This window comes from Triticum aestivum, chromosome 7D (genome assembly GCF_018294505.1).
Source record: "Triticum aestivum cultivar Chinese Spring chromosome 7D, IWGSC CS RefSeq v2.1, whole genome shotgun sequence".
Classification (NCBI taxonomy): Eukaryota; Viridiplantae; Streptophyta; class Magnoliopsida; order Poales; family Poaceae; genus Triticum; species Triticum aestivum.
This window is the reverse complement of record NC_057814.1, coordinates 293,362,727-293,434,815: the sequence shown is the minus strand read 5'-3', so window position 1 is coordinate 293,434,815 and position 72,089 is coordinate 293,362,727. Positions and strand designations below refer to the sequence as shown.

The window sequence follows — 72,089 nt, the reverse complement described above, 5'->3', positions numbered from 1 at the left end:
CATGAATAAAGCAATAGCAACATACTAAACGATCGGGTGCTAAGCTAACGGAACGGGTCAAGTCAATCACGTCATTCTCCTAATGAGGTGATCTCGTTAATCAAATGACAACTTATGTCTATGGCTAGGAAACATAACCATCTTTGATTAACGAGCTAGTCAAGTCGAGGCATACTAGTGACACTCTGTTTTTCTATGTATTCACACATGTATTATGTTTCCGGTTAATACAATTCTGGCATGAATAATAAACATTTATCATGATATAAGGAAATAAATAATAACTTTATTATTGCCTCTAGGGCATATTTCCTTCAGAGTTATTCCCAATGCGTCGGGCCCAATGACACTCTTCTGTGACAACACTGGAGCTATTGCCCTTGCCAAGGAGCCCAGGTTTCACAGGAAGACCAGGCATATCAAGCGTCGCTTCAACTCCATTCGTGAATATATTCAAGATGGAGACATAGATATTTGTAAAGTGCATACGGATTTGAATGTCGCAGATCCTTGACTAAACCTCTTCCACGAGCAAAACATGATCAACACCAGAACTCTATGGGTGTTCGATTCATCACAATGTAACTGGATTATTGACTCTAGTGCAAGTGGGAGACTGTTGGAAATATGCCCTAGAGGCAATAATAAAGTGGTTATTATTATATTTCCTTATTCATGATAATTGTCTATTGTTCATGCTATAATTGTGTTATCCGAAAATCGTAATACAAGTCTGAATACATAGACCACAACATGTCCCTAGTGAGCCTCTAGTTGACTAGCTCGTTGATCAATAGATGGTTACGGTTTCCTGACCATGGACATTGGATGTCGTTGATAATGGGATCACATCATTAGGAGAAAGATGTGATGGACAAGACCCAATCCTAAGCATAGCACAAGATCTTGTAGTTCGTCTGCTAAAGCTTTTCTAATGTCAAGTATCTTTTCCTTATACCATGAGATTGTTCAACTCCCGGATACAGTAGGAATGCTTTGGGTGTGCCAAACGTCACAACGTAACTGGGTGGCTATAAAGGTGCACTACGGGTATCTCTGAAAGTGTCTGTTAGGTTGGCACGAATCGAGACTGGGATTTGTCACTCTGTATGACGGAGAGGTATCTCTGGGCCCACTCGGTAATGCATCATCATAATGAGCTTAGAGTGACTAAGGAGTTAGTCACGGGATCATGCATTACGTAACGAGTAAAGAGACTTGCCGATAACGAGATTGAACAAGGTATTGGGATACCGACGATCGAATCTCGGGCAAGTAGCATACCAATGGACAAAGGGAATTGCATACGGGATTGATTGAATCCCCGACATCGTGGTTCATCCGATGAGATCATCGTGGAACATGTAGGAACCAATATGGGTATCCAGATCCCGCTATTGGTTATTGGCCGGAGAGGTGTCTCGGTCATGTCTACATGGTTCCCGAACCCGTAGGGTCTACACACTTAAGGTTCGGTGACGCTGGAGTTGTTATGGGAAATAGTATGTGGTTACCGAATGTTGGTCGGAGTCCCGGATGAGATCTCGGACGTCACAAGGAGTTCCGGAATGGTCCAGAGGTGAAGATTTATATATGGGAAGTCATCATACGGTCACCGGAAGTATTCGGGGGTTTGCCGATATTGTACCGGGACCACCGAAGGGGTTCCGGGGGTCCACCGGGAGGATCCACCTGCCCCGGAGGGCCCTATGGGTTGTATGTGAAAGGGAACCAGCCCCTAAGTGGGCTGGGCGCCATCCCCCCTAGGGCCCATGCGCCTAGGGTTGGGGGGAACCCTAAGGGGGGGCGCCCCCCTTGGCTTGGGGGGCAAGCCCCCTCCCCTTGGCCGCCGCCCCCCCTAGATCTCATCTAGAGGGGCCGGCCCCCTTCCCCTTCGCCCTATAAATCGAGGGGAGGAGGGAGGGTAGCAGGACCTCATCCAAGGCGCAGCCCTCCCCCTCTCCAACACCCCCTCCTCCTTCGTTGAGCTTGGCGAAGCCCTGCCGGAGAACTGCAAGCTCCACCACCACGTCATCGTGCTGCCGGAGTTCTTCCCCAACTTTTCCTTCCCCCTTGCTGGATCAAGAAGGAGGAGACGTCCCCGTGCTGCACGTGTGTTGAATGCGGAGGCGCCGTTGTTCGGCGCTTAGATCGGAATCAACCGCGATCTGAATCGCTGTGAGTACGACTCCTTCATCCGCGTTCTTGTAACGCTTCCGCATCGCGATCTTCAAGGGTATGAAGATACACTCCCCTCTCTCTCGTTGCTAGTCTCTCCATAGATTGATCTTGGTGATGCGTAGACAATTTTTAATTTCTGCAACGATCCCCAACATCCGGCTCCGACTCCGACCATCACTCCGAGAGAAGTTATCACCCCGACTCAGAATATACTCAAGATGAAGGTGTTGCTGGTCTAGCACTTGTGTCGACCAACTCCTATGACATATTTGACTCACCAAATGAAGGAATTGGAAGATGCTTCATGGCTAAAGGCCCAAAGGTGTCACACCCCGAGTATGTTGATTTCAATAGTGATGAAGATTATTTGCTAGGTGATTGTAACGCCCATGATGCGGCTATATCTCTCACGTGTCGGGGCACGACTTAGAGGCATAACCGCATTGTGGTTTTGTCGCAAGAAGGGTCATCTTCACACAATCCCATGTAATGAACAAGAAAGGGATAAAGAGGGTTGGCTTACAATTGCCACTTCACACAATACTTAAATAATTCATACATCATCCAAAATACACACATAGTCCGACTACGGACAACCAAATGAAAAAGAAGATAACCCAACTGCTAGATCCCCGATCGTCCCAACTGGGCTCCACTACTGATCGACATGAAAAGAAACATAGCAATGACCAAGGTCCTCATCGAACTCCCACTTGAGCTCGGTTGCGTCACCTGCACTGCTATCATCGGCACCTGCAACTGTTTGGAAGTATCTGTGAGTCATGAGGACTCAGCAATCTCACACCCGCGAGATCAAGACTATTTAAGCTTATGGGTAGGAAAGGGGTAATGAGGTGGAGTTGCATCAAGCACTAAGCAAATATGGTGGCTAACGTACGCAATTAAGAGCGAGAAGAGAAGCAACGCAACGGTCGAGAAGCTAGAAATGATCAAGAAGTGATCCTGAAACTACTTATGTACAACCATAACACAAACCGTGTTCACTTCCCGGACTCCGCCGAAAAGAGACCATCACGGCTACACACGCGGTTGATACATTTTAATTAAGTCAAGTGTCAAGTTCTCTACAACCGGACATTAACAAATTCCCATCTGTCACATAACCGTGGGCACGACTTTCGAAAGATTATACCCTGCAGGGGTGTCCCAACTTAGCCCATCACAAGCTCTCACGATCAACGAAGGATATTCCTTCTCTCGGGAAGACCCGATCAGACTCGGAATCCCGGTTACAAGACATTTCGACAATGGTAAAACAAGTCCAGCAAGACCACCCGAATGTGCCGACAAATCCCGATAGGAGCTGCACATATCTCGTTCTCAGGGCACACCAGATGAGCAATCCGTACAACTAAAACCAGACCTCAAGTGTCCCCGAGGTGGCGCTGCAAATGGCTCTAGTTTGGACCAACACTCAGAGGAGCACTGGCCCGGGGGGGTTAAAATAAAGATGACCCTTGAGTCTGCAGAACCCAAGGGAAAAAGGCTTAGGTGGCAAATGTTAAAACCAAGGTTGGGCCTTGCTGGAGGAGTTTTATTCAAAGCGAACTGTCAAGGGGGTCCCATAACCCCAACCGCGTAAGGAACGCAAAATCAAGGAACATAACACCGGTATGACGGAAACCAGGGCGGCAAGAGTGGAACAAAACACCAGGCATATGGCCGAGCCTTCCACCCTTTACCAAGTATATAGATGCATTAATTAAATAAGAGATATTGTGATATCCCAACATCTTCATGTTCCAACATGGAGCAATCTTCAACTTCACCTGCAACTACCAACGCTATAAGAGGGGCTGAGCAAAGCGGTAACATAGCCAAACAACAGTTTGCTAGGAAGGTGGGTTAGAGGCTTGACATGGCAATATGGGAGGCATGATGTGACAAGTGGTAGGTAGCACAACATAGCGATAGAGCGAACAACTAGCAAGCAAAGACATAAGTGATATCGAGGGTAATGGTCATCTTGCCTGCAATCCCGCAAGGAAGAAGAACGAGTCCATGAAGAAGACAAACGGACGTAGTCGACGGATCCTCACAATCGCAACGTAACCGGAACTATCAAGGAGAAGCGCAACAGGAAAGAAGCAAACATCATGGTAAACAACCATCACATAAACATGGCATGATGCACAATCAAGTATGATGCATGTCCGGTATAAAAGCATGGCAAAGTGCAACAAACAATACTACAAGTTAAGTGGAGCTCAATACGCAACAAGTTGCATATTGACGAAACACCACATTTAATTATTTAGTTCTCCCCCGTTTATGTACCCAACAATATTAAATGTTGTCAAACATGGCAAGGGGTGAAGCATAATAAAACTAGCTATCTAGGCAAGTTTAAATGAGGCCGGAAACAACAAACAACTATTCCAGAAAATCCTCATGTGCATATTTTAGAAATGGTACTGTTCTGCCCTAAACCATATTTTAGAGTAGTTAAACATTCAAAGTAATGTTGCCATGTTAAACTATGCATTTTTCCACCCCATTTACATATAAAGTTTATTTAAAATGGAGCTACGGTTAATTAGTTATGAAATAAATCATTTTAACATGTCATTTATACAAATTTATGCAAACAGCAAGTTTAAACAGTTTTAACATAGATGAAAGCAGCATATTATGAAAGTACATGAAAAACTGAGCATCTTACATATATAGTTTATTTAATTCTGATGCATGGTTTGTGAATTATTGATGCATGAACAAAGAGGGTTTTTCTGCAAAACTGGCACTCTCTGGAAATTAGCTAAATTCGCAGCAACAGAAAAAAAACATGAACGGGCCGTAACTGCTGGGCGCTGGGGCGCTCACCATGGGCCAAGCCCAGATTGATGGAGAGGCCAAGGCAGGTCGGCCTGGCGGGCGAGCGGGTGAAGAGGTCGGCTTGGGGGTCACGGTCGATGCAGCAGGACACGGTCAACGCACGCGGGCGAGCGCTCGTCCTGGACGTAGCAGAGGAAGCAGGGCGCTGGCAGCAGGGACTTGGTGACGGTGAGGCAAGCGAAGGCGACGGCAGGCGAGGTCTTGGTGACGGCGGCTGGTCATGAAGACGGACTTGGCGCGGGCGGAGGCGCGCTGGAACGAGCGAGTCCCTGCTCGACGAAGAGGAAGCAGAGGCCGGCGCGACGAGAAGCAGGGGACACAGCGGCGTCCTGGTGCGGCTGGGACTCCGGTGAAGGGCTGCACGACGGGGAGGGTCTTGGTCGTCGGTGTGGAGGCACGCCTCAACGGGGTTGCGGAAGCCGAGGCGGCTTGGCGCGGGAACTCCAGCGAGGCGGAGCTTGCTGCCAGCGAGGCATGAGGAGGGGAAGCAGAGAAGGCCGCGGGCTCCTGGAAGAAATGGTGGCGGCTTGAGGAGTTTCCCATCGCAGATCGAGGGAGTCAGGCGGCGCTCCGGTTCCTGTGGAGAAGAGGCAGGGAGATGAGACGGGAGGGAGAAGGGAAGAAGAAAGGAGAGACATGGAAGGAGAGGGCGGCCCTGCCGGTGCTCGTCTTGGCAGGTTCAGGCGGCGGACGGAGCAGCTCCGGTGGTGGCGCTCGCCGACGCGGTCGAGCGGGAGGAGGCTCTCGGGCTCGTGCGGGAGCTGGGAGGCGCTGGGGCTGCAGAGGCTCTCTGGGCATCGTATCTGAGATCCGGTGATCCAGATCGAGTGGGAAGTGGCTATGGTGGTTGGCTGGATCTGGATCCGAAGAGAGGTGGGAGGAGGCTGCGGGATCGAGGGAGGGGATCCCGAGAGGATTTGGTGGAGTGGCGGCGGGATGGGACAAGGGTCCTAATTTTTAGGGTTTGCTCAGATTTTGACTAGCTTCGTATATATAGTGATGGGAGATGAATTAGGGTAGACATGGACCCTTAGATCAAAATTGGGCGGTCGAGAAAGATAGGCTATGGGCGTCCAAACAAAGAAAACGGAGATGTTTTTGGGATGTTTCGAGATGAATCGAACCCATTGGTAACGACAGCCGGTTCGGGTCCGGGGAAGTTTCGGACACGGGCGAGGGGTCGATGCACTGTGCAAACAGGGGTTAGGCGAACGAGGTCAAGTGTGTGGTTGGACTGAGAATGGTCAAGGAAGACAAATGGTCTGACCACATGCCACGGAGACCAGGAGAAGCGACAGCTACGAACGACTATGAGTTTTATGAAAACATGCGGATGCAATGCATATGATGTCATGATGAATGCAACAAACAAAAATAAAACACACGGCGACAACAAAATAGCAGACTTCTGGAGCGTCGGTCTCGGGGCGTCACAGTGATGATGATTTACTTGTTGACAACTCTAGTGATGAAGATTATGATGAACTTGCTATTAATCATGCTAATCAAGATAAAGTGAATGACGATGATAATAAGGAGATTGAGCGTCTAACTAAAGAACTAAACACTCTCAAGTTGGCTCATTAAACTACCTTGGAAGATCATCGAGAGCTTTTAAAGACTCATGAGAAGCTACGCTTTGGAAAACTCAACCTTGAGCAAAAGCATGGGTTCTTAAAAGCAATCAATGATGATCTTCGCAAGAAAAGTTCTTCTTACATCGCCAAGCGTTTACTCTTGTCTACTTACATACCACAAGTAAAATCTAGCAACAATAGTAAGAAAGATTCTTCCTCTAGCAGTAACAATGATCATGCTAAATCCAATGTTGTTGCTTCTAGTTATTCTAGATTCCACTAATGATTCTCTTAGCCAAGTTACACTTGAGCAAGAAAATAGCTTATTGAAGGGAATTATAGAGAAATGTGTTTACAAGAGCCTTGCCAGAAGTAAGCAATTTGAGGAAATTATATGCAAGCAAGGAAGGCACCAGAAGAATCAAGGTGTTGGTTTTGAACGAAAGTTCAATGCCAATGGAGTTGAGTCGGAAGAAGATCAATACCCCAAGATGAAGTTTGTTCCTCAACAAGAGAAGTATGATCCTACTTCTTTCAAGGGAACACGAGCTCAAGATGATCTTCCACCACAAGACCACAAGCAAAAAGGCAAGGACAAGCTTCAAGAGGAGATTGATGCATTTGAAGAAGCTCCCAAGGCCTTGGTCAAGTGGGTTCCCAAGACTACATCAAGTTCTACTTCATCAAGTATGACTACAACTCCAAGGATTCCCATCAAGTTGATGTGGATCCCGGAGAAGAAGAACTAGGGAGTTCTTGAGGGTGACTCCGCCAACATACTTCACTCATATCATTTTGGCGAGAACAAGTGCAAACAACTTCCACATCTTGCACTAGTTCAAGGAGTCACAAACCCTCTTGTTGGTAAGACAAGGGACAAGGTAACCTAATGCTTTCATAGACATCATCTTGTGTGAACTTCACTCTATGTCTATGGATATCCTTATTTGTTCCTTGTGGGACTAACCCGTATAGGTACTGAAGGTGCAACTCACTCCGATGGATTGCTCCAAATGATCTACATCAACATTAAGCATCCACATCTTCAACATCTACATGAAGTCATCATCGACAAAACCCAAGGTTAGTTCATCCCTCTTAGGGGGGATATCACATCTAGGGGGAGCTTTACTCTAAGAATTGAGCTAAAGAAACTCTAATGGTGTGAACACAACAATGTTGTATGTAAAAGTGGTAACCCCACTTCCGCTTAAACGATGAGTATGGCCTATGATCAAATGTTTTCATTTGACTCCTAAGTCAACATACTCATATATAGATGACCTAGTCATCGCCAATTGCTTGATAGATGCTAGAGTGTTTGTGCATGCTTTGCCAGATATTTCATTTGCCATTTTATTGTGTGAGCATGTTGATTGCATATTTTTGTCATTCGAGGACATCCATTTGTTGCTTTGATTGTTTGGCTCTTCTTATTTTGCCAAATGGATGGACAAGAATGCCTAAGAACTTGCTCTAGCTATCTATGCTTTTCTCGTCTCAAACTCTATTCATGCTACATCACAAAGTTTGATCAAGTCATATTCGCCATAGACTTAAACTTCCAAAACCTCTCTGTGCATTTCGGTCTGACCGATTCATCCTTTTCGGTCATACCGAGTTCACTGACTTGATCTAGGTTTTCAATCTCGGTGCAACCGATTAAAACTGTTCGGTCACACTGAGTTGCAGTAACCGCTTGCGATTCTGCATCTCGGTGCCACCGAGTTGTTCCACTCGGTCACACCGACAAGGTCAGGAGATATATACCGATGGGTCAAATTTTGGAAATTTCTCCGAAACCTTTTCGCCCGCCCGTGTCCTGCTCTGCCGACTCGGGTCTCCGGATCATCTTCTTGTCGCCAGCGACCTCCCGCCGCTGGTCTCCGCCGCCGTCAACGGAAATCTTCACCACCGTTGCCGCCGTAGCGAGATCATCGCCAAGTTAGGGTATGAGTTTGATCCTTTGTGCAATCTTTACCTCCGATTCTTAGCACAAAGTCAATGCCATGATTCTTACCATGTATGGGATCATCCTATCCAGCAAAAACTTCCTTTAGATTAGTTTTGATTTAAAAAATTTAGGGTTAGGTTTCCGCCGAACTCATCTCGGACCTACCGAGTTGTGGAAATCGGTCTCACCGATTTGGCTTAGGCCATTGCACTTGTAACTTTTGGTCTGACCGAAACTTGCAAATCGGTGTGACCGAGTTCAACTCTCAGTGAAACCCTAGCAATCTTGGAGTCACCGAACTGTGTCTCGGTCTGACCAATTTCACTAGTTTAGACTCCAAAGTTGCTTCAGTGTCACCGAGTTTAACAAATCGGTAGCTCCGAAATGCTTTTTATGGACAACTAAACTAAGTTTTTGACTCAATTGTTTTGCAAAATCTCTGCACTTTGTGATGCTCATCCACTCTATCTCATCTATAACTATTCACAGGGCCAGCTTTCAGTTTGCAGTGTCAAACATGTCAGATCAAAGTGATAGCCAGAACAAGTCTGAGGAGCAGGTAAATCTGAGTGAGGGCACTAGTCCCTCTGGCAGTTATGATGAAGGCAGCAGAAGTACTCCTAGCAACCTGCCTAAGGCTGCTACTAGGCAGAGGAGAAAGAGAAATTCTGATTCAGAGGATGAAGACTATGTTGCTGCTAAGGAGGAGGTGAGCTCCAAGAAGAAGGTTGTCAAGAAGGAATTTGGCACAACTGCTTTAACAAAGCCTGGTCTAAACAAGAAGGCTCCTGCAAAGAGAGTGCCCATGTCAAAGGCCAGAGCCTCCACTCTTGAAACCTCCAAACAACTGTTGGAGAGGCTGCTGGTGAGGGAAAGAAAAAGAAGGAAAGAAAGAGAGGGAGATGGTGCAATAAAGTAGATCCCATGGAAAAATTTGGGAAGCACTCATCTAATGAGGAAGAAGAGGAAGAAGAGGATGCTGCACCAGCACCTAAAGCACAAAAGCTGATGGGGATGCCATCAAGTCTGGGGCTGCTCCTTCAAAGCCCAAGACTGCCCCCAAAGCTACTGCTCCAGCCACCAAAACTGCACCATAGAGAAGTACAAGAAATATACCAGCTGCTGAGAAGAACAAGGCCCAGTGCCTGAAATAGAAGAAGAAGACGATGAAGCCCAAGTGCTCAGAAAGTTAAAGCCAAAGATCCCTGATCATGATGACAATCATCCAGTGGCAGAAAACATGAAAATCAGAAAGGATGCAGGTCTCAGATCGTGGAGACAATCAGACCCTTATGCTGTAAGGAGAGGACTGCCGTGGACTATAGATTTCACACCAAGGAGTAGCAGGACTTCTATGAGACAATTCTTTTGGATGAGAAGCCCATAGTGTGTCACATGAAGTGGGTAGACTGGAAATACATCGACAACAATGAAGACCATTTCCCAGGAGTGCATGAAAGTTTCAGACTCAATGGAGTAGACACTTTTGTGGGTCAGAAACTGAGCAAGTGGAATGATGAGCTCATTATGCAATTCTATTCTACAACTCGTTTCTATCCAGATGGAAGGATTGTATGGATGTCTGAAGGTACAAGGTACCAATCAACAGTTGCTGAGTGGGCCAAGCTGATCAATGCCCCTGCAGAGCTTGAGGATGACATAGATGTCTATGCCAAGAGAAAGAAAGATCACAACTCAGTGGCCAACATGTACAAGGAGATACCTGGCAAGGCCTTGGAGACACACAAGCTCGGCTCTATATATTATTTGTTGTCTGGACTGGCCACTATTAACACCATCTTGAGGCACACCTTGTTGCCCAAATCAGGAGATCACAGGATGATCAGAGGCCACTCCATCAATTTGCTTCAGTTGTTTGATGTGCCCCAGAAATTCAAGGTGATGAGTTTGATTGTTGAGACAATGAAGAGGACAACTGCAAACCAGAAGAGATCATGTGGGTATGCTCCACACATCCAGATACTCATCAACTCCAAGATGGGCACAGGCACATACTTGTTGGATAAAGAACACCTCCCCTTGAGGCCTGACTTTGAGGGCAACTCAGTTGTCATGGATGCTGAAGATCCTACATCAGTAGAGGCTCAAGAGAAGAGGGAGAAAGCAAAAGCTGAGAAGGCAGCCAAGATGCCAAGTGCTGAAGAGGCTTCACAAGTTTTTCTCAAGTCAAAACAAGATCAACTTGGATATCTTATTCAAGCCACTTTGAGGACTGAGAAAGGATTGGCCACCCCGACTCAGAATCAAGAGAGTCTTGAGAGGATCATTGAAACAAAAATTTATGATCTTGACTTGAAGGTGACAGAAATGCAAACAACTGTTGAGTAGCTCCAGAAAGAAGCTGAAGAGAGGAAAGGGAAAGCTACCACTGAAGCTTTTCAGAGAGTGCCCAGGGCACAGAGATCTGCAGCAGTGCCTATGACAGACACAAGAGCTACAACTTCTGCACCTGCAGCCACAACTTCAGTTGTTCCTCCGGTTGCAACTCCACCAGCTCCAACAACCTCAACAGATGCATTCGTCCTAGGAGTCCTCTCCACGCCATCTCCCGAAGATCAAGCCTAGAGAGCCGCATAGCACTATGCATTTTCAAGCTTTTTGGTAACTTGTTGCCAAAGGGGGAGAAAGTGTATAGATCATAGGCTTCGAGAGAGAGAGATTTGCTTCTTTTTGCTACCTCTTTTGCTACTTGTTTGATACTTATTTGTTTGCTTGCCTGGATGATACTTTATGTGTGTGTGAGATACTTGTATGATCATGTGTTTGATCATATCATACTTTAATGCTTGTGCTTGGATGATGATATTATTTATCTCTCATGTATGATCATTCACTTTGCCTTGGTGATGAGTGCATATTTTCTTATTCTATCATTTTGAGCGCTCCACCAAGATGTATGTGACATGGAAGAGTAACCCATGATCCTAACCGATTGTGCATTTGCATTCAAAAGCAAATTTTAAATAATGCACAAATTTAGGGGGAGCTCTTGCTTATCACATACTTCTCAAAGCGACGATATATTTCATTCTTATTATCATTTGTCGAAGCTTTGATCTATATGTTGTCATCAATTACCAAAAAGGGGGAGATTGAAAGTGCAACTAATCCCTGGGTGCTTTTGGTAATTCTTAACAACATATAGCTCATTGAACTAATACTCTTTCAAGATGATCATTTCAGAAAGTTCAATGATTGGCATGGCATAGACTAGAGATGTGGACCCCTCAAAATGCTAAGGACACATATTGGCTCAAGCTCAAGACTCTACATTTTCATTTTAGTGATCCAAGATAACATTGAGTCCATAGGAAAAGCCAATACTATTAAAAGGGGATGAGGTGTTGCTTAATGGCTTGCTTGCTCGAAATGCTTAGTGATATGCTCCAAAAGCCCTCAACCACTTTCTCATATCCACATATGTCCCAAACCAAAAGTCAAACTCGGTCCACCGATTTGATCTAGCCGGCGCCACCGAGTTCATTAGACATAGCCATAGCCAAAAAACCTAACCAGTTCGGTCTCACCGATAGGGATCTCGGTCTCACCGAGATGGGATTGCAAACTCTCTATTTCCCTTCGTAACATTTCGGTCTAACCGAGATGAGCGGTCGGTCCCACCGAGTTCGCAATGCAAACTCTCTTTTTCCTTTTCGTAACGTTTCGGTCTCACCGAAATGAGCGATTGGTCCCACCGAGTTTGCCTGACCAACTCTCTGTTTGCCTATTACAGAAATCGGTCTCACCGAGTTCATGTGATCGGTCTCACCGAGATTACGTTATGCCCTAACCCTAATGAAATCGGTCCCACCGAGTTGACATGTCGGTCCCACCGAAAATCCTAACGTTCACATTTTGAACTAAATCGGCCGACCGAGTTTGAGTATTCGGTCCCACCGAGTTTGGTAAATTGTGTGTAACGGCTAGATTTTGTGTGGAGGCTATATATACCCCTCCACCCTTCCTCCATTCGCGGAGAGAGCTATCAGAATGTGCCTACACTTCCAGCATTCATTTTTGGAGAGAGAACCACCTACTCATGTGTTGAGACCAAGATATTCCAATCCAACCACAAGAATCTTGATCTCTAGCCTTCCTCAAGTTGCTTTCCACTCAAATCATCTTTCCACCAAATCCAAATCTGTGAGAGAGAGCTGAGTGTTGGGGAGACTATCATTTGAAGCACAAGATCAAGGAGTTCATCATCAACAACCATCTATTACCTTTTGGAGAGTGGTGTCTCCTAGATTGGTTAGGTGTCACTTGGGAGCCTCCGTCAAGATTGTGGAGTTGAACCAAGGAGTTTGTAAGGGCAAGTAGATCGCCTACTTCGTGAAGATCTACCCAAGTGAGGCAAGTCCTTCGTGGGCGATGGCCATGGTGGGATAGACAAGGTTGCCTCTTCGTGGACCCTTCGTGGGTGGAGCCCTCCGTGGACTCGCGCAGTCGTTACCCTTCGTGGGTTGAAGTCTCCATCAATGTGGATGTACGATAGCACCACCTATCGGAACCACGCCAAAAATCTCCGTGTCTACATTGCGTTTGCTCCCTCCAAACTCCTTCCCTTTACCTTCACATGCAATGATTTACATTCTGCTGCTATACTCTTAGATTTGCATGTGTAGGTTGATTGCTTGACTTGTGATAGGTTGCTAAAATCTGCCAAGACTTAAAATTGGGAAAAGGCTAGATTTTTATTTGGTCAAGTAGTCTAATCACCCCCTCTAGACATACTTTCGATCCTACGGTGACTCCGAAACGTTCAACTCGGTGACACCAATATGGAAACCTAGATCAATCTCAGTGATTTCGGTTTGACCGAGTTTGAGTGGATTGGTCCAATCGAAATGCATAAAGAAGGTTTTGGATTTCAGTCCATCTCAGATCGGTGGCTCCGAGTGCGCCTCACCTAGGGTGTCGGAAAAGGCCCCAGGATGGGATCTCACGGGGAACTGAGGCTTGCAGCGGCGAAAAAGTATTTTGGTAGACGCTTCTGTTGGTTTGGGAATATTTGGGAATTTATAGCGCAAGAATTAGGGTTGGAGGACTCCTGGGAGCCCACAAGCTAGGGAGGCGCGCCCCCCTAGGGCGCGGCCTCAGGGCTTGTGGGTCCCTCGGGACTCTTCTGGCCCCCTCTCCAAGCTCCATGGATGTCTTCTGGTCCAAGAAAAATCATCATAAAGTTTTATTCCGTTTGGACTCCGTTTGATATTCCTTTTTTGTAAAACTCAAAACAAGGAAAAAACAGGAACTGGCACTGGGCTCTAAGTTAATAAGTCAGTCCCAAAAATAATATAAAATAACATATTAATGCATATAAAACATCCAAAATAGATAATATAATAGCATGAAACAATAAAAAATTATAGATACATTGGAGACGTGTCATTTTGCCTGATTCTCCGCCATCAACGGTGACTCAAGGAGCGTGGTTAACGAGGCGACCATCTCAGAAAGGACTTGAGCCGGCGGCTTGACCGGGCCAGAAGCGTTTGGATCAGTCACCGCAATGCCGGTTCCATCCACGGTGCCTGCAGCGGTGGAGTTAAGAGCCGGAGCAGTGCCCGCCATGTAGGCGACAGTCCAACGAGGCGGCTCAGGGCCAACCGGAGCCAGTTCATCATTAGAGCAGCCCCCGAGCCACCCGTCATACAGTGGGAGGATTGACTCCGTATCTCCAACCGACGACTCGCCATCAGAGTAGACCAGGGTGTCGCCGCCCGACGCTGAGTTGTCCGCGAGATCGACCCCCTGGGTGAAGCCAACGAAGACATGGTTTCGGCCGGCTTAAGCCCTGGTGGGTTGTGTGCGCCGAGCCGGCTCGACGATGTCGGTGCATATGTCCGGCTCGGGTCCTGACTCGCCGATCTCGCCGATGAAGACGTGGATCTCATCGAAGGGGACCCGGTACCCGTACTCGATTGAGTCGGCCTCGGGGCCCCAGCCTGAGTCGTCGATGTAGAGCTTGCCGTAGCGACTTTTGGTCATGTGGCCGATCGTGTATCCCTCGATCCCCGGGAGAGCTCCCTCGAAGAACTCAACACCACCGAGCGATAACCCCACGGTGGGCGCCAACTATCGTGGTTTTGTCACGGCAGATGTCCTCGTGAAAGGACTTAGTCGTGAGGCCATCGCCGCTAAGTAGTAGCTTGAACAGGGTTGATCGGAATCGAGAGACAAGGGTTTACTCAGGTTCGGCCCCTCACGGTTGAGGTAAAAGCCTACTCCTGCTTGATTGCTATTGGTAATGATGATCTCGATTACAACTGTGCGACTTGACTAACCTAGTACTCGAGAGATTGTAACTTAGTCTTTCTGCCTCAGGGGCTCCCCTTTATACATAGGTGGAGGCCGTGGGCTTACAACAGAGTCCGGCTCATACTCCGATCCGTGCTCTAGTATGTTTCGTATGTTTTGTTTCCTAAGTAAGAAACGTCCTTTGGCGTCACGGCAAATACTGACGGCTTGCACTTCTGGGCCATGAGTCGGCCCATTTGGCGACCCACCTCCTGGGCCTTGAACTCGTGGTCATCTCAGCCCATCATCAAACCATACCTTTGCCAAGTCGCCAAAGAATGACCCAGCCCTAAACTGGCGGGTGATATCGCGGGGTTATATCCCCAACAGATGGTGTGTATCCTACGCGATCCCAGGCAGGCGACAGACTCTCTGGCAAGGTGGTCGTCGTCGTGCATTGTTGGCTTGCTCGCCTGCCTGTGCGCCTCGCGCTGGCCGTGCGAGTTGTAGCGTCGCGAAGCGAGTTGCACCATCGGCTGAGGTTGAGCTGTCTAACTAACCGGTGCTGAGGAGGAGCAGCAGCGCTAGCTTGGCTCGGCCGACCGATTTGGCTCGGTTGGACCATGTATAAGGTTTGAGTCTAAATCGCGTTGGAGCACGAGGGCGTCGTTGGCGCCTCCACAATAACATCGTCGCGAGCATCTCCGCGTCGCGAGGAAGAGGGCCGCCACTGGTCCTGGTCTTCTAGAGATGAACCGAGGCCGGCGTCGTTGTGTCGCGTGCTGGAGGACTTTCTGCGCCGCACATCGTCTCAATCAAGAAGCTTGGACATGGTCACATGGCCGAGGACCAAGCCGAGTGCGAGCATGGGCGGTTGTGTGTTGGTGGCGGGGTGGTCCATGCTGTATCTCAGGCCGAGGGGGTCTCGCCAAGCATGCGCCGGCTAATGGCCATGGCAATATATGTGTTGCCTATGAGCATCGCCGCACCATTGTTGGCTGCACGCTGGAGGGTCGACAGGCGTCGTGTCGCTGCTGGCCGGGGAGAGCCTCGCCTTGGATGATGTCGTTCTTACGGCGCGCTGCGGGTGAAGGATGGTGCCTCAGGCGCTGCCACTCTGCGAGGATGCGGGCCGAGCGGCCGCGCCATGACTGGTGAGCTGATCGTTGCCCCGTTCGTCACTAGTGCCGCCGCGTGATATGAGCGAGAGAGAAGGCTCAGGCGCGGTCCACCACACAAGGTTCGCGGGCGTAGTCGGCATGCCTCCCCACCATGTCATCCTTACAAGCGGACCCTATTTGTTAGTTAGGCTTTCAAAAAAGGGTTCAAACTAGAGTTAGTCTGATTTTTGCGGCCTACCCTAAGCTTGGTCCTGATATGCTAAAAAATTAATGAAAACCCAGCCACAAATGTGGTAATTGCATGCAATTAACTCTCATCCACAAAACAGAACAAAAAAGCGCAAAATGCACTGAGAGCATGGTTAATAATACAGGCAACTGCTGGCTATAAAATGTTGCTAGATCATCTATAGCCAATACATATAGTCACTCATACAATAAGGTTAGCTACAAGATTAGTACTTTTTCTTATCTTCTTTCTATCTCTTTCCTCACATTTATTGCATTTGCCTTGGAGCACGCATATAACTAAGCTTTTGCATGAGAGCCCACTCCTCTTATTTTTTTCATGTCTCTCTTCTTCATATAGATAAAATTATTATGTAAGCAGACTATAAACCCACTATTGTACTCGCTCTAAGATGCTGACACGGGCCAGTGTCTACACTGTACAGAACCCTAACGGATTATGCTTTCCCGTATAGACCAATCTCACCCGTAGCTCTCCGAAGGCCGCAGCCACCAGTATCCGACCCCCGCTTCCTCCGCTCGGCCGCTCGCGCCGCCGTGCACCGCCGCGTGCCAATGGAGCGCCTACACCTCGCGGTGTCCCACCGCCCGGCTCTCCCCCTCCCCACTCCTCACAACCACCTACGCCGCCGCCATCTCCAGCTGCAGCCCTCCACTAGTTCTCTCTCCCTCTGCCGCCCCATCTCCCCTCACATCTCCCTCGCCCCTCGCCGCCACCTCCATCCTCTCCTGGCCTCCGCGTCCGCCACCCAAGCTTCAAGCCCCAACACTGAGCCCGCACCGGCGCCGGCCCCCGCCGCGGCCTCGGCCGGCGCGAAGCTGCTCCCCCTCATCGCCTCCATCGCGGTCGGTCTCGCAGTGCGATTCCTGGCGCCGCGGCCCCCCGAGGTGACTCCGCAGGCGTGGCAGCTCCTCTCCATCTTTCTCTCCACCATCGCAGGGCTCGTCCTCGGCCCGCTCCCCGTCGGCGCGTGGGCATTCCTCGGCCTCACTGCTACCGTGGCCACGGGTACGCTCCCCTTCACCGCGGCGTTCGGGGCGTTCACCAACGAGGTCATCTGGCTCATCGTCATCTCCTTCTTCTTTGCACGGGGGTTCGTCAAGACCGGCCTCGGCGACCGCGTTGCCACCTACTTCGTCAAGTGGTTGGGTGGAAGCACTCTGGGCCTATCCTACGGTCTCACCATCAGTGAGGCATGCATCGCGCCGGCCATGCCCAGCACCACGGCGAGGGCTGGAGGGGTGTTCCTTCCCATTGTCAAGTCGCTGTCGCTATCGGCCGGCAGCAAGCCGAATGATCCATCAGCGAAGAAACTGGGTGCCTACCTTGTGCAGTCTCAGCTGCAGGTACACTACAATTTACTGATGCACATGCCAAAAGGCTGCGCTTTTTATTTACGAATTTAAGATATTACTGATGAATCATTGTAATCTTGGAGGTGCATTTTGCCCAGATGGTCATCAATTTTTCCCGAGATCGCTGAGTCCGTGATATGCGCTCATAGCTAGGATCATGTTCTGTTTCTCATATCCTGATAGAATACGTAATTACCATTTTATCTCTATACTACATTGCTTATGGGGGTGCTCAGAATGAGGTTTTCAATTACAGTTGCGTCACATGGGTTGTCCATATGCTGACAAGCAAGTAGGATGGATCTTAGTAATAATTATTATACTCCTAAGATTATAATTTCTTATGTGAAAATTTCTGTCTTGCTATTATTAATCAAGAGTTCTGTTTGCTTCCTCATTGCATCCAGAAGCATGCGTTCTGGATCATTCTTATACTTGAAAGCACCTTCACTCTGAAACTATTGGAAAATATGTGGCATTTGTATCACAAGATCTGGTTTGCATGGCATTTTTTAGTATGCTAGCTACCTGCGTTAAACGCCGTGTCAGGGGCAGAACTTGATACTTGTAGGCTGTACTAGTGTCGTTTGAATGGGTTAATTTACACGGTCTACAGATAGTTGTGATCATGGAGTCTATATATTTTTACTATTAATTAAGGGTTCTTCATAATTACTGGAATTTGACTCTGTTATGTGGGCTAGCTCATCAAATGATGGAGTCTTATCCCTTAGAGTCCTGGTTGATTAAGCAAGTTTGTTAGGACTTAGGAAATAGTCCAATCAGTTTAGATCGTATTAGAGTTTGAATATACGTACCGGCTTGTCGGTCAACTCTTGTCTACTGTATAAAAGGGCCGACCCTGCAAATAAAGCAAGCAAAGAAAAATAGTGTTGCTACTTTCATCTACTTTTCAATAATTAGGGTTATGTCATCAGTAGATTATTCCAGTTTGGTACCTGAGCCATCTACGATGGTGGGCAAAGAAATCGAGATCGAGGCTGTGGAGCAGATGAAGAGCATCATGAAGCAATTGGAGGTCTTCACGCGCCAACGAGCAGAGGACAAGACGCTCCTTGCCGGGCTAGTGACGGCCCTCGAGCAACGGCTGCAGCCTTGCCCGCGGCACTAGATCCCACGGCTGCAGCGGCCATCCATTACGCTACCTCCCTGTCCCAGGCCCTCCTCCCCGGCGACAATGTGCCCCTAGTGCTCCCCCTCGCCAACCCTTCTCGAGCGGGGAATCACTGATTGCCCACCCCAACCACCCCTCGCTTTCCTTCCATCAACCGGCTGCTTGCTGTCACAACACAACCCTGTGCTAAGTCCTGCTAACCACCACCAGCAACCATTCCCCTTTTACCACCTCTAGCCATCTCCTTACTCGCTAGCTGCCTCCTAACATCAATTTGGGCCACTTCGCACCCCCACCTTACAGCTCAAATCCTACCCCAAATCCCGCCCCAATTTTGTCGCCCACCTACTAACAACAGCTCTACCATCACCAGGCGCAGATCTCTGCCGCCTTGACCGCCTCCAGCCACCAACTGATTCCTTACACCAGTATGGCCGTGCCCCCTTCCACAACCCATCTATGGATCCACCCTGCCCATCACCTCCCTCGCCCCTGCCTATCCATTACCTTGGCTTAGGTTTAGGTTCCGGCATGCTCCGCTTCCACAAGCTCGACTTCCCAACATATGCTGTCTCGCTTGATCCTCTTGGTTGCCTCAATAGGTCCGAGCAGTTTTTTCATGGACAACACATGAACTAATGATGCCCAGTTCTGGTACTTACAACTCGAGCACAATTTCAACAGTTGACCATGGGAGCAGTTCAATGAGGCTTGCCACGTTCAGTTTGGGCCATCACGTCGAGCAAATCCCTTGGGTGAGTTGGCACGTTTCCATTCACTTCCTTGGTCACTGACTACACCAACAGGTTTCTAGCGCTCAAGTGCCGCAACAATGAGCCATTAACACCGTCCCAACAACAGTACCTGTACACAGTAGGCTTGCCTGATGGTCTTCGCTTTGACATCGAGCTTCAACGACCATCTGACGTCCACACCGCCATTTCCTTCACCAAGGCCTATGAGCAGTGGCATTTCCTCGCAACATCACTACACTAGCCTTCTGAGCGGCCCCTCCGACCCTCCCGCGATCAACGCAACTCCAATACCGTCACTTCCAACACCACTAGCAGCTGTTCTATCGTCGACCACTCCAGTGAACGCCGCCATGGCAAGTTTGGCGCCTCACCCCAACTGAGTTGGTAGAACCTCGTCGTTGGGCCTTTGCACAACATTGTTGACCACTCCAGTGAACGCTGCCATGGCAAGTTTGGTGCCTCACCCCAACTGACTTGGTAGCACAACGAGATTTATGTTCGGTGGTCATCATTGTGCGTGGCTCTTCTTCATCGAGGCTGATGACTACGACCAAGATAGCTCCACAACTAGTAGTACCCAAGGTTCCTTGAAGAAAGGGAGAGATGATATGTGGACCAGCCCATCAAACATGGAGTCTTGCTCTTATCCCTTAACCAGAGTCCTGATTGATTAAGCAAGTTTGTTAGAAAGAGTCCAGTTAGTTTAGAGATCGTATTAGAGTTTGAATAGATTTACCAGCTTGTTGATCAAGTCTTATGTACTATATATGTTGCTTAATGAAAAACCACATAAGGTGTTTTTTTGTCGATCAAGTCTTGTCTGCTATATATTCGATCCGAAGTTTGAATAATCTTGGTAGATATTTGTCGTTGGTCGAGTCGACGTGGCACAATGCTAGCAAGCATCGCATTCATCAACCTTAAAAACGGGCATACACATCGGTTGTGCAACCGGTCGACGTATACTGGAGAGGTGTTTTTTTTTTTGGGTTTGGCCATGCCTCCTGATCGAGTGAAGCTTAATCTCGTTGAGGGGTGGACCCCCCGAGTACCGTTACGATACCCGGCCCCGTGTTGTAGGCTGAATCCTCGACACGTGGTAAGCTTTCTTCATGATGTTTCCGTCCAAGCCTGGGCTCGGAGGGAAATTCACTTGGTCCGATTGCCTAAGCGGTCGTCTCAAAAGGAAGCCAAGGTCTTGCCTGTTGTGAGAGCTCTCTTATTCCAAATGAGAGATTTACAAATGATCCATGTGGTGCCTTTTATAGGCTCAAGGCCTCGTACAAATGACCACCACTACCCCTGGTGGGGAGGGAAAGCATGGGCAAAAGAGTCTATTGTAGAAAAAACTAAATGCCCCTACGAACATAAAGAAGAGGAAGGTTATTTCAATCTTCTTTGGTCCATGAGGGATGTGCATGAGTGGGGTTAATGGGCTTCGTACTTTAATGGGTCTCTTTATCATTAGGTTGCCATTTGACTTGGCATTTAACCTTTCTTTTTGTGTCTTTGATCTTCAATATTTCTTGGTGCTCTGGCTTATACAACATGGAGAACCAGGAACCTTCTGATTGATAGCTGATATTTTTATTTACAACAATATAAAGGGGCTCGGCCCCTCTCAACAAAGCAGAGAAGAATATTATCGTCTGGTTTTATCTACTTTTCAATAATTAGGGTCATGTCAGTAATAGATTCTTCCAGACTGCGCCAGAAAGCTGCTTTGATTTGCATTGGGCATGGTAGTTCAACATCAACTTTGGAGTATTATATTGGATATTCAGTCTAAAAGTCCATCACTAAGGGTGCAATTTTAGATATTTGATGTTTATACACAAGGTTGCGCTGTAGAGCTCATCTGAGTAGACGACACCATCAAATTAATAAACTGGCACTGGTGCTGAAAAAGTCTGCAAGTGTTTTGTATAAGCGTGTTGTTGGGTATGTGAAGCAGCACAAGGTTGTGGAGGAACAACTCCACTTTGCTGGTTGCTGCTACACAGTGTGCAACACAAGTGTTGAAGGAACTACTTCAATGTGCTGCGTAGATATCGCTCTAGAGGCCAAATAGGCCAATGTGGCAGCAGGAGTTTAGTCCAAAACTCCTTGAGCACAAGATCTACTCCAAGATCTTAGATAAGAATACCAAGTTCTATTATAGGTAGTGGGGGTACATAGCCTTGTCACAAGTTAAGAGATGAGGACCTCTATTTATAGGACTTTGGGAAGTCTTCACATCCCAAATTCTACTTATAGCTAGAACATTCTAGACAACATCACTTAAGATACAATGTTCCATTTATACCTAGAAGACTCTAGAAAACAGTAGCTAGGTTAAGAAAAGAAAAGAAAATACTGGAGGGGACAGATGTGCGTGGAAGCTAGCTATCCATTTGCCAGAATCATGAGTTGGTTGCGAGATCTTATGAGTTTCAGCTCTAGCCTACCCCAACTTGTTTGGGACTAAAGGCTTTGTTGTTGTTGTTGTGAAGTTTGTCTTCTTTTATTTTCCTCTATTGTTCCTCATCATTCTCCCCTGGTTGTTTGTGAGCGCTTCTTCTGGGTGGTAGAGAGTCAAGTCCGCAACATTGTATGCCCATCTCGCCTGGAAGATCAATCACATAAGCATTATCATTTATCTTCCTCATAATAGGGAAGGGCCTATACCTTCGCTACCTAAGCTTCCCTTTAATAATGAAGGTCTTGAAGTGTGGTTTTGTAATGTCCGCTGCTCTTTGTGTGATCTGGAGCTGTTTCTGGGTATGTGCGTAGAGGATCTGGTGCGATCCTATGCATAGTGGAATACTGAGACTAAATCATCAAAATAATGATAATATGGTACTACATTGGGAAGGATGGTGTATTCTTGTAACGTCTTACGTTGGAAGGATAAGATATGCTTTAGTATGTCGATGTTTGGTGGAGAAACCTGAGTTTCAAAGTAAACCATGGGCAACAAACAATCCTTCTTTAAGTTTGGAAGTTCTGGTGCTGTTTCTCTGTGATATACTCCCAGAATTTCTGATGTGTTGCTTCTAGAGTGGTTGCATGTATAATTTCTCTCTGTTCCACTTCTTAACCATTTAGCTTGAATTTTAAAACTACCAATAACAGTGTCGTGTTGGTTTCTGCTGCTTGACAGGCATCTGGCAACTCCAGTGCTCTCTTTCTGACCGCTGCTGCGCAGAATCTCTTGTGTTTGAAGTTAGCGGAGGAGGCTGGTGTCAAAATTGCAAGCCCGTGGATATCATGGTTCAAGGTTGCAAGTTTGCCTGCCATCATTTCGCTTTTAGCAACACCTTATTTGCTATACAAAATATTCCCTCCAGAAATAAAGGACACTCCTGAAGCCCCTGCATTAGCTGCTCAAAAACTAAAGAAAATGGGCCCAGTGACAAAAAATGAATGGGTCATGGTTGCTACAATGATTCTTGCAGTCTCACTCTGGATTTTTGGGTAAGATTTATGTCTTTTTGACTTCTCTGCACTGAGTTTACCTACTAGCAATATACTTCGGATTTATGATTGATTTACAAGAGATAAATGCACCATTAGTCACACAGCTCATGTGATATGTGTAGTCTAAGAATGTTTTAATTTTAAAGTGGCCACAAGACTTATAGTTTATGAGCAAACATGTGACATGCAAATTAAACCCCTCTCCCCCTCACGCTCCCAGCCACGAGGCTGATGAGGCTGTATTTTTTTTAAAGTAACTATGATGACAGCTTTAGTGTGGTTTAGTGCAAATTAAACCCCTCTCTCTTCCACGAGGTTGATGAGACTGCGAAACCGACTTATGGCACGACGCACTTAAAAAAGGGACTTCGACTGAAGTTGTCAATCGATGACATCATCGCAGTTTCCTCCACCTATTGGTGTAGCCGTGTCGTGTGCGTTGAGAACATAATGTCAGCATTCTGATCCGATAGTAACTATCGGGGGTCTACGAGTGGTAGATTGGAATGGCGACACACAAGAGACAACGATCTACTCAGGTTCTTGCCCTCCGTGAAGCCGCAATACTCTACTCCTGCTGCTGAGATGTATTGCTTAGTGTGCAGGCTGGATATCGGAGACATCTCAGCTAGGGTTGTACAAGGGGCGCCACGGTGGCTGCAGAGGTGGGAGCTGAAGGGTTAGGTGAGGAACCATAGATCTCGCTAGTGGTGTGTAGAATGATCTGAGATGAATCTCTTGTCTCTCGAGAGGCCTATAACTTTCCTTATATATGTGGTCAGGTTAGGGTTACATTGCTCGGGTCGGTTTACAAGTTGGTGGGGGCTACTGGGTCACACCGGACCCTGGCTTGTTGGGTGAGCTGGTTGGTTGACTTGTCCATCGAGATGATGAGGCATCCCATCTAGGAGCTGGACGTAGTCGCCAGTCCGGCCATGCTAGGGTCGCTGGGCTGGCTTTCGGCCTTGCTGACTATACCCTGGTGCCGTCCGTATCCTCGTCACAACCCCTTCGACACCGCGGAGAAGGAGGTCTGTGACGCCTCTGAGCTCATCGGCCGGGTCCTCTTCGTCCACCTCGCCGCCCATGGTGCAATGGGGAAGGGAAGGGCTATGCCTTCGTCGAGTACGACGATGACTCCGAGCGTGTTCCACGACCTGCATGCCCCCCCTGCGTAGCTGTGGGTCAGCCCCCAGGACCTCTTCCATGACTTCTGCAGACCATCACCGCTGCGTTCGTCACTGCCACACATGCCTTCCATTGGCACCGTCTGTGCTCACATCCGGTGACAATCCGGCCACCTCCACTCATGTGGATGCCATGGGCAAACTGGCGTGCGTGTCCTCGTAGCTCACGGACGCGTCCAACGCCGCCATGGGCTGCTCCATGGCCCTGCCTAGCGCCGAGCATGGACAGTAGGTCCATAAACGAACCGAACTCGAGCGAGTACACCCAGGCTCGGCTCGAGCTCGATTTCCATCACAAGCCAAAAGGTTAGCTCGAGCTCGGGTCGTGAGCTTAGGCATGAGGTTGAGCTCTACTAGCTGAAGGCTTTACAAGCTTGCAGAACTCTTTATTTTTTATATTTAACTAATTCAACCAGCACATCTGTTAGACGGCACAAATTAGAGTATACTGGCCAAGATGACAACAACACAAGCCTCTATTTATTGCTGGAGCTCTGCCGTGCTCCGTATCAACAACCGATGTGGTATGAACTGGAGTGCTCCAACGCACATGCATTAACGATGAGTTACTAGGCTGCAAAAGGCTTCTTTGCCTCAGGAGTGAAGTCCCGTGAGGTGCCCAGACTTGTGCATATCAAGTAGTAGTGGCAGGGGTATGATAACATTGGGCCTACAGTTATTTGCTGAAAGAGCTGGAACGTTGAGCATGCTCGTTCTACCGAGCCTTTGCGAACCGTTCAAGCTTGAGCTCGCCAGGTTCGTGAGCTTCACATCAGGCTTGAGCTCAGCTTGTTTAGCTCTCGAGCCAAGCTCGAATCCAGCCTGGAACGAATCAAACTCGAACAACATGACGAGCCTAAGCTTTTTTTACAACCCTAACGGCCAGCCCCTGAACCCCAGTGCCGTGGGCGGCGTCGCGCTGTGCTGTCGGACAAGAGGGCATGCGGCGGCGAGCATGAGCGCCACCGAGCCATGGCTAGGAGCGTGAGGGGAAGAGGGAGGTTTAAGTTGCACATTAAACCACTGTAAAGATATTATCAGGGTTTATTTTGTAAAAAGACGGCCTCATCAGCATGCCATGTCAGCTGCGGTTACTCTGCAAAAGGGTATGTGATCTGTTTGCTCATAAACAAATGCGACCGCTATTTAACAATCTAATAGTTCTGTGACTAAAGTACTCATCCTGCGTAAGCAATATGACTAATGGTGCATTTGTCTCCATTTATATCTACTTGTTATCTGCAGTGTTGCTTGCAGTTTCACGAACTGCATATCTTGCTGCTTCTCTCATTACGTTACACCTTTTATTGTGAAAGCAGACACACATACACATCACATGATTACAAGTACTTTTATGGTTGCTCTGCTGACTTTGTAGTTGTGTCCAGTTGTCGAAACTAAGAGGGACCTAACTGGAATTAGGCACTATTAAATTAAGATACCGGGGATGACTGTCTAGCTCACGATCGGTGGTGCTGACGAGTTGCCCCTGGATGACGTCTCCAGTTATAACGAACTATCATCATTAGACTCCAATAGATGATGTAAAATAGGGCACCAGATTGTGGTTCGAGTAAAATTTACATCACCTAAAAGTGCTATTTTACATCACCAAAAACCTCCAACTCCGATAGATGATGTAAAATAGGGCTCCAATAGGTGATGTAAAATAGAGCAGCCGCACAACAGCCGCTCCACAATTTCATACATGTGTGAACCAAATCATTTCAAATCAATCCTAAACCTAAACCGGCATTGAAAGTACCTCTCTAAAAAAACTGGTTTAGGAGTAAAATAGTTGCCCATCAATCTTGCGTGAGCCTCTAGCTGTTCTCTTCGTGTGCTCACGGCCAAACACGGAACCGCCATGCTTCGGCCTCTTCTTGTGCATCATCACGAGCAAAGCAATCACGAGCGAAATAGTGTCCTCTTCGTCGGCCAAATCATATTCCTCATTCGATGAGGAATCATCCCAAACAGAGGAGTCACATGAGCTCATCTACAATACGGAAATCTCCATGAAAGTACTTCTTTCGTGCACGTTAAAAAACCATGACAGGTTTAGGATATTTTTATCTTATGCAATATTTGTCGAACACCTTGTGCATGAGGAGGACGAAACTGGGGGGCTGCTCGTCGGAGCAAAGATGGTAGCTGTGCCGGCGACGAGACGCTCACTAAGGCCTCTTCTACGCCTCGTTGACGCGTGCCGGTTGGGGGCTGCCCGTGATTTTGGTGACGTGGTGCCGGCGGCGCCGACCAAAATCATGGCGGTTGCGCGACTGCCCGCGGTAGCTCCGGTGGCCAGAAGTCCTATTCCGGACAACGGCCATGAGCTGCGAGAGCCATCACGGGAGTCGGCGCTCTGGCCAACAGCCGAATCGGCCAAAACATGGCGCGGCGGCAGGACCTTCAGCGGCTGGATGGGGTCGCAGCGAACTCAGGGGAGGATGGACGAGCGGCGGCCGCAGCCTTCCCTTGCAAAATCGCCGGCAGCGGTGGTCGGGTGGATGAGCGGGCGGCAGGATCGACGTAGGAATGTTCCACGCGGCAGTTGGGCTACGCCTGCGACTGCACACGTTTTGCTCGAGCGACACAAGTTATGCAAATTTGCATCACTTGGTGGCCTATTTTACACCACGCCCTATCCCTCTAGTAAAATAATTGCTGGAGCACCGTTTTGCCCCTGGTGGTTCTAAAATATGTTATTTTTTCATCTACATCATCTATTGGAGATGCTCTGATGGTATAGAAATTTGTTCCCTCCAGAATTTTCTGCTGAAGTTTCCTTTATCAGTCTGACGTAAAGTTCAACGGGTTTAAAACAAATTCCATTGTCTTGAAAAAGGTATGCGTCGTTTTGTTTTCAACTACAGAAGTCATCCATTTTTGTTGGTTGCACCTAACTGACATTTGTACCCAAACAAATATTTGCTCCCCTCGTACAACAACTATGAACCCTTTAGTCCCAAACAAATTGGGGTAGGCTAGAGCTGAAACCCATAAAATCGCACAACCAACTCATGGTTCTGGCACATGGATAGCTAGCTTCCATGCATCCCTGTACATGGCTAGTTCTTTGTCGATACTTCAGTCCTTCAGATCCCTCTTTACGGACTCCTCCCGTGTCAAGTTCGGTCTACCCCGACCTCTCCTGACATTATCATCATGCCGTCCGCTATGCATAGGAGCTTCTAGAGGCCTGCGCTGAATATACCCAAACCATCTTTGACGATATTGGACAAACTTCTCTTCAATCGGTGCTACCCCAATCCCATATAACATCATTCTATACCCGATCCTTTCCCGTGTGGCCACGCATCCATCTCAACATGCGCATCTCCGCTACACCTAACTGTTGAACATGTCATCGCCTTTTAGTCAGCCAACACTCGGCGCTATACAACATTGCATGTCAAATCACCGTCCAATAGAACCTGCCTTTTAGCTTTTGTGGCACTCTCTCGTCATAGAGAACACCAGAAGCTTAGCGCCACTTCATCCACCCGGCTTTGATTCGATTCGATTGTTCACATCTTCATCCATCCTTGTGCATCATTGACCCCAAATATCGAAAGGTGTCCTTTTGAGGTACCACCTGCCCATCAAGGCTAAGCTTCTCCTCCTCGTGCCTAGTAGTACTGAAACCGCACCTCATGTACTCGGTTTTAGTTCTACTCAGCCCAAAACCTTCTGATTCCAAGGTTTGTCTCTATAGCTCTAATTTTCTATTAACCCCCGTCCGACTATCATTGACTAGCACCACATCATCCTCAAAGAGCATACACCATGGGATATCTTCTTGTATATCCCTTGTGACCTCATCCATCACGAAAGCAAAAAAATAAGGGCTCAAAGCTACCTGGTGCAGTCCTATTTTAATCGAAAGTTCATCGTGTCGCCATCACTTGTTCGAACACTTTCATAGCATTGTTGTACATGTCCTTGATGAGGGTAATGTACTTTGTTGGGACTTTGTGTTTCTCTAAGGCACACCACATGACATTCCGCGACATCTTATCGTAGGCCTTCTCCAAGTCAATGAACATCATATGCATGCTCTTCTTTTGCTCCCCGTATCTCTCCATAAGTTGTCGTACCAAGAAAATGGCTTCCATAGTGGACCTCCCACGCATGAAACCAAACTGATTTTTGGTCACGCTTGTCATTCTTCTTAAGCGGTGCTCAATGACTCTCCCATAGCTTCATTGTATGGCTCATTAGCTTAATTCCATGGATTTAGTACAATTTTGAACATTCCCCTTTTCTTGAAGATTGGTACTAATATACTCCGCCTCCATTATTCTGGCACCTTGTTTGCCTGAAAAATGAGGTTGAAAAGCTTAGTTAGCCATACTATCGCTATGTCTCCGAGGCCTCTCCACTCCTCAATGGGGAGACAACCAGGGCCCATCACCTTGCCTCCTTTCATTCTTTTTAAAGCCTCCTTGACCTCAGACTCCTGCATTCGCCGCACAAAACGCTTGTTGTTATCATCAAAGAAGTCGTCTAGTTCAATGCTAGAGCTCCCATTCTCTCCATTGAACAACTTGTCGAAGTACTCCTGCCAACAACAACAACAACAAAGCCTTTAGTCCCAAACAAGTTGGGGTAGGCTAGAGGTGAAACCTGATCTCGCGACCAACTCATGGCTCTGGCACATGGATAGCAAGTTTCCACGCACCCCTGTCCATAGCTAGTTCTTTGGTTATACTCCAATCCTTCAGGTCTCTCTTAACGGACTCCTCCCATGTCAAATTCGGTCTACCCCGACCTCTCTTGACATTCTCCGCACGCTTTAGCTGTCCGCTATGCACTGGAGCTTTTGGAGGCCTTCACTGAATATGCCCAAACCATCTCAGACGATGTTGGACAAGCTTCTCTTCAATTGGTGCTACCCCAACTCTATCTCGTATATCATCATTCCGGACTCGATTGGTGGCCACACATCCAAGCAACTCTATCTCAGACGATGTTGGACAAGCTTCTCTTCAATTGGTGGCCACACATCCATCTCAACATACGCATCTCCGCCACACCTAACTGTTGAACATGTCGCCTTTTAGTCGGCCAACACTCAGCGCCATACAACATTGCGGGTCGAACCGCCGTCCTGTAGAACTTGCCTTTTAGCTTTTGTGGCACTCTCTTATCACAGAGAATGCCAGAAGCTTGGCGCCACTTCATCCATCCGGCTTTGATTCGATGGTTCACATCTTCATCAATACCCCATCCTTCTGCGGCATTGACCCCAAATATCGAAAGGTGTCCTTCTGAGGCACCACCTGCCCATCAAGGCTAACCTCCTCCTCCTCACACCTAGTAGTACTGAAACCGCACATCATGTACTCGGTTTTAGTTCTACTAAGCCTAAACCCTTTCGATTCCAAGGTTTGTCTCCATAACTCTAACTTCCTATTTACCCTTGTCCGACTATCGTCAACTAGTACCACATCATCCGCAAAGAGCATACACCATGGGATATCTCCTTGTATATCCCTTGTGACCTCATCCATCACCAAGGCAAAAAGATAAGGGCTCAAAGCTGACCCCTGATGCAGTCCTATCTTAATCGGGAAGTCATCAGTATCGACATCACTTGTTCGAACACTTGTCACAATATTATTGTACATGTCCTTGATGAGGGTAAAGTACTTTGCTGGGACTTTGTGTTTCCCCCTTGTTCTTGAAGATTGGTACTAATATACTTCGTCTCCATTCTTCTGGCATCTTGTTTGCCCGAAAAATGAGGTTGAAAAGCTTGGTTAGCCATACTATTGCTATGTCCCCGAGGCCTTTCCACACCTCAATGGGGATACAATCAAGGCCCATCGCCTTGCCTCCTTTCATCCTTTTTAAAGCCTCCTTGACCTCAGTCTTCTGGATTCGCCGCACAAAACGCATGCTGGTCTCATCAAAGGAGTCGTCCAGTTCAATGGTAGAACTCTCATTCTCCCCATTGAACAGCTTGTCGAAGTACTCCTGCCATCTATGCTTAATCTCCTCGTCCTTCACCAGGAGCTGATCTGCTCCGTCCTTGATGCGTTTGACTTGGTCAACATCCTTCGCCTTCCTCTCTCGGATCCTGGCCATCTTAGGGCCAGTTCTTTTGGTGGCTTTTTTGGGCTTCTAGAATAAGCTGCCCCCTACCCCAACCAAAATTTTCCTTTTGGAAGCCTACTAGTCAAGTCATAATTGGTAGGCTTCTAAAAAAAAAATTTGGTTGGCAGCTTATTCTAGAAGCCAGCAAAAGAACTGGCCCTTATAGATGTTTCTTTCGCCTTCCTTCGTGTCTAAGTGCTGGCAGAGCTCCTCATAGGTCCGGACCCCTTGCTTCACTCACAGCTCGCTTTGTGGCCTTCTTTGCCACCTTTTTTTTTGACTGGGAACTGTGAGGCAACAGCCCCACAGTATTTTATTAAAACTCAACCAACAAAAAACAAAAGGTCTGGTAAGTAAAAGTTAGACTACTTACCTATGGTCCTATGTACATAATTACATGCCGGGTTAAATAATTACAAGGAGCCATCTAGGGCAAAGAATTAATCCAATGCAACAACAAAGGCTTTAAACTAGGCTTGAATCTGTGGGATAGCAGGGTAATATCATGGATGAAATTCCTCCTCCATGCTGCAAAGGTATGCCTCTCATTTCTGAAGATTCTTCCATTCCTCAATAACCAGACATTCCAAGCAGCTAGATAAACAACCTCTTTGAAGAAAGGCTGGCCAAAGCTGTTCCTGGCAGCAATCAGGCACTCTGAAGGAGACAAACCAGCTAGCCACTGAATTTGCAAATAATTTCAGACCCTTGAGCTGAATTGACAGGTGAAGAATAGATGATCTCTGTCCTCATGGGCTTGAGCATGACATAAGGGGCAAGTGTTGTCCTCCTGAGGCGATCTCCAGTGCCTCCTGACCAGCAAATCTCTGGTGTTGAGCCTATCATTAAGCATTAACCACGCAAAAACCTTGATTTTCATTGTTGATCTACTTTCCCAAATCCATTTGGCCGGCATATCCGTAGGAAGGTGGGCATGCATCATTGCATAGTAGCTCTTGGCAGAAAATTTTCCTTTGCCTGGGATCCATGACCAAGAATCATTGATACTGTCATCAGTATTCATGTCAAGCAGGCCATTCTGTACAGTGATCATTTCCTCATTGCTTCTGGTGATAAGGGCAGGTGGAAGAGCTCAGACATATCAAGAGTGTTGAGAACATCTCTTACAGAGACCTTATCATCAATGGCAAAAGAGAAGAGCCTGGGAAACCTCTCCCTGAGAGGAACAGATGATCCCAAGAAATTCCAAGCATCAAACCAGGAAAGAACAGAGCCCCCCATGTTTATAGTAACCTCACAGTGTAGCCTGAAAGCTTCATTAAGTTTGATGATATCCCTCCACCAAAAGGAGCCACACAACACTGTTCCATGGGGTACAACTCCATCATAATAGGTGTTCCAAATGAGAGACACCCAAGGAATATCTGATTTGTTCGTAGTAGTAAATAAAACTGAAATCCTGTAAGTTTTACTTATGCCTTCATTGTTCGGAAATACTGTTATGTTCTTCCTGCGAACGGATTATGTGATTGTTTGCTTCCAAAATCTCGACTTGCGGTCACATTCTGTATGGCATGGAATTTTTGTAAATGTTTTCGTAAGACATGGTGACAACAAGATTAGACGTAGGAAACTAAAACAGCAACAGAAGTTCTTAGAAGTGCAACACCATGCCTGTTTTTACAAATAGACAGAAATGTGTAATTATTTGTTTATTATTCAAAATATAGTTTCATGTTGAACTGTTGTACACTTTGTTTTGCAGGGATGCTATTGGTGTGTCGAGTGTTGTTGCTGCAATGATTGGGCTTTCAATTCTTCTTCTACTTGGAGTGATGAACTGGGATGATTGCTTGAATGAAAAGTCTGCGTGGGACACTTTAGCTTGGTTTGCTATTCTAGTGGGAATGGCAGGGCAGCTCACTGACCTCGGGATTGTGTCATGGATGTCAAATTGTGTTGCAAAGGTTCTTCAGTCTTTCTCATTGAGTTGGCCTGCAGCATTTGGTGTTCTTCAGGCCTCCTATTTCTTTATTCACTATCTATTTGCAAGCCAAACTGCACATGTTGGAGCTCTATACTCGGCGTTTCTTGCCATGCACCTAGCAGCTGGTGTTCCTGCTATACTCTCAGCACTTGCTCTGACGTACAATTCAAATCTCTTTGGAGCACTAACACATTATAGCAGTGGGCAGTCTGCGGTTTACTATGGAGGTAATTTTACTTGAAATTCAAATTTATGCATGTTCACAAGCACTTGTGTGTTACATGCCCGTCAATTTACATGTCCAGTTTGGTGTTTTAATGTAAAAACACATCTAAACAAAACCATTTTCTGATATATCGGGTTGTTTGTACTGTTTCTTAAAAAAAAGAAGCAACGTTCCATTAAGTACGGGGAGTGTGTATAAACCACCTTCAAGATTGTTGCATAGAACAACACCATTCCAATGCCTCGTTCGGAAACCACGAGTCCATATACACAAACTGACATTTAAAGAAGTCCTTTTTTAAAATGTATTTAACTGTTAGATTTCTCATATCAGGGCTTTAACCAAATTCTTGTTATTTTGCACTGCAGCTGGGTATGTTGACCTCCCTGATGTATTCAAGCTGGGGTTTACAGCAGCAGCGATTAATGCTTTGATTTGGGGAGTAGTTGGTACATTTTGGTGGAAATTCTTGGGGCTTTATTGAGGATTTCTGCGGTGTAAGTTGATGGAAATTGTTCTTTACTGCACCAGAAACCTATGTGGCTCACCATTTGGAGTGAGCTCATCTTTCTTCGGAGGTACTTGGTGAAATGTATAATAAGAGAGGGATGTTCACCACTCAGAACTTTGAACATGCTACATTTGTAAAGACCCAGAAGGGTTCACATAGTTTTTAAGACTGCATTGTATCTCTAATTTGCAGAACTAAATGCAATGTAGGGATGAGTTTAGATCCGGAAGCTCTGTATTTTCTTACTTCATGTGGATATTGCGTATGCAATGACTTTTTTTGTGTGCCAACAATGGAGAGCTTCTGTCTTGATTAGTGGTGGCCGCATTTTGGAGCAGAGCGAGGAATGCCCTTGGAAGAGCTGCCCGCAGCTCCACATTGGCCGCATCAAAGAATTGGCACTACTCATTCAAAAAAACTGGCACTGTAGCTGTGTGGGATGCTAGTTTTTTTTTAATGTTGGTAGGAGAGCTATCCAAATCCATTGATTAGAACGGCGTACTAAAGAAGGAATGCACCGCATAAGGCATTAAGTAAGGACAGTATAACTGGACCTAAACCGAGCTCTCACAGCGATTTAAGTTTTCGGCCGTACGTTTTTTCGATCTGGGACTTCCTGGCCGTCCGATTTTGTGGCTGTGGCGATCTATTCCGCAGTCTGTTTTAACTGGACCCGGCTGTCCTGCGGGCTGCTGCTCCACGGGCCGAAACCCCTGTGGTGCATTGGGCCTTGGGCGAGCCGGCAGCCTACTGGAAGGAGGGAGAGCGACCGCGTCGGCTTTACTCGCGAGCCCAATCTAAAAGCTAGGGAAACCTAATCGAAGGAGGGGAACAGGAGCGCATCGATCCGGAATCGAGCCGCCATCTATCGAAGACCGCCGGGGTGCGTCCGTCCACAGGGATGGGATCGAGTTCGGTCGATCCCAGCGACCGGAGGAGTGGGATCCAGGTGAAGACGAGTCCATCCGGTCGATCCCAGTGACCGGCGGAGCAGGATCCGGGTCGAGCCGATCCAATCGTGGCAGAGGTGTGAGGTGCGGGCGAGGGAGAGACGCCTCGTGTACTGGTAACTTCTCTCCTCTCCTTCAATCTCGCATTCATGGCATTGTTCTGCTGGAAACTGCTCTGCTCCCCTTCAAGCTCGCGATTATGGCCTATTATCATTCATTCATTCATTCATTCATGCCTATTATCATTCCTTCATTTGCTTAATGCCTGGTAAAGCCGCAAACCTCGCAGGTTCTGTATAATGCTTCCCTCCCTGGCTGTCTATGCACATCTTACTCCAGGAGCAACATCTTCTTCGGCGACATGCTCAGGTATGCTACTTGCAAATTGCATCAATGTCCTCGTGTCATCTCACAAAAAGATACTCATATCCTCTCCCAAAAAAAATATGTGCAGGTGATGTTCATGCTACGTGTTGACAATTGATTTGGGCAGATTCTGCAGCTTCCTATTGTCCATTGTTGTGCTCAGTCGTTCATCATCTCAAATGTCTCTTGAACAGGTAATTACTCCTTTCAGCTTTTGCTATCAAATTTAATACTACGCTGCAAATCCTTTCCTCTGGGATATGGAACAGGTGTGTTAGAAAAGTGTATTACAATGTGCAAAAAACGTAACCATTCCGTCGTAGAAGGAGCCGAAGCCTCAGCTTCTTCTGCCTGGAGCAAAGTCCAATTCTGTGGACCACTTTTTACCTAAGTACCCTACGCCTCATTCAAATGAAAATTGTTTCGCCCGCATTAAATTCAGAAGACAGAAGAAATTAGTACAACCAGGGCCATTGCGTGATGCCAATGGCCACGTAAAATTGCCTTTTAGTGAGGAGTATTCAGACGCCCTTAATATATATTTTCCAGTTCACCTATGAATGTATGATTCATTCTTCCAGCAAGCAATTGAATTGTTCTGATTTTGTCTCATTCCAAAAACTGTACATATAGGTGTTTCATGCTTGTTGTGGAGTTCATGGAGACTGTACTCGCAATTTTTCTACTTCGGCAGCTCACGATCATCTATGGCTTCTGCACATGTAACTCATTTTTGTGGAAATATAACCAATTCTGATTTACTCCCTTCCCAACAGGAAGAAGTAAGAGAATTCAGTGAGTTGGTTTTCAGGCCAATTTGCATCTATCAGAAGATCTGAAGCCATCCCTCGGCGTGTCACTGCGCTTTCACGTGTAGCTCTTGTATGATATCCCTAGAAGGGCATTGAACGCATCTTGACATCGTCTTTCTTGATGAACAGGCCTACTAAAAACTTATTAATATAACGTCCTTGTGTTTTACACTGATCTTCTATCGAAACAATATGTATGGAGAGGTAAGTGTGATGAATGCAAAAAATATTCAGGGAAAACTCAAGGAGGGCAATGTTTTCCTCTTCAACGAGTCCTTTGTGAAAGTAGCAAAGAACATGTATAAGGTTGTGGAAGCAAGTTCCATGAAAATAACTCCATGGTCAGTTTAGGCACAACCTTATGTCCCTATCAATTATCCTGATTATGCATGTTCACTCACCAATTTTATACCTCTACCCTCTATGGTTGGAAAGACAAATAGGCAAGGAAAATCTACTTTAGTGCATGCACAATTATTCCTTTGTTCCCTCCACTTTGCTGCTTTATTATCTTTCTGGTCCATTATCATGCTCATGTTTCAATGTGCAGTTGTCGAAATAGTTTCGGTGATTTCAGATCTCTTTTAAGGTTTGACTGCCTGCTCGAGCCCAGGATTCTGACAAAAGTAACCTCCAGATAACAGATAATGAGTATGCTTTCTCATCTAAATTACGTGACCATCTATTATCTTCTAACTTCCATAAGAGTCACAAGACTATCTATTATCCTCTGAACTCTCACTATAATAGCTGAATCGCATGTACTTAGTGTATATAATCATGTCTCAGATTACCGACTATAGAGTCATTATCCTCTGAACTCTCACTACATTAGCTGAATCGCATGTAACTTAGTGTATATAATCATGTCTCAGATTACCGACTACAGAGTCATTATCATAATTGTCGGCGACAAGTTATAACTAAAAGTAACTATATTTGTGATCTCTGAACTTTTCCAATGACAGGTGAATACTAGCTAGCACCAACAGAATTGAGATTATGTTGATCTCTCGTGCACATGGTCACGTACTTAGTACACCAGTATAGTCCTCTCTCAAATTATAAAGTACTCCCTCTGTTCCGAAATGTAAGTCGTTTAAGGGTTTGACGTGTAAATTTCGTAACGCTACGAGAATTTTTCACTTTCCAGAAATGCCCTCCCACCACCGCTCGCTCTCACCCACTCGAGCTCACTCTCTCGTTCCCCTCTCACCCACCCGGCCACCCCTCTCTCGCTCCCCTCCAGATCCCCGTCGTCGCCGGCCTCTCCTCGCCATCGTCACCGCTGAGCCACCCCGCTTCCTCTCTTTCTCCGCACCACCGAGCCACCCTGTTTCCTCCCACCGCCAGAAATCCACCACCCGTAGGTCAAAAGCTTGATTTTTTAGGCGCCGGCGATGAGCTTCTGGCCGGCGGAGGCGCTGGATCCGCGTGCTTCAATGCCGGCGACGAAGCGACATGGATCCGGGCGGGATGCTGCTGGAGGACTTCGGGCTGTGGGTGGACCTGGTGCGGCGCATCTGCGAGGTGCTGGCCAACTACCCGGAGGGCACCACCGCGCTGCGGGACGCCGGGAGCTCATCCAGAACGCCGACGATGCCGGGGCCTCGTGCGTCCGCCTCTGCCTCGACCGCCGCGCCCATGGGTCCCGCTCGCTGCTCGCCCCCGCGCTTGCACAGTGTACGCCAGCAACGACGCCGCCTTCACCGACGAAGAGTTCGCCAGCATCCCCCGCATCGGCGGCCGCAAGAAGTCCTCCCAGGCCTGGAAGACCGGCAGCAAGATGGGCGCTAGCTACACTCTCTATCGCTGCCGAGCTCTGCTTCGAGCTGCTGCTCTTTCAATTTGAGCTGCGCTAGCTAAGCTCTTTCAATCTGAACCAGTACGTGTTCATTTTCTACTCGTATGAATGTTGCTGCTGTTTTGTGTTGTCACCTACGAATGCTGCTGCTAATTTGAGTTCTACTGTTAATTTGAGAACAATATGCTTAGCAAGGACCCACTGTTAATTTGGAGTAGCAACTGTACTCCATTGAAGTACTGTTACTGTTAATTTGCAAACTGAATTTGGAGTAGCAATTTTGTATACTGAATTTGGAGTAGCAATTTGGAGTATGAAGCAGCTGTATGGATTACTGTTAATTTTGCATACTGAATTCGAGTAAAATGGAGTAGCTCTGTCACTGAATTTGGTTGGTAAAGATGCAGTAGCAGTAGGAGTTTTTACTGCGCCTAACTAAGGTAGCTGCTGGGGTTAATTAGTTACCGCGCCTAATTAATTATCATGTGTAATCTGAACTGGTGTGTGTACCAAGTGATGATGGTTCTTAAGTTTTTTTTTTTGAAACAAGGCAAAAGATTTGCCATTTTCATTTAATAAGGAGAGGTTTGAGAACAGACATCGCCAAGCAGCGGAAAAGCAAAACAATTACTCTCGCGGCATTACATTACGCAAATGCTTAGCACCTGCATTGGCCCAAATCGAAACTTCCTCTTTGATGCCTTGCATGACAATCGCCACCGGCGCCGCTTTGCTCCTGAAGACACGAGCATTCCTTTCATTCCATATCTGCCATCCCACAAGAAGTAACAGGGAAGATAGGGCCTTCGTCGGGAGTGTATTATCAGAGAGAACCGCATCCCACCAAGATTTCACCGAATCGAACAGGAGCCACGGAGCCGTGGGGATAGCAAGCCCAAGCCATGAGAAGACCGTATTCCAAATCCGAACAGAGAAACGACACTTGAAGATCAGGTGTGCTGCAGATTCTTGCACCTGACTGCAGAGTGGGCATTTGTCACAATTTGGCCATCCTCTCCTCTGAAGCCTATCAGCCGTCCAAACTCTGTTGTGGATAATGAGCCACGCGAAAAATTTGCATTTGGGGGGAGCCCACGCCTTCCAAACCGCAGTAGCCGAACTTGAGAGCGGGAGGTCATGAAACTGCGCCAAATAAGCAGACTTTGCAGAGTATTGCCCATCATTGGTTGACTTCCACAATATGGAGTCCTGGACACCCGGCTGAATGGCCACAGTCGCTAGCTTCTCCCAAAGGGCCAAGAATTGTTGAAGGTGTTCTAGAGTGAGGCCAGCGTCAATGTTGATTTGTGCTATCCAGTGCCCATCCCTTAAGGCCGTGGCGACCGTAACACCTTTCTTGCGTGAAATATCGAAAATCTTTGGCGCAATATCTTTGGGCCTAACGCCCTGAAGCCAAGAAGATTCCCAGAAGGAAGCCTTCTGTCCATCGCCGATCCTGACCTCAGTCAAGACCGCGAAAAGGTCGCGGTCGGAAGTCGTGCAAGGCGTCCCCAATCCACACCACGCACGAGGTGGGTCATTCCACTCAAGCCATAGCCACCTCAGCCGGAGGGCGGCAGCAAACTTGCGAAGGTGCAAAATGCCAAGGCCCCCATACTCCTTTGGCTTGCAGACATGCTCCCAATTAATCTTGCACTTGCCGCCACTAACCATGTCAGATCCTGCCCAGAGGTAGGCACGCCGCAACTTGTCAATCGCTTTTAGAACCTCCACCGGGATGTCGAGCGGCGTGATGTGATAAATGGCCACCGCCGTAAGGACTGCCTTCACCAAGGTCATACGACCCGCAATAGCAACGTGCCTTCCTCTCCAAGGTGCCAATTTGCCCGCAGCCTTGTCTTCCAAAGGTTGGAGATGCACCCTCTTTAACCTTTTGACCGCGAGGGGGAGCCCAAGATAGCGGATCGGGAAGGCGGCGCGGCAAGCCGGGAAAGACTGGAGAACATCATCTAGGTCCACATTGGCACATCTGATGGGTACCACAGAACTTTTGGTGCAGTTTGTGGAGAGGCCAGTAGATTCACCAAAGGAGGAAAGTATGTTGGTAAGGTATTGGACATCCTCCTTAATGGGGGCACAGAAAATGGCAGCGTCGTCAGCATAGAGCGAGGCACGAATTCTCCCCGGTTGTCTCTCGGGCAAGGGATGTAGCTTTCCTTGGGTTGTGGCTTTGCTGAGAATATGATGTAGGGGGTCTATGGCAAGCACGAAGAGGAGCGGTGAAAACGGATCCCCCTGCCTGAGACCCTGACCGTGCTTGATTGGGTCACCAGCAATACCATTTAGCAACACTCTAGAGGACGCGGAGGAAAGAAGTGCCAAGACCCAGTCACGAAAGCGGGTAGGGAAGCCATGATGATTTAGCACCTCCAGCAAGTAGTCCCATCTAACCGAGTCGAAAGCCTTCTTGATGTCTAATTTGAATAGAAGCATAGGTTTCTTTGAGCGGTGAAATTTTCTGGACAGATTCCGAACATACATAAAGTTGTCATGGATGCTTCTTTTTTTTATGAAGGCGCTTTGCGCAGTGGAGACAATGGCATTCATATGAGGGGCCAGTCTAGTGGCCAGAATTTTGGCAATGAGCTTGGCCACGACGTGAATCAGGCTAATTGGTCTGAAGTCAGAGATGTCCTCGGCACCATCCTTCTTGGGAATGAGGGCGATATTCGCCGAATTGAGCCAGTGCAGATTTCCGGCATTTAGGTTGGAGAAGCTGCTGATCACTAGCATGATATCATCCTTAATAATATTCCAGCAACTCTTGAAGAATTTTCCGGTGAATCCGTCCGGGCCTGGCGCTTTGTCAGGAGGAAGAGAAAAGACAGCAGCTCTGACTTCCTCTTCCGAAATGGGATCACCAAGCGTGGTAAGGTCAATGCCAGTGGGTGGGATGGGTGCCCAGTTAATGGTCTTGGAGCGTGGAACGCCCTTTTTCAAAATCGCATTGAAGTGGGTGTGAACGATAGATTTCTTGTGATCATGATCTGTCACCCAACCTTGGCCATGCTTTAGGCGGTGAATAAGGTTTTTCCTCCTCCGGCCATTGACTCTAAGGTGAAAATAGCGGGTATTCGCGTCTCCCTCTTTTATGTTGGTGATCCTCGAGGTCTGCCTTTTCCGCGCACGTTCCATCACCGCAAGGCCCACTACTTTTTTCTTGAGTCGCTTCCGAAGATCCAACTCCGCTGGACTAAGAGCTCGAAGGTCCTGGGCCTCATCAAGTCTTAGGATGACCTCCAGAGCCATATGTAGCTGGACTTTGGCATTAGAGAAAAGGCTTTTGCTCCAGGAGCGAAGCTTCTGACTTGTCTTCTTTAGCTTGTGGAACAGTCTTTGGTATGGCTCATTGTGTGCGGACGTCTCATTCCACGCCTCCTGGACGACCTGCTGAAAGCCTGGCATGTTGGTCCAAAAATTTTCAAATCTGAAAGTCCGCGGCCGCCGAGGCCCATCTTCATTGGCGAGGAGTAGAGGGCAGTGATCCGAAAGTGAGGATGACAGGGCGTGAAGGATGTGTTTATCGAAAGTGATATCCCATTCCTCATTACAGAAGAACCCATCTAGTTTGGACATTGTCGGGTTGCTTTGCTCATTACTCCAGGTGTATTTTCTATTCTGGATGTGGATTTCCTTGAGCTCGCAGAAGTTGAGGGTGTTGCGGAATCGTACAATTCGGCCACGGTTAGCATTTGGACGATTCTTATCTCTAGCCCTGTAGATTTGGTTAAAATCGCCGGTGACGAGCCACCTCACATTATTTGCTGGCTTTTGGTCCTTCATTTCCTGGAAGAATGCCTCTTTTAGGTTGTTTCTAGTTGGGCCGTAGATGGAGGTTAGCTTGAAAGAAATATTGGAGATGATGATAGTGACAGTGGCCGAGAGGGTGTAGTCGCCATACTGGACACTTTCAACGCGGACATGGTCTTCATTCCAGAGAAGTAGGATTCCACCCCGCGTTAACAGCAGGGCGCTGAGCAAAACCTTTCAGTCTATATCCGCCAAGAAAAGCAGCAGTGTAGGCATCCACATCTTCAAGCTTTGATTCCTGGAGGCAAGCCAAGTGACATGTTGAAGCTGCATGGTGGCATTCACAGTGGTTCTTCTATTGGGGCAGTTCAGGCCACGTACATTCCAATTAAGCACACTTAAATTTAGACTAGTCATTGAGCAAACTAGATAACATCAGGAGGTGCATAGCATCATTCAGCACATTACATAAACAGCCTTGCCAGGGCACATTGGGGTGGTAGCCAGCAACAGCAGCTACAAACAGGCCTAGGACATAGATGATTTTCACTAACATAGGAAACTAGCTACATCAACTAATCATAACGTGGAGCTCCAGTCTACTCCAGCCCAGACTCGGCAGCCGCAGGTGTCATCTCCACCGCGCCCTCGCCTCCATGCAGCAACAGAGCATCTTCCACCGCCGTTGCAAGGTCACAGTCCATCTTGAACAAAGCTCGAAGCCCTGCAACAGCCAAGTCAGGCAGCTGACCCTTGAACATTGCCACAAAACGACCAATAGCCTCCTCTGTGATCGCCTCCCCTTCGCCAACTATGCCCATCCTCTGACAGAGGAGCTTTTCCGCCAACTGGGCAATAGGCATTGCCCTGTTCTTGTCCCGGATGCGTGGGCTCCGTCGGCTCAGGTCAAAACCAATGACCCCAGCCAAGGTCTTCCTCCTCTTGCTTGGCGGTCTGGGTGGTGGAGAGCCCGGATCAGGCAGGATAGCCGGCTGCACCGGCACAAACAGAGGCGTGCCAGGGGAGCACAAGGGTGGCTCGTCAGTAGCCCCTCCTCCCAGATCAGCAGCAGACTGAGAGGAGGCCATCTGCACAAGACGAGGCATGTGAACAGGCGTTGCTGGAATCTGCTCTTCAGGGTGTGTGCGTTCCTCAGGCTGACTTGTTTCTGCATGATCTTGAAGAGTCGAAGAGGGCTGCACTTGTGCCCCAAAGCAGGGCGTCGCCTTGCGCAGCCAGGACGAAAAGGACGAGGTAGTGTTGATCTCAATGACGTCCGAGGAAGTGGTGCGCGGCGAAGGAGGAAGTGAGCGGCCACGGCTGCCAAAGCGATGGCCCAGTTGGCTGCCTCCAGAAGCGCTGTCAGCCGAGCGGTGACGAGGACGCCTCCCAGAGGCCGGGATGACAGAGCCATCAGGCAGGCGCTGCACCCTTGTAGCATCAATGCGACGAGCGTCAGGCAGCTCGAGCTCCGCTCCACGCCTTCTGCCGTCGCCACGGTCGTCACGACGCGAGTCACGGCTGTCATCGCGCCTGAAGTCGTTGCGATCGTCGTCATGGCGCCTGTCAGGAGCCCTGGAGCGGCTACGGAAGATGCGCTCGCGCCAAGAGGCTCTCCTGCCCTCCTGGCCGTGACGGCGCCCACGGCGGTCGTCGTCATCATCATGGCGGTCTCTATCATCACGACGGCAGCGATCTGGCTCATGGCGGTCACGAGGGCTCCTTTCTCCGTCGACCCTACCATATCGCCAGTCAAACTTGTTGGAGTAGTGTGGCCGCCGGGGGACATTGCCGTTGGCGTCGGGGGTGAAGTCCTCGTGCCTATCAAGATGCACCAGGACGCGGCGGCGAAGGCCTTGACGCCCAGTAGCCCCCGACGGGCCGACGAGGACTCCACCAGGCTGGCTCGCTCCCACGGTGAGATGGACCACCTTGGGGATGGCCGAAGGGTTGGCCGACCACGCCCAAAGACTGAGCGCAGAGGCGTCCTCTCGCTGGACAGTGGCGATGTCGAAGTAGTGGAGGAAGGTGTTGGGACCGAAGACCTGTTGAGCGACGGCGTCATTCCAGGAGTTGAGGGGGACATTCTCGACGCAGAGGTGGACGTGATGGAAGGCGTCAACGACGTCGGCATGGGCATTGAGCCTCCACTTGGCCGCATGGATGTCGAGGCCGTCACTGGAGAACCTCCCTAGGAGCGCGGTGACCAGGTCCCGGTGATGGGGGTAGTCGAACCTGACCAGGAAGTCTTATGGGTAATGCGGCACCACTCTGAAGCAGTTGCGGTCAATGTGGAAGTGAGCTGCGATGGCACTCCTCATCTCCTCAGCGCGGACCCGCGGACGGTTGCCGCCGAGCCAGACGAACGCCGCGAGGCTGGCCAGACCAGCGGCCTGCGCGACCATGTCCGGGGTGGAGATGACCACGGCGTGGTGCTCCTCCGGGCGAAGAGAAGGATCTCCGATGCGCGGCATCCTGTCTTGGCTTGTGGAAGTGTAGCTGGAGCTTGATGCAGAGTAGTTTGGGGAGGTTGGTGCAGGGCTGTAGCCGGAGGAGCTTGGGCTGGTCATAGGCGAGCTTGACGCAGAGCTGTATCCGGAGCAGCTTGATGTGGAGACAGAGCGAGGACTGAAGCAGGAGCGTGCCCGGTGCCCACACCGCCGACAGCGGAGACACCTGAGCGAGTTGCGGCAGCTGGCCTTACAATGCCCTTTGTCTAAGCATCGATGGCATACTCTGTGTTTCAACTTGACGAAGCCAGCGCCTGGGGAGTAAAAGGGAGCAGGTGGCCTTCTTCTTGGATGCTGGTGGTTGGACGCAGGGCTTCTCCTCCACCAGAACGGCGGGCGCACCAGCTGCCAGCCCTCATCACTGCGGCCCGCCTCTTCAATGCTTGGCGCGGAGGCCGCGACCGGCGCATGCAGCGCAGGGCTCGATGCGGGAAGCCCATTGAAGGAGCGATTTGCCGCTGATTTGATGCAGGGCCGGTGAGCGCCATGAAAGGGCTCGGGCGGAGTGGCCTCCAGCAGGGTCGCATTGAAGGCGAACCTGACTCTGCGCTTCCCCAAATCCAGCGCAGCAGGATCCGCAACCGGCTGCGAATCCGGGACGGCGGGAGAGACGGACGCAGCAGGGCCAAGGAGCGGCGGAGCCAGATCTGGCCTCCTCTGTGCCAGCTGCGGGAAGAGGGCAAGCACCAGCTCGTCCTGCCCGTACTTGGCCTGAGCGAATCCAGGCGGGAAGGACGGCGTTGGAGGAGAGCGCGGTGCAGCCGGAGGGTTCACGTCGGCGGCGCTTTGGGTGGCTGCGAGCGCCGGGGTGGCGCGTCGCAGGAGCGTGGGGGGCGGCGGACTCATTTTGCAGAAATTCAATGCACTTCAATTGCCAACTCTTGTGTCAGGAACATATATTCATAATGGAATAAAAACAAATTGCCAAGTTCTTTTCTGACTGGAACATATTCAGAATGGAATATAAACAACTTGCCAAGTTCTTTTGTGACTGGAACATATTCAGAATTTATTTCTACTCCAGTTCAGTTGCTTAATTTTCTTGGAGTACATTTGCTTAATTTGCTTGGAGTACATTTAACTTGGAGTACTTCAATACTCCAAGATTTGCTTAATTTGTGAACTGGAGTAGTTTTCAGAATGGAATGAAAACTAATGGCAGTACATTTGCTTAATTTGCTTTGAGTACATTTAACTTGGAGTCCTCTGGTACTCCAAGATTTGCTACTCAAACAAATTTTGAGTACTTGCACTTGCACACAACACTAAGCAATTTTCAATTAATTTTCTTTGATTACTCCATCTTGCTCTGTTAGGTTATCTTGCATTTTCTGTTAATTACTCCATCTTGGATACTTGGAGCACTGATGATGATTGCTGCTGTTATGTTAGGACTTGCAAGCAGTAGTTTTAGTACTTTAGTGTAGGACTTGCAACAAGAGGAGAGCTACTGTAGTATACTCCTCTTGTGCCCTCCATATTCTTGATCTCTTCTTTTCTCTTCTCTCTCTTCTCTCTTCTACAGTAAATATGAGCCCTACAATAATATGGTTTGTGACCTTGAATGTTTTTTTCCATCAGATTGTTTTAAAGAAGGGCTAATGAAAAAAGATGTGTGAGGGTATCAGTCATTCTCATGCCGGCATGCTGCACTTTTCAGCTAGCAGGTTGGTATCTCAACATTTCTCCATTCAAGTCATTTCCCATAGTGTTTTTTTGAAGCACTAACTGCAGATTTGCATACTAAGAATGGCTGGAGTATTTTATTTACATCAAATTATGTCAAACAGTTTAGATTGTTCAGTCATACCATAGTGTTTAAAAGTTTGGACATTCTGAAGATTCAAATAAAAATAGACATGTGCACAGTTTACTTGATCATGTCAAGTTACAGGTGAAAGTGACCCTCTTATGGGAATAATGAAGTACAGAAATGAGATCGAGTTCAAAGTAAGGCTGGGGTAAAATTTTCAAAGGCCATGATCTACTCCTTCCTGATATTCATGCTCCTGATATTCCTACTCCTATTCCTACTCAATTTTACCTTAAATGAGAGTAGCAATTATTTCTGCCCGTTAATTCATACTCCTACTGATTTGGAGTACTGATGAAACTAAGTCCAAACCTGTTCTAAATTGACAGTACTTGTTCATCTTTTCTATTGACAGTACCGGTCCAAACCTGTTCTAAATTGACAGTACTTGTTCATCTTTTCTATTGACAGTACCGGTCCAAACCTGTATTGATAGTACATGTTCTACTCAGTGTTCATCTTTCACTGTTCAATATCACTGTTCAGTTTCAGTGTTAAATTTCAGTATTACTCCAAGATTGTACTGCATGCAATTATTCAAGACAAATGATTACAACAAGTTTATGATCATCAAATTGTTTACTCAGATGCAGAGCGAGTACTGGGCGAGGAGATGAACCTAGGCGAGCAAAATTGAGAACTCCGGCTGGAGCAGCTCCTGTCCAGCGGCGAGGACTTCAGCGGCAGCAGCACCTGTGCGTGGGGAGGAACAGCACCTGGGCGCGTGCAGGCGGCAGCTCGCCTCCAACAGTGGGCGGCAGCAGAGCACCAGCTCGCCACCACCAGGGGCCGGCAGCAGAGCACCAGCTCGCCTCCACCAGCGGGCGGCAGCAGAGCACCACCTGGGCACGCGCGGGCCAGGAGGGGCCCCTGGGCGTGGGAGAGGAGGAGCGCCTGGGCAGGGGTGGAGGTGGAGGGCGGGGGAGGAGGCGGAGGTGGAAGGCGGGGATGGAGGCGGAGGTGGAAGACGCCGAGGAAGAAGACGGGCTGATTCAAAGTTTGAACTGGGGGCATAAAGGTCCATTTGCCCATTTTCACCTGGTCGGAACATATTCCCCAGCGACTTACATTTCGGAACGGAGGGAGTACTTTATTTCTTCACTGCACCAACATATCTCAAAAATTTATGGGCAAAAAACGCCACTGCCAGCCAGCCAACAGACACCGGAAGATCCAAATTGCACTTGTCAATAATGCTTCCAGTAGCACAAACAAGAAAAAGGCAAAAAGGTAAATAGCCACATTATACTAAACTCCCTGTTCAAGATTCTATTTTTCAACGTACATATATATTAACACCTATCTTCATGATTTACAATTCTGCAACTGACACAATCAAGACCTCTTCTTCAAAAAAGAAACTTCATCTCCTTGAGCAAAGATTGGCTCATCTACTTTGGGAGCTATTAAATAAATGGACATGTTATGATTGTGACCACCCTTTTTGGATGTTTTACTTATGTCGTCTGCCTGCGACAACTATCACCGGGTTACGTGATAAGACTTTGTGTTTGCCAATTCCGGCTTATCTGTACTGTGTTTTCAGAGAACCATTGCTCCTGTCTGAACTGAATTATCCAAGACTTCCATCTCTACAATCACCCTTATTTATCCTCTAAAGTGATGTTTCTGTTCTTTGCTACATTATGATCCCGTGTCTCTATTTCTATTACTGTGGTAAATCTGGATAGTTGCCCTATTATCAGCCTCTCTGTTTTTTACCGGTGAGCAGCTGCTACATCTTTTATCATAATGGTCTCTTGTATTATACTTTTGCACTGTGCGCATCCTGCGTTTTCCTCTTCTCTATTTTCCTGTTTGACATGCTACAAAAATAATACCACCAAATAGTATTAATGGGAATGCTTTGAATTTATCACAAGCTCATGTGGATAGTTATATAGGCGTATATTTCACATATATTATCCCATTCAGATTGATAATTTCCTACTCAGACTCAGTTTACATAAAGAATATCATGTTGAAGTGACTTCAGTAGTTGGCTGTAAAGATGAATGCTGGGTATGAAGCTCACTTGGTGCGTGGTACATATTAGGTTTTTTTCTTCTACTTAGATGAATGCTGGAATGTAATTCACTATGTGCGCACCCCTCAATGATTTTTTTGCGGGAACTCAGTGACTTATTTCGGCTGTACCAAAATTTGCGATGCCTTTTTTCGGTTGTAGAAAATTCTGTAAAACTGTACCATACAACCTTTCAGATAGACGGGCGCTTGGTTTATTGAGGAAAATTAGGGGAAGACTTAACCAACTCTGTTTATTGAGGAAAATCAGGGGAAAGCGTAACCAGCGTCAAGCTAAGTGGTGCAAACGGGCCGAAAGCGCCACATAATGTGAATGGGCCAAAATGCATCATGGGCCACAAACTCGCTGAAAGGTACTTTGGGTTGTAAATGGGCTGAAAGGGATCATGGGCCTACACTCCCAGATACAAATGGGTGTAGGTGGGTCGAAAGAGACCATGGGCTGAAACCAGCTAAGACGCACAACAGACCGAAAATGAGCTGATATACATCACGGGCCGAAAATGGCCCAGAGACACCACGGGCTGTAAATGGGTCGAATTCATCACGGGTCATAAAAGGTCCGGGAGGTTGTACAATTGTAAATGGGCTGAAGGGCAGTATAGTCCAAAACTGATATCCAGAGGCACCACAGACCACACACAAGCCAAAAGTATCAATGGTCTAGAACCATGTTCAAAGGCCCACGTGCTGGGGCTGAATTCATGGAGGTCCTAACTATGTGGACCCGGGCCATAAATTGGCTACATGCAAGCAGCTATTAAAGGTTCTTACATGAGCCAAATCGCCTATGTTTTGACTTAAGCCCGTGGGCTTTAACCAGGCCTTTGTCTGGCCTGGCCTATTTTGCTCCCCACAGAACTCACATACGGGTCTATGGTGCAGAAGATGATGCAACGCTCCTTGAGCAAGATCGTCTTCGGGCGGCTGTGCGAGCTGCACGCTACCAGCAAGCTTTGCGCCGCTACCATAGCCGCAAAGTTTATGCCCGAAGCTTTGAGGAAGGCGACCTTGTTCTTCGACGCATTCAAGCCGCCAAGAGATCAAACAAGTTGACACCAAAGTGGGAAGGTCCTTATCGGGTAGTACGAGTCACCAGACCTGGCGCAGTCCGTCTAAAGACCGATGATGGCATTAAAGTGCAGAACTCATGGAATATTGAGCATCTTCGCAAGTTCTACCAATGAGGCGCAGTTGCCGAGCCTTATTACCAACAACCCCTTTTGTACAAGCTTTGTCGGCAAGACTTGTTAGCCTTTGTACAAAGCCAGGCATAGATCATGTGCGTATGCGAATAAAACTAAGTGTTTCTACATATTCATTTATGTATAAATGCATGTGATGTTGTGATTACACTTTGATTTGTATGAGATGGCTGATGAACCGCCAAAGTTTCCAAACCACTCTTTTCTCTTCTTTCTTTTTCTCAAAGGACGGAAGGATCCCTCGCGTACAAGCTTCCCGGGGGGAGTGACAATGGGAATACCATTTAAATGGCATTGGCGTTTCAAGTGATCATTTCGTACAACAAGAAAAACAACATAAGGGAAAAGCTAAGTTGAAAAACTTTGAAACAATTTCCTTGTTATATCTGCAATTCCCCTTTGAAACGATTTTGTGTTTGTATGAGAAACTTGCACGCGAAGGAACCTTGTCGTGATCATTCGCGCTCTTACTTTGTTTCGGGCCCGCTCAACAATTTAAGTAGCTGCATTGAAAACGTTAAAGGAAAACTTGTCGGCGGCAACACTACTGGCAAGCTGCTAAGGACCCGTTCCTCAAGCGTTCGCGACAAGTGCGTGCCCCGGCAAGCTTCTGGCATGCGTAGGGTACAAAATCAAATCATACAAAGATGAAGAGAAACAAGGGAGACAACACACATTCATCTGAGCATGATAAACGGTAGATATTCATTAAGGAGTGCTCGATAACATTTTCTTAGCCCTTCCCCGCAGGGTTTACACCGAGTGCAATACATGGGCAAAAGGAGTGCCTAGGCGAAGCCCGACTCGCTCCCGGAAGACCAAATGATGGTGCTGCCGGTGTTCAGCTGGAGCTGGAGCCGTCGTCCTTGATCTTGACACTTGGAGAGTCGTATCATCGTCCTCGGTCTCGCTGGAGGAAGCGGTGTCGCTGTCGCTCGAGCTCTTCGCGCAGCATTCCAGGCGAGCGCCTGAAGCCCCGAAGAACTTCACAAAGAGCGTGTCAGATCCGACCAGCCTGAAGTGAAGAAGGTGTCCCTGCCCCAAGCTGTGGGAGTGGACGAAGGACTTCCATCCGTGTGTGAAGTACATGATGTCGTTGGCGGAGATCTCGACAGTCACCCAGATGGGGCCGTTGCAGCGGCCGTCCATGCATAGCCACAGGCCACGCGGATGGCTGTCTTCCATCATCCTAGCAAAGGGATGGGGAAGACGCAGCTAGCTCTCTAGCCGATGGCGCAGTTCCACGACGAACTCGTGCGCCGTGTCCTCCGTATGGCCTTCTGCCGGGGGAGGAGTAGCTGCAGATGAAACGACGAGTGCTCCACCGTGGCCACCCCAACCTCGGGCGCCGCGTTTGCCATGACCACGGACAGCTGGAGCCGGCCTCCGTAGCTATGGCCGGAACGTGTGCGTGGTGCCGAGGAGAAGCTCTCGCAACAACGACGGATGCACGAGCTCGACCCTTTCCCTGGCCATAGTGACAACAGATTCAGGAGGGGAAGGTGAAGAAGGAAGGCAATGATGGCTGGGGGATTGGAATGGAAAGAGGTGATATGAGCATCGCTCTCCGCGACCCCCCTCTTTATAGGGAAGGCGCGAGGGCTGGCTCTTCACTATTTTTCTGTGACCGCCCAGTTTCACTAATCCCATGCCCTGCATTCCTGGCTAGGTGCACTACCCCAGCGACAACCCAGTTTGATCAATCCCATGCATCGCGTCTCCTGCCAGGCGCAACACTCCAATGACCGCCTTGTTTTTGTCAACCCTGCATTTTGGATGAAGTGCGTGTGGCTAGAGGGCATAGTAAAAGAGAAAATTAAGACATATATGGCAGTTACTCTTCGCCACGCGTGGCTGTGCACCTGTTCAGGTCTGGCCCGACGATGCCTCGTGTACGTGCATACTCCAGATCTATGCACAGGCAGTAGCTGCTCGCCCGACGTCAGGTTTTGCCGGAGGATGGCCAAAAGCAAATATAAATCTAGATTATGTCGGCGTTCTGGGAACGGGGGTCCCCAGACTTGCCTGCCTGCGGCCCACAGCGTGGCTAGGCAGCGGGCCATACGACCCATATTCGTCAACAAGGCACCCAAGACCCTCGTGAGGGTCCAAGCCTCGCGAGGCGGACGACGCAAGACCTCCTCTGGAGTGGCCTAGCCAGGCAGGCTCACGAGGAGCGAAGATATCAAGGCAAGGCAAACCTCACGAGGCTCTCGTGACGTGAGCCATGACGAACGGTACCAGGCGGGCGCCAGGCGGGCGCCAGTGCGCACATCGTCCTTATTTCCTCTTTGGTGCTAAGGAGTCCAGCGCAGGCGAAGAGTACCGAGGCATCAGGCAAAGGTTGCCATATTGGTGCAACGAGACCAAGACCAGGAGGACGGCAAGGCGGAGGTCATCGTGGAGCCCAAGACGGCGTCACCCCAGAGCTTTTCGCAGGCGAAGACCGCTTTTGTCAGGATAGCTTGTACTAGCTGCCCCCCTTCAAATTTGCCCGCCGTTGTTGGCTCCCTTCCCGCTCGATATTTGGGAAGAGGACCAGGGCCTATATAAGTAGAGCTAGCCACCACAGTAGAGGCATCGAATCCTCACGCCACAAGTTCACAAGCACAAGAACACCTCAACCTCAGGAGGCTGTTCTTCCCTTGTACTGTTCATCATCAGCCCGAGAGGCAATCCACCACCACCACACTGGAGTAGGGTATTACACCACAACGGAGGCCCGAACCAGTATAAACCTCGTGTCTTCCTGTGTTGCGAGTTCGTCGAGTTCATCCGCGAGATCGTAGCGAGCTAGAGCGTAGATCGGTAGGAGGGAGAGACTTCGCGCGCACCCCAGTGTTCGAACCTTAAGGGTTTGCCAGAACCCCACATCCGACATTTGGCGCGCCAGGTAGGGGTGCGCCGTAGTTTCCCTTCCATCAGTTCGTTGCTCCATCGCTCCGTCGTTTCCATGGCGGACGCTCACCGTGCTCGAGCTGAGCGTCGGGCTGCCCTATCCGCCCGCGTCGCTCAGACGGCTCCTGTAGGCGGGCCACCCCGTCGTTCTCCGTCTCCCGCCGCCAATGCTGCCACCGGCCCGGCGGGGAACGAGCAGCAAGTGTCCTCGCTGCATCCTTCGGTGCGGCAAGACGGCCGCACCGCTACTCCATGACTTACCCCTGCCGGTTCCCCGTCTCACGCGCACCGCGCTCCCATGGAGGCACGGGCCGCGCTCATCGCGGCGAACGAGCTCCTGCGTTACCGCCCCATCGACGACCTCTATGAGGAGTGGCTCGACCGTGTCGCCGAGCTCGTCCACACCGTAGGGGGCTCTCCGGCGCCGTCCCACTCTCTGCCTCCCCCTCAACCAGCCGCGGGCGACGGGGCTCATGGCATGCCTCCACCACATCAGCCCCAAGATGGTGCCTTGGCACCAAGGCACGCGCCTCCGCGGCGTGATCCACCGCGCCCGGCGTCCGCGCGTGAAGAAAGAAGCTGCCAAGAAATCCCGCGGCCGCGAGAAGCTGCGCCGGCGCTCCCCGCGCCACCTCGTCAAGACCGCGTGCCGCCTGCAGTGGCGCAGCGCGGACCTCGCCAAGACCAAGCTCCACCTCAGAAGCGGGCCCCGGCGACCACGGCCGGCTGCCGCGCCTTCACCCCCGAGCTGTGTAGCGTCGCCTGGCCAGGCAAGTTCAAACCAGATCTGCCTCCTCGCTACGACGGCACCGCCGACCCCGCGGAGTTCCTGCAGCTCTATGAGCTGAGCATCGATGCGGCCAACGGCGACGAAAAAGTCATGGCGAACTGGTTTCCCATGGCTCTCAAGGATGGGGCCCGCTCCTGGCTCCTGAACCTGCAGCATGGCTCGATCTCCTCCTGGGACGAGATACGTGACCGTTTCGTCGCCAACTTCCAGGGCACTCGCGGCCGCCCACCGGCCGCGGGTGACCTACGCCGCATCAAGCAACAACCAGGAGAGACCCTCCAGAAGTACATTCAGCGCTTCAACAACACCCGCCTCAAGATCCCCAAGGTCACAGACGAAGCCATCATCTCCGCGTTCTCGGACGGCGTCCGTGACGTCAAGATGAAGGAAGAACTCGCTATCCACGAGGAGCTTTGCACATCTCAGGAGCTGTTCAACCTGGCGACCAAGTGCGCAAGAGCAGAGGAGGGGCACCTTTCCCTCCTTGAGCTGCCAGCTGCAGGAGCGGAGGAGAAGAAGGCCAAGGCCAAGGACGTGAAGCGCAAAGAGGCAGTGGTGCTCGCAGCGGAGCCCGACACCAAGCGAGGCAGAGATCAGCCCAAGTCATCCAAGAACGGCCGACCGTTCTGCGCCTTCCACAACCTGAACACCCACAACAGCAGCGACTGCCAAGAGCTCAGAGCCATACGGGAAGGACGCTACGGTCGACGCCCCGAGCGCAACGACCGGGGCTACGACCGCGGAAGAGGACGCTGGGACGACCGTGGCCCGTGCCAGGAGTGGCGCGACCGGCCTCGTGAGGACCGCTGGCAGGACCAACCTCGCGAGGGTGCCTGGAGGGACCAGCCTCGTGAGGATCGCCCCCAGGGCAACGCCGGTCTTCCTCCGCTGCCGCCGCCAAGGAGGAGCGACGACCACCACCAGGACGAGGGGGCTGGGGGCTTCCAGGAGCCGCGTGCGACCGCCTGCATCTTGGGCGGTTCCCAGGCCCCAGCCTCTCAGCGCATCTTCAAACAGTTCGCTCGCGAGGTGAATGCGGCGCTCCCCAAGCTCGAGGCCACGTGCCCGCACAGGTGGTCCCAGTGTGCCATCACCTTCAACTCGGCAGACCAGCTCAAGTGCGCAGCCACCGCTGGCGCCCTCCCTATGCTGTGTTCCCCGGTCATCAGCACTGTGCAAGTCACCAAGACTCTCATCGACGGCGGCGCAGGGCTCAACGTCCTGTTCGTCGACACGTTCGACAACCTCCAAGTACCATATGAGTAGCTCCAGCCAACCAAGCCTTTCTCAGGAGTGATCGACGGTTCCACCACACCAATAGGGCAGGTCCGCCTGCCTGTCACCTTCGGGGAGCGCAAGAACTATCGCACCAAGCTCATCGACTTCGATGTCGTGCACATCTGCCTGCCGTATAATGCCATCCTCGGGTATCCAGCCCTGGCCAAGTTCATGGCAGTCACCCATCATGGCTACAACGTTCTCAAGATGCCAGGAAGCGGAGGAATCATCATGGTCCCGTGTGAAGAGAGGGATGCGGTGTGCTCCCTTGAGCGCGCCTTTCAAGCCGCAGCAATCGACGACCCCGACAGCAGAAGTGAAGGCCCTCCGGAGACCATCCCTAGGAAGAAGCTGCCGCGCCGCGCAGGACCTCAGGAGGACGGCGTCGCGGCAGGAGCCTCGTCAGGATCAGCGCCCGCTCCAGGGACGCGTCCCTCCACCGCATAGGAAAGCGCGCCCGGCGCCCTCCTCAGGCAGGGCTCGGGGGCTCTCTTCTGGAGAGCCTCAGACCTTGCCAACCTCACGAGGGAAGCGCTTGGGCACCACTTGGAAGCGTGCCTCACGGCACACTTTCCTCAGGAGAGCACAGGGCAAGGAGTGCCCACCACCCAGGAGTTCATCACCAATACTACCCAGGAACTGCAAGAAGCAAGAGCCATGCGCGGCCACAGCCGCTCACAAGGCACAGCTCCCCATCCAGGCGAGGATGCCGGGTTGCGTGTCTGCGTCGACGTCCCAGGGCTCAACAGGGCCGCATCTCAGGAGCGCTTCTGGCCATCGCGTGTGGGCCGCTGCGAGGGCCCACCACACAGCTACGTTCGCATGCCCTTCGGCTTGCCAAGCGTGGCGTCAGCCTATCAGCGCAACGTGCGGCAAGTCCTGGCGGCTCGGGAGGCCAGGTTCCACGCCGTCCTGGAGGAGATGGAGATGGCCTTCAGGGAACCTCCTGAACCCCCAGAGCCTCCCGAGGCTCAGGGCCCCGGTGGCTCATGAGGAGCCATTCCTTCAACACGCGGCTTCAGCTGCACCAACTCTACTTCGTCTACAGAACCAGGTGACATCTTCCAAGTTCGTTTAAGCTGGGAGCGCCCCTCGGGCCACATTATTCCCAGGCCGCATGGGTCCGTCCCTGTGGCATGTATCCCTTTTGCTTAAGTCTTTAGCTTATTTTGCTGGGGGCGCCCCTCGGGCTGCATCATCCCCAAGCCGCTCGGGCCAGACCCGGTGGCGTGTATCTTCGCCCGCCGCCCGCCTGTTCTTCCCATGCAATTCGCTTGCACGTTAAAAGGGGGGTTCCTGAGCATCGCGACTCAGGAGCTCTTACTGGCTCTCCAGCCCTCACCCCTGGCCTTGACCACGGCATCGCGACCTGGCATACCAGCGGCGGCTGAGCTCGCTCGAGGGCCGGGACCTGAGGACGTAGAGTGCTTGCATCTAACTGCCTTGCAGGAACACACACTCACCAAGACTCAAGACCAGGCGCAACCCGCCTTGAGGTAGGGCCTCGTGAGTCCCGCGCTGGCTCACGAGTGCCCAGATACACCTCGCAGCCCTGCCGTGCAAGCCACGTGTCAGGGCGGGGCTGTACACGCCCCGGGGGCTCCTCCCGGAGGGGCCCCCATCCCACGCCCAAGTGGAAGCACCATGCTCCGCGCTGGCTGTCGACACTGCCGAGGAGCGGCTATGCCCGTGCACAAGCGGAAGCACTATGCTCCGCGCTGGTGATAAATAACTGAGGGCGACCCCACGGTCGTGCCAACCTCAGGGAGCGCAGAGCTCAGCGCCCAGCCTTACCGCAACGCCTCCCCTCGGGAAAGCCGTGCATGGGGGCTGGGCACGGGGGCTGCGCTCGGGTCACGCCCAAGCGCACACCACCTAACCAGGTCCCCGAACCTGGGCATCACGCGCCCCTCCTGAGGCCTCGGCGAGGGCAGGTATGGGAATTGTTTGCACGTCAAGGGGGACTCCTGAGCATCGCGACTCAGGAGCCTAACTGGTCACATAGCCCCTCACTCCTTGGTCCGTCCTGGTCTCCGGTCGGTCCAATGGCGGTTGAGGTATGCGCGGGGCCGGGCCCTGCCGACGTAGAACATTAATCTACCCCCACGAACTCTCCCTATATGCTGTTTGCGCGTCAAGGGGGACTCCTGAGCATCGCGACTCAGGAGCCTAACTGGTCACGTAGCCCCTCACTCCTTGGTCCGTCTTGGTCTCCGGTCGGCCCAATGGCGGTTGAGGTATGCGCGGGGCCGGGCTCTGCCGACGCAGAACGCAAAGCAAATAGGAAGGAAATCGCGAAATCTCGAAGCAAATATTACAAGCATATTGTCCTCACAATACAAAATAAAAGTCTAAACGCCTCCACGAGGCCTGTTACATGTCGCAGGAACGGAACGGGAAGAATGGCCGCGGGTCACCTCTAGACGTCGCCGTCGCCAGCGGAAGGCGCTCCCTCGTGATCGGTTTTGTCTTCACCACCAGCCGCAAGGTCGACGATGCCGGATAGAGGAGCGGAGACAAAGCCGCAGAACCTCCTCAGCAAGGCACCCACCTGATCTTGCACGGCCGCGGCAGCCGCCTCGTACTGATCTTCAGCTACAGGCTCCAGCAGCTCGTCAAGGCAAGCGTTGGGGTCGCGAAGGTGCAGGTGGCTAAAGACGCGAGTCAGCGCGGCTGAAGACAGGACGCGAGCTTCTGCCTCCGCCATGGGACCGAGACCATCAACGACCTCCTCAAGCGCCTTCACCACGAGAGGAAGCAGCTGGGCGGGGCCGTCCTCGTCGGTGTCCAGAGGCTTCTCCAGGCCGTGCTCGTGGAGCGTCTTCAGCGCCTTGCGAGACCTCTTCTCGAGATTGGCAAAGGCCACGCGGTCTTCCGCCAGGACTCGAGCCTTGGCGTCAAGATCGGCCTCCCTCGTCCTCATCTTCCGCTCCAGCTCCTCCAACCGGTTGCGCTCGACGGCCTGCTTCTTCCCCAGCTCTGCCAACTCTGCATCACGATTCTTGACGGCTTCCTCCTGGGCCTTCATCTCCTCCTCCTTCGCTTGGCGGCAGCACACCTCTTCGGCGTGCTTGTCGCGCAGGCTCTGCAGCTCGCCCTCCAGCACTTGGCAGTGGTCACGGGCGGCCATGGCATCCTTTAGCGCCGCCTCACGATCCGCCGAAGCGTTGGCGGCTCCTTGCTTCTCCTTCTCGGAAGCCGCAGCAGCCTGACCCAGCGCCGCGCGAACTGCCAGGTCGGAGTGAAGCCAACCAGAGGCCAGCTCCAGACGCCCGGCCACCAGGCGCGGGTCCGCGCTCAGGACATCCGCCTGCAGCTGGGTCATCTCCGCAAGGGCACGCTCCAAGATGGCAGCAGGAGCAGAAGGACCAGGGAGTGGAGATGCGGTAGTGGGAGGGAGCGACATCATCACCAGGGCTTGAGAGACCGCGGGTTCCGGAGCGGCTGGGACCTCGTCAGCCGCGCCAAGTACCGGCACCTCCGGAGCCAGCGGGGCCATGGAGGCTAACTCCACGCGGTGAGGCTCCTCTTGGCCTCGCGAGGACGGCTGGGCCGGGAAGATGCGGGCGCTGTTGCCTCCTTTCTCCGCGGGAGGCACGGCCGCTGCGTCTTCCTTCCTCTTCTTCGCCGAAGATGTCGGCCTGATCAACCAAGGGCGAGTCTCAGGAAACGACGAGTACAAGCAAGGGCAAGGCGAAGCTTAAGACACTTACAGATCCACTGCGACGTATTCCACTGACCGCTTGAGAAGCTTGAAGCCTGACAGCTTCAGGACCTGAGGAGCAGGCGTTCGGGCTCCGGCGGCACCAGGCGGAGCAGAGGCAGAGCCGGAGCCAGCCCCAGGAGGTGCTAGGACGGGGGCGGCACCACGGGCTACCGGCGACGACCTACCCTTTGTCGGGATGAGGGGTTGCTCTCTCTCCCCTTGGAAGGCATCGGCCTCGGCATCATCAGGAAGGGCGCGGAGAATCTCGGCCTTGCTCAGGGGGGAAGTCTCCCCCACCTCCTCCAGGGTCTTCTCCGAGTCCTCCTCTTCTCCCTCTCTGCGGGACTCACCAGAAGACACCTCCACTGGTTTCTGCGCCGTAGGAACTCCCGAAGGCATTGACGGCACCAGCCCGCGTGCATCAAAGGTCGGCTTGGAGGCAACAAATTCCTCCCGGTCCCTGCGTTGGAACAGGGGAACGAAAGCGCTAGGCGGGTACTCCTGGTTGTCCCCGACTATGAGGCGCAGGACGGCGTCCAATTCATCGCCAGGCAGGTCCCCTGGCCTCAGGCGGGTCTTGTTCTCCTCTTCTTCAAGCTCCCAGAGGGGGCGCGCGCGCGCCTGGAGTGGGGCAACCCGCAGCGTCAAGAACTCCCTCAGGAGCATCGCCCCCGTTACCTCGGCCGCCCTCGCGTTGCCCGGCCTCAGGTCAGTCATCATCTGCCCCAACACCAGCGATGCCCGCTCGTCGACAAGCTCCGCCTTGGGCCACCCCCTGTTGGGAGGGGGTGCCGCTATGGGCAACGCCAGACATGGGTCGGCGCGCTAGGCATCCATCATGGCCCATTTGGATCGGATGTTGTCGGCCCTCTTCCCGGTGCCCGAGATCGAGTTGGCCTTGCCGCACGCAACGAAATTAGCACACCCGGAGGTGTGCTCGTCGCTGACGCGGAGGAAGAAGAAATGGCGAAGGAGCGCCACGGACGGCATAACGCCCAGGTACGCCTTGCAGTAGTAGGCAAAGATGAACAGGAGGAGGACAGAGTTGGGATGGAGATGCAACGCCTGCAACCCGTAGTGGTCGAGGACTTCATAAAAGAAATCAGAGAAGGGAGGAACCAACCCGACGGCGACGCTGCTCGAGAAGAAGGGGAAGAAGGTGCTCCCCTCAGGCTCTAGCTCGTCGGACGCGAGCCGGAGCTCCGTCTTCCCCCACTCATTGCTCTAGCCCGCTGTCAGCAGGCGCACGGAGGCGAGGCTCTTCTCCGTGACAGTGGGCGCCTCGAGGGCCGGCTCATACCAAGCCGGTGTTGAGGAAGTCTTGACCTTGCGCGGCACCATGGGCGGCAGATGCAGAGCAAGGATGGAGCAGATCTGGAGATAGTGGCGGCAAAGAGCGAGAAAGGGGATCTAGAGCGAGACAAGGAAGATGCAATGAAGGAAAGAACTGCCCGCGCCAGCCTTTGTCAGGGCAAGCAGTTGCCGAGGCAGCATGGGGAAGTGGAGACGCCCACGTCCAATCAACCGCCACGCATCAACCGAGGCCGCAGGCTTTTGGGGCCCGCGGTGCGCCGAACTTGACCCTTGGCTTCGCCGCGAAGCCAAGCCCGAGCGCACCTTGGGCCCGGGGGCTACTGTCGGTGTTCTGGGAACGGGGGTCCCCAGACTTGCCTGCCTGCGGCCCACAGCGTGGCCAGGCAGCGGGCCGTACGGCCCATATTCGTCAACAAGGCACCCAAGACCCTCGCGAGGGTCCAAGCCTCGCGAGGCGGACGACGCAAGACCTCGCCTAGCCAGGCAGGCTCACGAGGAGCGGAGATATCAAGGCAAGGCAAACCTCACGAGGCTCTCGTGATGTGAGCCATGACGAACGGTACCAGGAGGGTGCCATGCGGGCGCCAGTGCGCACAACGTCCTTATTTCCTCTTTGGTGCTAAGGAGGCCAGCGCAGGCGAAGAGTACCGAGGCATCAGGAAAAGGTTGCCATATTGGTGCAACGAGACCAAGACCAGGAGGACGGCAAGGCGGAGGTCATCGTGGAGCCCAAGACGGCGTCACCCCAGAGCTTTTCGCAGGCGAAGACCGCTTTTGTCAGGATAGCTTGTACTAGCTGCCCCCCTTCAAATTTGCCCTCCGTTGTTGGCTCCCTTCCCGCTCGATATTTGGGAAGAGGACCAGGGCCTATATAAGTAGAGCTAGCCACCACAGTAGAGGCATCGAATCCTCACGCCACAAGTTCACAAGCACAAGAACACCTCAACCTCAGGAGGCTGTTCTTCCCTTGTACTGTTCATCATCAGCCCGAGAGGCAATCCACCACCACCACACTGGAGTAGGGTATTACACCACAACGGTGGCCCGAACCAGTATAAACCTCGTGTCTTCCTATGTTGCGAGTTCGTCGAGTTCATCCGCGAGATCGTAGCGAGCTAGAGCGTAGATCGGTAGGAGGGAGAGACTTCGCGCGCACCCCAGTGTTCGAACCTTAAGGGTTTGCCGGAACCCCACATCCGACAGATTAATGAAGAAACAAAGAAGATCTCATAAGACGAAAACCATCAGGACAAAAATTACAGCGTTAGTTTCCTGCCGCGTGTCTGTGCATTTGTTTGGGCCTAGCCTAACAACGCTTGGGAAATGCGTATGGCCCAGGCCCGGGGGCTCCTGTCGGTGTATAAAACATGGGAATTTATACCCTAACTTATGGACAAACAGTGGCAGCTTCCGTGCTGGCCAAGGCTTGCCGGAGACTGCCAAGACCAAGATTCAAGGCCCAGTTGTAGAAGCTACTAGGAGAAGATCAAGACAAAGCACCAAGATCAACACCGAAGAAAACTAAGGGAGTCCTAGACTAAGGGGTCCTCGGGCTGCCGTCCCATCTCTTATGGGCCGGACAGGTGGGCTACTCTGCGACTACTAGAAGATTAAGCTATAAGGCGACTCCGTGTCCGGACAGGAAACTGTCGAAGCCTTGGTGTGTCCTCCAAGTCAAGATGGAAGAATCGACATGTTTATTCCCTCATGGCAACCGACCATGTGTAACCCTAGGTACCCCTGTGTCTGTATAAGCCAGAGGGTTTAGTCTGTAGAGGCTAGAAGAAGAACCCTCATCCTACTCACCAAGGGTTTAGTTCATCTGATCTCGTGGTGGATCGACTCTGTAACCATCGTATACACATCAATACAGTCAAGCAAGACGTAGGGTTTTACCTCTTCAAGAGGGCCCGAACCTGGGTAAATATTCTCCCTATGTTCTCCTATTACCCATTGATCTAAGATCCACAACTCGGGACCTCCAACCCGGGATCCACCAGTTTTGACACCGACATTGGTGCTTTCATTGAGAGTTTCGCTATGCGATCGCCAAAGGATCGATGGATCGCCTAGTCATCAAATATGGCATCCGCACTGGTGACATCTTTGTTCCCGGCTAGCTCTTCACGTTCGGCGGCATCGTTCTGCACGCCAACCCGGCCGATCACCTCGATCAGGTCGGCAGTTTTGCCCCTGAGCATCAAATCTGGTTTGGCAACCTAGAGTACATCGCCAACTCTCGGGGCGATCTGATCTTCACCGGGTTCTCAGCCTCGTTTGAGGATCCCAAAGACCCTGAGGCTCCGTCCTCGGATTTTCTTTCTGACCCTATCTCCGGGTCGACCCTTACCTCGGATCCGGCTTCAAGCCAGGAGACAGCTTCGGCGCCTGAAGACCAGGAGTCAACCCTGGCCGGACGCGCCCCTTACACTACCACATCGGAGATTGACTCCGAAGAATTCCCGGATACCAATCCGACTAGTCTCTCCCTGTTAAACGAGATGCTAGACCGGATCCAGACAATGAGCATCACAGGCTCCCCTCCCTCGATCTACAATCGGATTGGGCCCGATGCAGATAGTGAGATTTTTTGTCCCACCCACCACCCACTTGGTAGCCACTGTCGAAGATTTAACCGACATGCCGGACTACGCTCCTGAGGAGGCCGGCGACATGGATGAAGATGTCGACACCATGGCCTATACTGCTATTGCCCCTCCCATCACTGGACGGTGGACATCCACCTCCACCTACAACGTCTATACGGTCGACACCCCTAACGATAAGGGCGATGGCACCACTGGGAAGAACGGCGACGACACCCTCGGAAAGGATGGTGATAAGCCCGGCGAGGAGCAGCCCAAACGCCGACGTCAGCGCAGACAATCCATGGGGTGCAAGGGTAGGGAAAGCAACACGGGCACTGGAGAAAGCGATACCCCGGACAATTTGGAAGACCTCGGGGATCCCGTCGCCCCCGAACAACAGCTCGATGACTCGGAGGGGCACAAGGATCAGTATAATCCCGAGGACCTCAATGACTGAGGACAACAACTACCTTCCTCTCTCTGAAGAGGAGGTTAGCCTCGGAGCCGAGGATTTCATCGTCCTCGAGGACCCGCTGGACCAAGAACGATTCAAGCAGCAACTTATAGCCACTGCTCGAAGCCTGAAGAAGAAGTAGAAGTAGCTAAAAGCCGAACAAGATACCCTCAATTACAGATGGACGAGAGTCCTAGCAGCCGAAGAGGGGTACGACAACGAGCGGCAGGATCAAAACAAAAGCTACCCACGCCGACATTTGCTACCTCAATTCGACGACGAGGCCCTAGAGCCCGCGCCCCCAGACGCACTCAGAACAACCAGCCAGACCGCCCCCCTCGAGCACGAGACATGACGGCTAGAGAGGCCGAAAATCTACCCGCACTCCCTCGACGGAGAGGCAAGAAACCAATGCAGCCCGAAGATCCGTATGACCTACGACACGACCTCACCAGTAGAGCAGGTCAGACAAGATCCATCTATGCACTACAAAAAAATACACGTCCGTGATGATACGTGTTTGTCATAGTAGGTCACGTTTTCTGTCATGCATGTACATCCATGACGATTTTATGACAGAATCAAGATAGTCATACCTGTGCTGTCGTAGAAGTGTTCCATGACATTACCGAAATTATCATCACGGAAGTGTCCACTTCCATGACAATAAATCACGCATCATAGAAGTGCTTTCGTCAAGGGTGACTGACACGTGGCATCCACCGTAACGGGTCGCCGTTAAGCTATCGGGTTCCGGTTTGGATCCGATAACCCGTTAACAGCCCCGACCAATGGGGATTTTCCACGTGTAAAATTCTCATTCGCCGGATAATGCACGTGTCAGCTCATCGTTGGGACAGATGGCATCCCTACAATGGACGGAGGACGCCTATGATATGTCGACACGTGGCACAACCCAACAGTGGCCCATTTAAGGTAAAAGGTCGGCCCAGCTAAAGGCCCACCATATTTTTTCAGACACTAGTGGGCTGGCCCGTTAACAGCCTGCCATGTTTTGGGTCAAATTGAGGCCCATATCAGATCAGGCCCATTCACAGCCTGCCGTGTTTTGGGCCAAATTATGGCCCATATCGGATCAGGCCTGTTAATAAGCCACTATTCTTTTGGGCCCATTCTAAGCCAGATTTGTATTTCAGCTTGCTAAATGCCCGTTTACCAGTTCGGCACGATAATAGTTTCGCATGTTAGCGACCCATGGTGCATCTGGGACGTTGTCGGCCCGGTTTAACTTTAGGCCATTTAACGGCCCATGCAAAAACTGGGTTATTTCTTGTCCGAAGTAACTTTAGGCCTCTTAACGGCCCATAGTCTTCGTGGATAAATTTCAGCCCAACTGGCCTACCGGCCTATTAATGGCACGTGTAACAGTTGGGCCTAATTACAGCCTGCGTTGAATCCGGCCTGCTTACAACCCATCTGATAATGGCCCGTGACACTTTTGGGCCTATGGCACGCGGGGATACCGGCCTGCTTAAAGCCCATAATTTTATTGGGCCAAACAGGCCCCGAGATATATTTTGGCCTGTTAACGGCTCGTCCTATTTGGGCCAAACATGGGCCTTAGGCAGTTTCGGCCTGTATTGGCCCATGAATTTTTCGGCTCAACGCTAGCCCAATCTAGGTTTTAGCCTGTTAAAAGCCCATGGTATTCTCCGGCCCAGTGATGTCTGCTAGATTACGTCGGTATTTCCCCAAAGAGCAAGGGATGATGCAGCACAGCGACGGTAGGTATTTCCCTCAGTGATGAGATCAAGGTTATCAAGCCAGTAGGAGAACCAAGCAACACTATGTAAACAACACCTGCATACAAATAACAAATACTCGCAACCCGATGTGTTAAAGGGGTTGTCAATCCCTTTCGGGCAACAGTGCCAGAAATTGGCAAACGGATGTGAGAGAGTTGTAATAATTTGATAGATAGATCTCGTGGGAACGCGAGATAAAATAAATTGCAGCAAGGTATTTTTGTATTTTTGGTTCAATAGATCTTAAAAAGCAAATAAAATAGATCGCAAAGGCAAATATAATAAGAAAGAGACCCGGGGGCTGTAGAGTTCACTAGTGGCTTCTCTCAGGAAAAATAGCAAACAGTGGGTAAACGAATTACTGTTGGGCAATTGATAGAACTTCAAATAATCACGACGATATCCAGGCAATGATCATTATATAGGCATCACGTCCAAGATTAGACCGACTCCTGCCTGGATCTACTACTATTACTCCACACATCGACCGCTATCCATAATGCATCTAGTGTATTAAGTTCATGGAAAAACGGAGTAATGCAATAAGAACGATGACATGATGTAGACAAGATCTATTTATGTAGAAATAGACCCCATCTTGTTATCATTAATAGCAACGATACATACGCGTCGGTTCCCCTTCTGTCACTGGGATCAAGCACCGTAAGATCGAACCCATCACAAAGCACCTCTTCCAACTACAAGATAAATAGATCAAGTTGGCCAAACAAAACCCAAATATCAGAGAAGAAATACGAGGCTATAAGCAATCATGCATATACGAGATCAAAGAAGACTCAAATAACTTTCATGGATAGAAAGATAGATCTGATCATAAACTCAAAGTTCATCCGATCCCAACAAACACACCGCAAAAAGAGTTACATCATATGGATCTCCAAGAGACCATTGTATTGAGAATCAAAAGAGAGAGAGGAAGCCATCTAGCTACTAACTACGGACCCGTAGGTCTACAAAGAAGTACTCACGCATCATCGGAGAGGCACCAATGGACATGATGAACCCCTACGTGATGGTGTCTAGATTGGATCTGGTAGTTCTGGAACTTGCGGCGGCTGGAATTGATTTTCGTCGACTCCTCTAGGGTTTCTGGAATATTGGGGTAATTATAGAGTAAAGAGGCGGTTCGGGAGGCAATCGAGGTGGGCACAACCCACCAGGGCGCGCCTGGGCCTCCAGGCGTGCCCTGGTGGGTTGTGCTCCCCTCGGAGCACTCCCAGGTGCTTCTTAGGCCCACTAGATGTCTTCTGGTCCAAAAAAATCGACAAAAAGTTTCGTTGCGTTTGGACTCCGTTTGGTATTGATCTCCTCTAATGTAAAAAAATGCAAAAAATAGCAACTGGCACTTGACACTATATCAATAGGTTAGTACCAAAAAATCATATAAAATGACTATAAAATGATTATAAAACATCCAAGAATGATAATATAACAACATGGAACAATGAAAAATTATAGATACGTTGGAGACGTATCAACATCCCCAAGCTTATTCCTGCTCGTCCTCGAGTAGGTAAATGATAAAAACAGAATTTTCGGTGTGGAATGCTGCCTAACATGTCATCTCATATTCTTTTCTTTGTAGCATGGATATTTGGACTTCTATATGGTTCAAAGCAATAGTCTAGTTTTGACATGCGGACTTAAATACTCAAGCATACCAACAAGCAACCATGTCTTTCAAAATATCAACGCTAAAATAAGTTATCCCTAGCCCATCATGCTCAATCATTGATCCATTCATGAAACACACTCGCATATTAGCTACACCCAATGCTCAAGTACGATCATAGTGCCCCCTAGTTGGTGCTTTATGGTGTCGCTTGAAGCTACGTTGGTATTTCCCCAAAGAGGAAGGGATGATGCAGCACAACGGCGGTAGGTATTTCCCTTAAAAATGAAACCAAGGTTATCGAACCAGTAGGAGAACCAAGCAACACAACGTAAACAACCCTGCACACAAATAACAACACCTCGCAACCCGACGTGTTAAAGGGGTTGTCAATCCCTTTTGGGGTACGGCGCCAGAAATTGCATGTTGACGGGAGAAAGTTGTAATAGATTGAAATAATAGATCGCAAATAAAATAAAGTGCAGCAAAGTATTTTTTTATTTTTGGTTTAATAGATCTGAATAAAAAGAGCAAAGAAAATAGATCGCAAAGCAAATATATGAGAAAGAAGACCCGGGGCCGTAGGTTTCACTAGTGGCTTCTCTCGAGAAAGATAGCAAATGGTGGGTAAACAAATTACTGTTGGGCAATTGATAGAACTTCAAATAATTATAACGATATCCAGACAATGATCATTACATAGGCATCACGTCCAAGATTAGTAGACCGACTCCTGCCTGCATCTACTACTATTACTCCACACATCGACCGCTATCCAGCATGCATCTAGTGTATTAAGTTCATGGAAAAACGAAGTAATGCAATAAGAACGATGACATGATGTAGACAAGATCTGTTTATCTATATGGCGGTAGATATAGATCTCGTATTTTTATCCTTAGTAGCAACGATACATATGTGTCGGTTCCCTTTCTGTCACTGGGATCAAGCACCGTAAGATCGAACCCACTACCGGGCACCTCTTCCCATTGCAAGACAAATAGATCAAGTTGGCCAAACAAAACCCAAATATCAGAGAAGAAATACGAGGCTATAAGAGATCATGCATATAAGAGATCAAAGAAACTCAAATAACTTTCATGGATATAAAAAGATATAACTGATCATAAACTCAAAGTTCATCAGATCCCAATAAACACACCGCAAAAAGAGTTACATCATATGGATCTCTAAGAGACCATCGTATTGAGAATTCAGCGAGAGAGAGAAAGCCATCTAGCTACTAACTACGGACCCGAAGGTCTACAAAGAACTACTCACGCATCATCGGAGAGGCACCAATGGAAGTGGTGAACCCCTCCGTGATGGTGTCTAGATTGGATCTGGTGGTTCTGGACTCTACGGCGGCTGGATGAATATTTCTTCGATGCTTTTAGGGTTTCTGGAATATTGGGGTATTTATAGAGCAAAGAGGCGGTCCGGGGGGCACCAGAGGTGGGCACAACCCACTAGGGCGCGCCAGGGCCTCCTGGCGCGCCCTGGTGGGTTGTGCCCCCCTCGGGGCACCCCCCAGGTGCAACCAGGGCCCATTGCCTTCCTTCTGGCCTATAAAAAATCATCGTGGAGTTTCGTGGCATTTGGACTCCGTTTGATATTGATTTCCTGCGATGTAAAAAACATGAAAAAAACAACAACTGGCGCTTGGCACTATGTCAATAGGTTAGTACCAAAAAATGATATAAAATGACTATAAAATGATTATAAAACATCCAAGATTGATAATAAAACAGCATGGAAAAATCAAAAAATATAGATACGTTGGAGACGTATCAGCATCCCCAAGCTTATCTCCTACTCGTCCTCGAGTAGGTAAGTGATAAAAACAGAATTTGTGATGTGGAGTGTTGTTCATCAAGTCATATCATATTCTTTTCTTTCTAGCATGGACATTTGGACTTTTATGTGATTCGAAGCAATAGTCTAGTTTTGACATAATAATTTAGATACTCAAGCATATCAACAAGCAACCATGTCTTTCAAAATATCAATTCGAAAATAAGTTATCCCTAGCCCATCATGCACAAACATTGATCCATTCATGAAACACACTCGAATATTAACTACACCCAATACTTAAGCACGATCATATTGCCTCCTAGTTGGTGCTTTTTGTAAGAGAAGATGGAGACTCAAAATAAAAATAAAAATTGCATAAAGTAAAGGAAAGGCCCTTCACAGAGGGACGTAGGGATTTGTAGAGGTGCCAGAGCTCAAAGCAAAAAAATAGAGATACAAACATTTTTGGGAGGTGTATCCATCCCACCAACGAAATCGACTCAGAGCTACGAACACTTTCCATGCTTGATATGCCATAGGCGGTTCCCAAACAGAAAATAAAGTTTATTCCTTTTTCCACCATTCTTTCACTTTCCATGGCTAGCCGTATCCGCGGGTGCCCTCCATACCAACACTTTCCAAGGAATTTAGTATTTGACAACATAAAGTAAATTCATTTTTGCATTTTGGGACTGGGCATCCCTAAAACCTTTGCCTTACTCTCATGCAATGACAAGTGAATAAACACTCATCGTGAGAATAACACATCTAGCATGGAAAATATTAGCCACCCATTACCGTTCCGTGAGCAAACAAACACACAAAAGAGAAGTTTATTTTGAAAATTAGAGATGGCACATGCAAATTTGCTTAGAATGGCAAAAGAATACCGCATATAGGTAGATATAGTGGACTCATGTGGAAAAACTGGTTTAAATGATTTTGGATGCACAAGTAGAGATCATACTTGGTGCAAAATGAAGGCTAGTAAAAAGATTGAAAAGCGACCAACCAAGAAACGAATAATCTCATAAGCAAGCATTAAGCATAATTAACACAGAATAATGCACCACAAGTAGGATATAATTTTCATTGCATGATTATTGACTTTCGTGCATGCATAGGGAATCACAAACCTTAACACCCATATTCTTACTAAAGCATAATTACTCATCAACGTAACTCACATATCACATCATCATATCTCAAAACTATTACTAAGAATCAAGTTTATTTTGTCCAATGATCTTCATAACATTTTACTTTTATCCTTCTTGGATATCTATCACTTTGGGACTAATTTTCATGTGTTGCTTTTCGTAAGCTCAAACAAATATAAGTGAAGATCATGAGCATAACAAATTTTCTTTCTCTCAAAATAATTTAAGTGAAGCAAGAGAGAATTTCTTCAAAATTTTACTAACTCTCAAATAAATCTAAGTGAAGCAAGAGAGCAATTCTAACAAGTCATGACATAATTTTGGCTCTCTCAAATAGGTGTGTCCAGCAAGGATTGATGACTTAAAACACAAAATAAAACAAGCAAAGACACATATCATACAAGACGCTCCAAGCAAAACACATATCATGTGACAAATAAAAATATAGCCTCGAGTAAAATACCGATAGTTGTTGGAAGAAAGCAGGGATGCCACTCGGGGGCATCCCCAAGCTTAGTTGGTTTCTCATTCTTGAATAATAGCTTGGGATGCTAGGGCATCCCCAAGCTTAGGCTCTTGCATCCTTCCTTCATCCATCGTAAGATAACCCAAAACTTGAAAACTTCAATCACTCAAAACTCAACAAAACCTTTGTGAGATCCGTTAGTATAAGAAAGCAAACTACTACTATAAGTGCTGTATCAAACCAATTCATATTTTGTTTTTGTATTATATCTACTGTATTCCAAATTTTCTACGGAAAAAACTCATCAAAGAAAATCATAGAGCCATCAAAATAAGCACACAACACAAAGAAAACAGAATCTGTCAAAACAGAACAGTCTGTAGTAATCTGACTTTAGCGAATACTTCTGGAGCTCCAAAAATTCTATAAAATTAGGAAGACTAGGGTAATTTGTATATTAATCTTATGCAAAAAGAATCAGGGTAAAATCACTTTTCCGTGATTTATGAAAGTTATTTTCATGAGTGCAAAGTTTCTGTCTTTTTCAGCAAGATCAAACAACTATCACCCAAGAAGATCCTAAAGGCTTTACTTGGCACAAACACTAATTAAAACACAAAAAACACAATCATAACAGTAGCATAATTGTGCTAACATACAAGAACAGAAAGCAAAAAGCAAAAATAAAATTTATTCATTGGGTTGCCTCCCAACAAGCGCTATAGTTTTACGCCCTTAGCTAGACATAAGATTTCAATGATGCTCACATGAAAGATAGTAATTGAAACACGAAGAGAGCATCATGTAGCATGTGAAAACACATTTAAGTCTAACATACTTCCTATGCATACACATTTTATAAGCAAACAAATCATCAAAACAAGCAAAGACTAGCATATGCAAGGAAGGAGAATAAAACATAGACAATCTCAACATGAAGAGAGGTAATTTAGTAGCATGAAAATTTCTACAACCATATTTCCCTCTTTCATAATAATTATATGTGGTATAATATTCAAATTCAACAATATAACTATCACATAAAATATTCTCTTCATGATCCACATGCATGCAAAGTTGACACTCTTCCAAAATAGTGGGATTATCATCAAATAAAGTCATGACCTCTCCAAGCCCACTTTTATCAAAAATTTCATAAGATTGAACACTCGCCAAATATGTGGGAATATTTTTAGCTAAAGTTGACACTCTTCCAAACCCACTTTTAATATTATGGCACACATATTCATCATGAGGTTTAAATAAATTTTCAAGATCATAAGAAGAATCACCCCAATCATGATCATTGCAATAAGTGATGGACATAGCAAAATTAGCATCCCCAAGCTAGGGGTTTTGCATATTATTAGCGCAATTGACATTAATAGAATTTATAGTAAAATCATTGTAATCATGCTTTTCAATCAAGGAGCTATCATGAATCACTTCGTAAATTTCTTCATCACAATTTTCAGATTCACGAATCTCAAGCAAAACTTCAAAAAGATAATCTATTGCACTCAGCTCACTAGCAATTGGTTCATCATGATTGGATATTTTAAAAAGATTAGCAAGTGGATGAGGATCCATATCAATAGATTTTTAGCAAGCGAAGATGCAAGCAAATAGAAGACACATGGTCACACAAGCAAACAAGAGATCTGACAAGAAAAAAGGCAAACGACAAAAAGGGGCGAATAAAACGGCAAATTTTTGTGAAGTGGGGGAGAGGAAAACGAGAGGCAAATGGCAAATAATGTAAATTGCGAGGAGATGAGATTTTTGATTAGGAACCTGGTATATGTTGAAGATCCTCCCCAGCAATGGCGCCAGAAATTCCTTTTGATGTCGTTTGAAGCTACGTCGGTATTTCCCCAAAGAGGAAGGGATGATGCAGCACAGCGGCGGTAGGTATTTCCCTCAGAAACGAAACCAAGGTTATCGAACTAGTAGGAGAACCAAGCAACACAACGTAAACAGCCCCTGCACACAAATAACAACACCTCGCAACCCGACGTGTTAAAGGGGTTGTCAATCCCTTTCGGGGTACGGCGCCAGAAATTGCGTGTTGATGGGAGAAAGTTGTAATAGATTGAAATAATAGATCACAAATAAAATAAAGTGCAGCAAAGTATTTTTGTATTTTTGGTTTAATAGATCTGAATAAAAAGAGCAAAAAAAAAGATCGCAAAGCAAATATATGAGAAAGAAGACCTGGGGGCCGTAGGTTTCACTAGTGGCTTCTCTCGAGAAATATAGCAAACGGTGGGTAAACAAATTATTGTTGGGAAATTGATAGAACTTCAAATAATTATGATGATATCCAAGCAATGATCATTACATAGGCATCACGTCCAAGATTAGTAGACCGACTCCTGCCTGCATCTACTACTATTACTCCACACATCGACCGCTATCCAACATGCATCTAGTGTATTAAGTTCATGGAAAAATGGAGTAATGCAATAAGAACGATGACATGATGTAGACAAGATCTATCTATGTAGGGATAGACCCCGTCGTTTTATCCTTAGTAGCAACGATACATACGTGTCGGTTCCCCTTCTGTCACTGGGATCAAGCACCGTAAGATCGAACCCACTACAAAGCACCTCTTCCCATTGCAAGATAAATAGATCAAGTTGGCCAAACAAAACCCAAATATCGGAGAAGAAATACGAGGCTATAAGAGATCATGCATATAAGAGATCAAAGAAACTCAAATAACTTTCATGGATATAAAAAGATATGACTGATCATAAACTCAAAGTTCACTAGATCCCAACAAACACACCGCAAAAAGAGTTACATCATATGGATCTCCAAGAGACCATTGTATTGAGAATTCAGCAAGAGAGAGAAAGCCATCTAGCTACTAACTACGGACCCGAAGGTCTACAAAGAACTACTCACGCATCATCGGAGAGGCACCAATGGAAGTGGTGAACCCCTCCGTGATGGTGTCTAGATTGGATCTGGTGGTTCTGGACTCTGCGGCGGCTAGATGAATATTTCCTCGACGAGTTTAGGGTTTCTGGAATATTGGGGTATTTATAGAGAAAAGAGGCGGTTCAGGGGGCACCCGAGGGGGCCACAACCCACCAGGGCGCGCCAGGGCTCCTGGCGCGCCCTGGTGGGTTGTGCCCCCCCCCCTCGGGGCACCCCCGGGTGCAACCAGGGCCCATTGCCTTCCTTCTGGCCCATAAAAAATCATCATGGAGTTTCATGGCATTTGGACTCCGTTTGATATTGATTTCCTGCGATGTAAAAAACATGAAAAAAAACAGCAACTGGCACTTGGCACTATGTCAATAGGTTAGTACCAAAAAAATGATATAAAATGATTATAAAACATCCAAGATTGATAATAAAACAACATGGAACAATCAAAAATTATAGATACGTTGGAGACGTATCACTTTATAAGAGAAGATGGAGACTCAAATTGAAAAGAAAAATTGCATAAAGTAAAAGAAAGACCCTTCGCGGAGGGAAGTAGGGATTTGTAGAGGTGCCAGAGCTCAAAGCGAAAAACATAGAGATAAATATTTTTTGGGAGGCATGCTTTTCCTGTCAACGAGAACGATCGAGTAGTTCCGAATACTTTCCATGCTAGATATATCATAGGCGGTTCCCAAACATAAATTAAAGTTTATTCCTTTTTCAACCATACTTTCAGTTTCCATGGCTAACCGTATCCACAGGTGCCTTCCATACCAACAGTTTCCAAGGAATTTATTATTTGACAACATAAAGTAAATTCATTTTTCATTTCGGGACTGGGCATCCCTAATACCTTTGCCTTACTATCGTGCAATGACCAGTGAATAAACATTCATCGTGAGAATAAAATATCTAGCATGGAAATATATTAGCCACCCCCTACCGGTTCATGAGCGGTATGTGCACACAAAAGAGAAGTTTATTTTGAAAATTAGAGATGGCACATACAAATTTGCTTAGAACGGCAAAAGAATACCGCATATAGGTAGGTATGGTGGACTCATGTGGCAAAACTGGTTTAAAGGATTTTGGATGCACAAGTAGTGATCATACTTAGTTCAAAATGAAGGCTAGCAAAAGATTG

At 48.9% G+C, this 72,089-nt stretch overlaps 1 protein-coding gene and 1 long non-coding RNA gene across 3 annotated transcripts; both read left to right on the top strand.

The window, feature by feature from the left end:
- The first annotated feature begins 16,645 nt into the window (after positions 1-16,645).
- On the top strand, positions 16,646-33,099 carry LOC123164344 (dicarboxylate transporter 2.1, chloroplastic). Its single transcript, XM_044581772.1, has 4 exons — positions 16,646-17,543; positions 22,585-22,898; positions 31,917-32,365; positions 32,733-33,099. The coding sequence occupies exons 1-4, from the start codon at positions 16,752-16,754 to the stop codon at positions 32,846-32,848; spliced, it is 1,671 nt and encodes a 556-aa protein (XP_044437707.1). The 5' UTR covers positions 16,646-16,751; the 3' UTR covers positions 32,849-33,099.
- Positions 33,100-34,370: 1,271 nt separating this feature from the next.
- Positions 34,371-46,669, top strand: LOC123164345 (uncharacterized). Of its 2 annotated transcripts, none has more exons than XR_006482328.1 (4): positions 34,371-34,385; positions 34,968-36,888; positions 44,670-44,755; positions 45,489-46,669. It is a non-coding gene; the product is annotated as an uncharacterized lncRNA (long non-coding RNA). The 2 variants fall into 2 exon arrangements; XR_006482327.1 differs by having other exon boundaries at positions 34,825-36,888.
- The last annotated feature ends 25,420 nt before the right edge of the window (positions 46,670-72,089 follow it).

Bases quoted from the DNA above. Each gene is read 5' to 3' on its own strand.
- LOC123164344 (XM_044581772.1), top strand. From the start codon at position 16,752: ATGGAGCGCCTACACCTCGCGGTGTCCCACCGCCCGGCTCTCCCCCTC. The intron at 17,544-22,584 runs GTACACTACAAT...GCTGCTTGACAG, and splicing joins TTGTGCAGTCTCAGCTGCAG to GCATCTGGCAACTCCAGTGC. The intron at 32,366-32,732 runs GTAATTTTACTT...TTTGCACTGCAG, and splicing joins GTCTGCGGTTTACTATGGAG to CTGGGTATGTTGACCTCCCT.